Below are 71,667 nucleotides of genomic sequence, written 5' to 3'. Positions count from 1 at the left end.
GTCCTGCAGTATCTAGTAGTTAACATTAAGTCTTGCTTTATCTAGTAGTTAACATTAAGTCCTGCAGTATCTAGTAGTTGACATTAAGTCCTGCAGTATCTAGTAGTTAACATTAAGTCTTGCTGTATCTAGTAGTTAACATTAAGTCTTGCTGTATCTAGTAGTTAACATTAAGTCCTGCAGTATCTAGAAGTTAACATTAAGTCCTGCAGTATCTAGTAGTTAACATTAAGTCTTGCTGTATCTAGTAGTTAACATTAAGTCCTGCAGTATCTAGAAGTTAACATTAAGTCCAGCAGTATCTAGTAGTTAACATTAAGTCCTGCTGTATCTAGTAGTTGACATTAAGTCCTGCAGTATCTAGTCGTTGACATTAAGTCCTGCAGTATCTAGTAGTTAACATTAAGTCCTGCAGTATCTAGTAGTTAACATTAAGTCCTGCAGTATCTAGTAGTTAACATTAAGTCCTGCAGTATCTAGTAGTTGACATTAAGTCTTGCTGTATCTAGTAGTTAACATTAAGTCCTGCAGTATCTAGTAGTTAACATTAAGTCCTGCAGTATCTAGTAGTTGACATTAAGTCCTGCAGTATCTAGTAGTTAACATTAAGTCTTGCTGTATCTAGTAGTTAACATTAAGTCCTGCAGTATCTAGAAGTTAACATTAAGTCCTGCAGTATCTAGTAGTTAACATTAAGTCCTGCAGTATCTAGTAGTTAACATTAAGTCCTGCAGTATCTAGTAGTTGACATTAAGTCCTGCAGTATCTAGTAGTTAACATTAAGTCCTGCAGTATCTAGTAGTTAACATTAAGTCCTGCAGTATCTAGTAGTTGACATTAAGTCCTGCAGTATCTAGTAGTTAACATTAAGTCCTGCAGTATCTAGTAGTTAACATTAAGTCCTGCAGTATCTAGTAGTTGACATTAAGTCTTGCTGTATCTAGTAGTTAACATTAAGTCCTGCAGTATCTAGTAGTTAACATTAAGTCCTGCAGTATCTAGTAGTTAACATTAAGTCCTGCAGTATCTAGTAGTTAACATTAAGTCCTGCAGTATCTAGTAGTTAACATTAAGTCCTGCAGTATCTAGTAGTTAACATTAAGTCCTGCAGTATCTAGTAGTTGACATTAAGTCTTGCTGTATCTAGTAGTTAACATTAAGTCCTGCAGTATCTAGTAGTTAACATTAAGTCCTGCAGTATCTAGTAGTTGACATTAAGTCCTGCAGTATCTAGTAGTTGACATTAAGTCCTGCAGTATCTAGTAGTTAACATTAAGTCCTGCAGTATCTAGTAGTTAACATTAAGTCCTGCAGTATCTAGTAGTTAACATTAAGTCCTGCAGTATCTAGTAGTTAACATTAAGTCCTGCAGTATCTAGTAGTTGACATTAACTCCTGCAGTATCTAGTAGTTAACATTAAGTCCTGCAGTATCTAGTAGTTAACATTAAGACCTGCTGTATCTAGTAGTTGACATTAAGTCCTGCAGTATCTAGTAGTTAACATTAAGTCCTGCAGTATCTAGTAGTTGACATTAAGTCCTGCAGTATCTAGTAGTTGACATTAAGTCCTGCAGTATCTAGTAGTTGACATTAAGTCCTGCAGTATCTAGTAGTTAACATTAAGTCCTGCAGTATCTAGTAGTTAACATTAAGTCATGCTGTATCTAGTAGTTAACATTAAGTCCTGCAGTATCTAGTAGTTGACATTAAGTCCTGCAGTATCTAGTAGTTAACATTAAGTCCTGCAGTATCTAGAAGTTAACATTAAGTCCAGCAGTATCTAGTAGTTAACATTAAGTCCTGCTGTATCTAGTAGTTGACATTAAGTCCTGCAGTATCTAGTCGTTGACATTAAGTCCTGCAGTATCTAGTAGTTAACATTAAGTCCTGCAGTATCTATTAGTTAACATTAAGTCCTGCAGTATCTAGTAGTTAACATTAAGTCCTGCAGTATCTAGTAGTTAACATTAAGTCATGCTGTATCTAGTAGTTAACATTAAGTCTTGCTGTATCTAGTAGTTAACATTAAGTCCTGCAGTATCTAGTAGTTAACATTAAGTCTTGCTGTATCTAGTAGTTAACATTAAGTCCTGCAGTATCTAGAAGTTAACATTAAGTCCTGCAGTATCTAGTAGTTAACATTAAGTCCTGCAGTATCTAGTAGTTAACATTAAGTCCTGCAGTATCTAGTAGTTGACATTAAGTCCTGCAGTATCTAGTAGTTAACATTAAGTCCTGCAGTATCTAGTAGTTAACATTAAGTCCTGCAGTATCTAGTAGTTGACATTAAGTCCTGCAGTATCTAGTAGTTAACATTAAGTCCTGCAGTATCTAGTAGTTAACATTAAGTCCTGCAGTATCTAGTAGTTGACATTAAGTCTTGCTGTATCTAGTAGTTAACATTAAGTCCTGCAGTATCTAGTAGTTAACATTAAGTCCTGCAGTATCTAGTAGTTAACATTAAGTCCTGCAGTATCTAGTAGTTAACATTAAGTCCTGCAGTATCTAGTAGTTAACATTAAGTCCTGCAGTATCTAGTAGTTAACATTAAGTCCTGCAGTATCTAGTAGTTGACATTAAGTCTTGCTGTATCTAGTAGTTAACATTAAGTCCTGCAGTATCTAGTAGTTAACATTAAGTCCTGCAGTATCTAGTAGTTGACATTAAGTCCTGCAGTATCTAGTAGTTGACATTAAGTCCTGCAGTATCTAGTAGTTAACATTAAGTCATGCAGTATCTAGTAGTTAACATTAAGTCCTGCAGTATCTAGTAGTTAACATTAAGTCCTGCAGTATCTAGTAGTTAACATTAAGTCCTGCAGTATCTAGTAGTTGACATTAACTCCTGCAGTATCTAGTAGTTAACATTAAGTCCTGCAGTATCTAGTAGTTAACATTAAGTCCTGCTGTATCTAGTAGTTGACATTAAGTCCTGCAGTATCTAGTAGTTAACATTAAGTCCTGCAGTATCTAGTAGTTGACATTAAGTCCTGCAGTATCTAGTAGTTGACATTAAGTCCTGCAGTATCTAGTAGTTGACATTAAGTCCTGCAGTATCTAGTAGTTAACATTAAGTCCTGCAGTATCTAGTAGTTAACATTAAGTCATGCTGTATCTAGTAGTTAACATTAAGTCCTGCAGTATCTAGTAGTTGACATTAAGTCTTGCTGTATCTAGTAGTTAACATTAAGTCCTGCAGTATCTAGTAGTTAACATTAAGTCCTGCAGTATCTAGTAGTTAACATTAAGTCCTGCAGTATCTAGTAGTTGACATTAAGTCTTGCAGTATCTAGTAGTTGACATTAAGTCCTGCAGTATCTAGTAGTTAACATTAAGTCCTGCAGTATCTAGTAGTTAACATTAAGTCATGCTGTATCTAGTAGTTAACATTAAGTCCTGCAGTATCTAGTAGTTGACATTAAGTCTTGCTGTATCTAGTAGTTAACATTAAGTCCTGCAGTATCTAGTAGTTAACATTAAGTCCTGCAGTATCTAGTAGTTAACATTAAGTCCTGCAGTATCTAGTAGTTAACATTAAGTCCTGCTGTATCTAGTAGTTGACATTAAGTCCTGCAGTATCTAGTAGTTAACATTAAGTCCTGCAGTATCTAGTAGTTAACATTAAGTCCTGCAGTATCTAGTAGTTGACATTAAGTCCTGCAGTATCTAGTAGTTGACATTAAGTCCTGCAGTATCTAGTAGTTGACATTAAGTCCTGCAGTATCTAGTAGTTAACATTAAGTCCTGCAGTATCTAGTAGTTAACATTAAGTCATGCTGTATCTAGTAGTTAACATTAAGTCCTGCAGTATCTAGTAGTTGACATTAAGTCTTGCTGTATCTAGTAGTTAACATTAAGTCCTGCAGTATCTAGTAGTTAACATTAAGTCCTGCAGTATCTAGTAGTTAACATTAAGTCCTGCAGTATCTAGTAGTTGACATTAAGTCTTGCTGTATCTAGTAGTTAACATTAAGTCCTGCAGTATCTAGTAGTTAACATTAAGTCCTGCAGTATCTAGTAGTTGACATTAAGTCCTGCAGTATCTAGTAGTTAACATTAAGTCCTGCAGTATCTAGTAGTTAACATTAAGTCCTGCAGTATCTAGTAGTTGACATTAAGTCCTGCAGTATCTAGTAGTTAACATTAAGTCCTGCAGTATCTAGTAGTTGACATTAAGTCCTGCAGTATCTAGTAGTTGACATTAAGTCCTGCAGTATCTAGTAGTTAACATTAAGTCCTGCAGTATCTAGTAGTTAACATTAAGTCCTGCTGTATCTAGTAGTTGACATTAAGTCCTGCAGTATCTAGTAGTTAACATTAAGTCCTGCAGTATCTAGTAGTTAACATTAAGTCCTGCAGTATCTAGTAGTTGACATTAACTCCTGCAGTATCTAGTAGTTAACATTAAGTCCTGCAGTATCTAGTAGTTAACATTAAGTCCTGCTGTATCTAGTAGTTGACATTAAGTCCTGCAGTATCTAGTAGTTAACATTAAGTCCTGCAGTATCTAGTAGTTGACATTAAGTCCTGCAGTATCTAGTAGTTGACATTAAGTCCTGCAGTATCTAGTAGTTGACATTAAGTCCTGCAGTATCTAGTAGTTAACATTAAGTCCTGCAGTATCTAGTAGTTAACATTAAGTCATGCTGTATCTAGTAGTTAACATTAAGTCCTGCAGTATCTAGTAGTTGACATTAAGTCTTGCTGTATCTAGTAGTTAACATTAAGTCCTGCAGTATCTAGTAGTTAACATTAAGTCCTGCAGTATCTAGTAGTTAACATTAAGTCCTGCAGTATCTAGTAGTTGACATTAAGTCTTGCAGTATCTAGTAGTTGACATTAAGTCCTGCAGTATCTAGTAGTTAACATTAAGTCCTGCAGTATCTAGTAGTTAACATTAAGTCATGCTGTATCTAGTAGTTAACATTAAGTCCTGCAGTATCTAGTAGTTGACATTAAGTCTTGCTGTATCTAGTAGTTAACATTAAGTCCTGCAGTATCTAGTAGTTAACATTAAGTCCTGCAGTATCTAGTAGTTAACATTAAGTCCTGCAGTATCTAGTAGTTAACATTAAGTCCTGCTGTATCTAGTAGTTGACATTAAGTCCTGCAGTATCTAGTAGTTAACATTAAGTCCTGCAGTATCTAGTAGTTAACATTAAGTCCTGCAGTATCTAGTAGTTGACATTAAGTCCTGCAGTATCTAGTAGTTGACATTAAGTCCTGCAGTATCTAGTAGTTGACATTAAGTCCTGCAGTATCTAGTAGTTAACATTAAGTCCTGCAGTATCTAGTAGTTAACATTAAGTCATGCTGTATCTAGTAGTTAACATTAAGTCCTGCAGTATCTAGTAGTTGACATTAAGTCTTGCTGTATCTAGTAGTTAACATTAAGTCCTGCAGTATCTAGTAGTTAACATTAAGTCCTGCAGTATCTAGTAGTTAACATTAAGTCCTGCAGTATCTAGTAGTTGACATTAAGTCTTGCTGTATCTAGTAGTTAACATTAAGTCCTGCAGTATCTAGTAGTTAACATTAAGTCCTGCAGTATCTAGTAGTTGACATTAAGTCCTGCAGTATCTAGTAGTTAACATTAAGTCCTGCAGTATCTAGTAGTTAACATTAAGTCCTGCAGTATCTAGTAGTTGACATTAAGTCCTGCAGTATCTAGTAGTTAACATTAAGTCCTGCAGTATCTAGTAGTTAACATTAAGTCCTGCTGTATCTAGTAGTTGACATTAAGTCCTGCAGTATCTAGTAGTTGACATTAAGTCCTGCAGTATCTAGTAGTTGACATTAAGTCCTGCAGTATCTAGTAGTTAACATTAAGTCCTGCTGTATCTAGTAGTTAACATTAAGTCCTGCTGTATCTAGTAGTTAACATTAAGTCCTGCAGTATCTAGTAGTTAACATTAAGTCCTGCTGTATCTAGTTGTTAACATTAAGTCCTGCAGTATCTAGTAGTTAACATTAAGTCCTGCTGTATCTAGTAGTTAACATTAAGTCCTTCAGTATCTAGTAGTTAACATTAAGTCCTGCAGTATCTAGTAGTTAACATTAAGTCCTGCAGTATCTAGTAGTTAACATTAAGTCCTGCTGTATCTAGTAGTTAACATTAAGTCCTGCAGTATCTAGTAGTTAACATTAAGTCCTGCAGTATCTAGTAGTTGACACTAAGTCCTGCAGTATCTAGTGTCTAACATTAAGTCCTGCAGTATCTAGTAGTTAACATTAAGTCCTGCTGTATCTAGTAGTTAACATTAAGTCCTGCTGTATCTAGTAGTTAACATTAAGTCCTGCAGTATCTAGTAGTTAACATTAAGTCCTGCAGTATCTAGTAGTTGACATTAAGTCCTGCAGTATCTAGTAGTTGACATTAAGTCCTGCAGTATCTAGTAGTTAACATTAAGTCATGCAGTATCTAGTAGTTAACATTAAGTCCTGCAGTATCTAGTAGTTAACATTAAGTCCTGCAGTATCTAGTAGTTAACATTAAGTCCTGCAGTATCTAGTAGTTGACATTAACTCCTGCAGTATCTAGTAGTTAACATTAAGTCCTGCAGTATCTAGTAGTTAACATTAAGTCCTGCTGTATCTAGTAGTTGACATTAAGTCCTGCAGTATCTAGTAGTTAACATTAAGTCCTGCAGTATCTAGTAGTTGACATTAAGTCCTGCAGTATCTAGTAGTTGACATTAAGTCCTGCAGTATCTAGTAGTTGACATTAAGTCCTGCAGTATCTAGTAGTTAACATTAAGTCCTGCAGTATCTAGTAGTTAACATTAAGTCATGCTGTATCTAGTAGTTAACATTAAGTCCTGCAGTATCTAGTAGTTGACATTAAGTCTTGCTGTATCTAGTAGTTAACATTAAGTCCTGCAGTATCTAGTAGTTAACATTAAGTCCTGCAGTATCTAGTAGTTAACATTAAGTCCTGCAGTATCTAGTAGTTGACATTAAGTCTTGCAGTATCTAGTAGTTGACATTAAGTCCTGCAGTATCTAGTAGTTAACATTAAGTCCTGCAGTATCTAGTAGTTAACATTAAGTCATGCTGTATCTAGTAGTTAACATTAAGTCCTGCAGTATCTAGTAGTTGACATTAAGTCTTGCTGTATCTAGTAGTTAACATTAAGTCCTGCAGTATCTAGTAGTTAACATTAAGTCCTGCAGTATCTAGTAGTTAACATTAAGTCCTGCAGTATCTAGTAGTTAACATTAAGTCCTGCTGTATCTAGTAGTTGACATTAAGTCCTGCAGTATCTAGTAGTTAACATTAAGTCCTGCAGTATCTAGTAGTTAACATTAAGTCCTGCAGTATCTAGTAGTTGACATTAAGTCCTGCAGTATCTAGTAGTTGACATTAAGTCCTGCAGTATCTAGTAGTTGACATTAAGTCCTGCAGTATCTAGTAGTTAACATTAAGTCCTGCAGTATCTAGTAGTTAACATTAAGTCATGCTGTATCTAGTAGTTAACATTAAGTCCTGCAGTATCTAGTAGTTGACATTAAGTCTTGCTGTATCTAGTAGTTAACATTAAGTCCTGCAGTATCTAGTAGTTAACATTAAGTCCTGCAGTATCTAGTAGTTAACATTAAGTCCTGCAGTATCTAGTAGTTGACATTAAGTCTTGCTGTATCTAGTAGTTAACATTAAGTCCTGCAGTATCTAGTAGTTAACATTAAGTCCTGCAGTATCTAGTAGTTGACATTAAGTCCTGCAGTATCTAGTAGTTAACATTAAGTCCTGCAGTATCTAGTAGTTAACATTAAGTCCTGCAGTATCTAGTAGTTGACATTAAGTCCTGCAGTATCTAGTAGTTAACATTAAGTCCTGCAGTATCTAGTAGTTGACATTAAGTCCTGCAGTATCTAGTAGTTGACATTAAGTCCTGCAGTATCTAGTAGTTAACATTAAGTCCTGCAGTATCTAGTAGTTAACATTAAGTCCTGCTGTATCTAGTAGTTGACATTAAGTCCTGCAGTATCTAGTAGTTAACATTAAGTCCTGCAGTATCTAGTAGTTAACATTAAGTCCTGCAGTATCTAGTAGTTGACATTAACTCCTGCAGTATCTAGTAGTTAACATTAAGTCCTGCAGTATCTAGTAGTTAACATTAAGTCCTGCTGTATCTAGTAGTTGACATTAAGTCCTGCAGTATCTAGTAGTTAACATTAAGTCCTGCAGTATCTAGTAGTTGACATTAAGTCCTGCAGTATCTAGTAGTTGACATTAAGTCCTGCAGTATCTAGTAGTTGACATTAAGTCCTGCAGTATCTAGTAGTTAACATTAAGTCCTGCAGTATCTAGTAGTTAACATTAAGTCATGCTGTATCTAGTAGTTAACATTAAGTCCTGCAGTATCTAGTAGTTGACATTAAGTCTTGCTGTATCTAGTAGTTAACATTAAGTCCTGCAGTATCTAGTAGTTAACATTAAGTCCTGCAGTATCTAGTAGTTAACATTAAGTCCTGCAGTATCTAGTAGTTGACATTAAGTCTTGCAGTATCTAGTAGTTGACATTAAGTCCTGCAGTATCTAGTAGTTAACATTAAGTCCTGCAGTATCTAGTAGTTAACATTAAGTCATGCTGTATCTAGTAGTTAACATTAAGTCCTGCAGTATCTAGTAGTTGACATTAAGTCTTGCTGTATCTAGTAGTTAACATTAAGTCCTGCAGTATCTAGTAGTTAACATTAAGTCCTGCAGTATCTAGTAGTTAACATTAAGTCCTGCAGTATCTAGTAGTTAACATTAAGTCCTGCTGTATCTAGTAGTTGACATTAAGTCCTGCAGTATCTAGTAGTTAACATTAAGTCCTGCAGTATCTAGTAGTTAACATTAAGTCCTGCAGTATCTAGTAGTTGACATTAAGTCCTGCAGTATCTAGTAGTTGACATTAAGTCCTGCAGTATCTAGTAGTTGACATTAAGTCCTGCAGTATCTAGTAGTTAACATTAAGTCCTGCAGTATCTAGTAGTTAACATTAAGTCATGCTGTATCTAGTAGTTAACATTAAGTCCTGCAGTATCTAGTAGTTGACATTAAGTCTTGCTGTATCTAGTAGTTAACATTAAGTCCTGCAGTATCTAGTAGTTAACATTAAGTCCTGCAGTATCTAGTAGTTAACATTAAGTCCTGCAGTATCTAGTAGTTGACATTAAGTCTTGCTGTATCTAGTAGTTAACATTAAGTCCTGCAGTATCTAGTAGTTAACATTAAGTCCTGCAGTATCTAGTAGTTGACATTAAGTCCTGCAGTATCTAGTAGTTAACATTAAGTCCTGCAGTATCTAGTAGTTAACATTAAGTCCTGCAGTATCTAGTAGTTGACATTAAGTCCTGCAGTATCTAGTAGATAACATTAAGTCCTGCAGTATCTAGTAGTTAACATTAAGTCCTGCTGTATCTAGTAGTTGACATTAAGTCCTGCAGTATCTAGTAGTTGACATTAAGTCCTGCAGTATCTAGTAGTTGACATTAAGTCCTGCAGTATCTAGTAGTTAACATTAAGTCCTGCTGTATCTAGTAGTTAACATTAAGTCCTGCTGTATCTAGTAGTTAACATTAAGTCCTGCAGTATCTAGTAGTTAACATTAAGTCCTGCTGTATCTAGTTGTTAACATTAAGTCCTGCAGTATCTAGTAGTTAACATTAAGTCCTGCTGTATCTAGTAGTTAACATTAAGTCCTTCAGTATCTAGTAGTTAACATTAAGTCCTGCAGTATCTAGTAGTTAACATTAAGTCCTGCAGTATCTAGTAGTTAACATTAAGTCCTGCTGTATCTAGTAGTTAACATTAAGTCCTGCAGTATCTAGTAGTTAACATTAAGTCCTGCAGTATCTAGTAGTTGACACTAAGTCCTGCAGTATCTAGTGTCTAACATTAAGTCCTGCAGTATCTAGTAGTTAACATTAAGTCCTGCTGTATCTAGTAGTTAACATTAAGTCCTGCTGTATCTAGTAGTTAACATTAAGTCCTGCAGTATCTAGTAGTTAACATTAAGTCCTGCAGTATCTAGTAGTTAACATTAAGTCCTGCAGTATCTAGTAGTTGACATTAAGTCCTGCAGTATCTAGTAGTTAATATTAAGTCCTGCAGTATCTAGTAGTTAACATTAAGTCCTGCAGTATCTAGTAGTTTACATTAAGTCCTGCAGTATCTAGTAGTTAACATTAAGTCCTGCTGTATCTAGTAGTTAACATTAAGTCCTGCAGTATCTAGTAGTTAACATTAAGTCCTGCTGTATCTAGTAGTTAACATTAAGTCCTGCTGTATCTAGTAGTTAACATTAAGTCCTGCAGTATCTAGTAGTTAACATTAAGTCCTGCTGTATCTAGTAGTTAACATTAAGTCCTGCAGTATCTAGTAGTTAACATTAAGTCCTGCAGTATCTAGTAGTTAACATTAAGTCCTGCAGTATCTAGTAGTTTACATTAAGTCCTGCTGTATCTAGTAGTTAACATTAAGTCCTGCAGTATCTAGTAGTTTACATTAAGTCCTGCTGTATCTAGTAGTTAACATTAAGTCCTGCTGTATCTAGTAGTTAACATTAAGTCCTGCAGTATCTAGTAGTTAACATTAAGTCCTGCTGTATCTAGTAGTTAACATTAAGTCCTGCAGTATCTAGCTTGAAAGCTAATGCAGCATCTGGAAGCTCCATCTTGAACTTACGTATTCTGTTGTACCGGTGTTCAAACTCAACAATGTAATCGACCATAGTTTACATTGTTTACATAATTTCCTCTTTCAAAAACAAAGAGTCCAATTTTGTGGGAAGTATATTCATTCCTTCATCGTCGTTTAAAACACTTCCCGCTGGGTTGCAACTTCAATTCAAGGCAACTTTTCTTGAGAGTCGGATGAATTTTAAAGGCCAGGAATCAGACACACTCAGTCACATAAATAAAGAATGTGTAAAAATGCTTGCTCACAAAAAGAATAAAAGATTTTCGTGCTCATAATACATGATTTTAGCTTGATTTAAGGTTCTCACCGCAGCAATTACATAGTGATTGCTGACGTAATTTGCAAATACAGCAGCGGCTTTATATTTGTGTGGAGTATTATTTTTTTTTAAAAGTCAAGGAGCGTTTTATTGGGATGTTTACGATAGGTTTTCATAGATCGCAACTCCACCTTTTATCATGGAGATCAGTGCGGAAGATGTTATAGCCATCCATATTAATATGACCGTCTGAAGTAAATCTACACAACAACTCTGCATTCACATGTAGAATGTGTGGGAACAAAAGCGTTCTGGAATATTATTGACAAATCACATTCAAGCAGACTTTAGTTGAATGCAGGTAAACAGTCTGTGTGGAGAGCAAAAGAGGCGGAACGCATTGACCGAGATGCAATCTCTGAACCCACCGGCTTTTGTCTGACGATGATTTCGCTTTTTCTTTGTTTAAAATCAGCTTGTAAACAATCGTTTCAATCTTTCAAGTCAAACTCCAGTCTTGAATCTAAAAGTGCTAATCGGACTGTAAACAATGAGCAGCCCCCCTTTGCCCCGAGGTTTATCTTTCGTCAGACCGATAGCCGATGGGTTCCAAGACTGACTGTCGATACTCCTTGTTTTCATTCAGTGATTGTTAAATGAAGATGTGACATGTATCTATGAAGAGTTATTGCACTGACCGTTTTTTTTAAACCAAAGGCGAAGATCATACATGACAAGAGCAGATAAGATAAGAACATATAATATAAAAAGGTATTAGTTACATGTATGAACCTCTAAGATGAAAAAAACATTTAAGAATGTATTACAAGATGGGAATTAGATAAAGGAAAGGTGTTTTCACTCTACTTGTTTTTTTCAGTTTGCTGCTCTCCTTTTCTGATAACCTTCACCAGGGAGGAAAATTTGAATTAAATGCATTATAAAGAAATGGTTAAATATACTGTAAACAATTTGATTTGACGCTCAGCAGTGATTACGTCATTTTCTGGCACACGCATCTTGCGCCAGCTTTTCTACAGCGAGTATGAATCACGCTTTAACAAAGTGGCAATCTTGATGATTTTAATGGACATTAATTAAATGTCAGTTAAGTCACAATCTATTGCAGAATGAGGTAACACAATGGTGACTGAGCCTATGGCCCACTAATGAAAGTATTGCAATATTTCTATATTTGCAGTGTTACGAATTGGGTGTCTGTGGTGACATTGCTAGAAAAAATGATTGTATCGCCGTTCACAGAGCAGCTACCAGTGGTTAATTCAATATTGGATAACAAATTACAGGCATTGCTGGCCTTATTGTCTATGCTAACAGCTGTTGTGCAGTTCGATGGACATAAAACCGAGGAATTTCCATTTCTTATCTATGGTTATGCTTATTTCTATAAAACTATTGTGACGTTCACAAATACACTGTAAACAAACCAAAGCATGAATGCTGATCCCCAGTGCGAGAGGGACTTCAGCCACCGGCAGAGCTGCTAGTGAGAACAGACGACAATGAAACCGAGGGGAAACGAGTGAGAGATGTGTTGACCACATATCTTGACCCATAATCTAGTAAAACTTTGATTTGTAACTTTTCATTTATAAAGTCAATTTGATGTGTGTCTGAGAGAGAGATAGAACAAGACCTATTGGAAGACTTGTAGCTAAGTTTAAAAAAATTAAACTTTAGGATTTAATAAGCACAAGCCAACATTAAACAAGTTCAACAAATCTAAACAAATCCAATGTATTACTTTTCACAGATTACTCTTATAGTCAAAATTCACCCCCCTTCCAGCAATTCATTACAGTGTAGCATTATGACAATTGTGGGATGCGAGAGACTTCCTTCTGCACCAAAAGATACATTGTGTTCACTGTTAACAATCTTTAGTCTACAGTGAATTACAATGAGCTGTATTTATTTTACAGGAGACCTAAATTGGGATTGGTTGGCTCCTGTCTCTGATCCTTTTACACGTTTTTGTGACTCTGTACATCTAACACAAATTACAGTCACCGACACGGTCCTATCGTAAACATCCCAAAAAAAGTCAACGCTCCTTGACTTTTTTTTTAACTATTGCTCCACACAAATATAAAGCCTCTGTTGTATTTGCAAATTATGTCAGCAATCACTGTAATTGCTGCGGTGAGAACCTTAAATCAAGCTAAAATCATGTATTATGAGCACGAAAATCTTTTATTCTTTTTGTGAGCAAGCATTTCTACACATTCTTTATTTATGTGACTGAGTGTGTCTGATTCCTGGCCTTTAAAATTCCGACTCTCAAGAAAAGTTGCCTTTTAAGTTTAACTTTACACCTTTTAATGAATAAACAGGATGGTCTAAAAATGATATACATCAAGAAATTACCTTTTACAGATTTCTTCAGAGAATCATCACAATGTGTCATCACCGCTAAGCAGATATTTGCTGTTTTGGACTCTTTGATGCATAGCATGAGTCCAAGCTGAAACATGTACTTCCTAAACTGCTCATTTAAGGTATTCCTCAACATATGTCTATGTAAAACATAATTCACACAAAAGATACAGGTACCCTATCATAGGCTGACTTAACATGATACAGCCTAGAGCTTGTTAACAAGTCTTATACACATTTATAGTTAATTTGAACTGCATGAACTCACACATGAATGAAAACAATAAAGAGAGAGAACACCTTAAAAGAGGACTTGACTGCAGCGTCTGGCTGGTATCCTCAATCTCCAATGACGAGTGACTGTAAACAAACAAAATAAAAAAAGTTGAAACTCAATGTTCTGAACTTCTGCAAAGTTCTATGACATCCAGGATAAACACACTTAAAAGAAGCTTTGGTTGTGCAACTGTGGGTTCGCATGTGCCTCACATGTGTTAACATATCAGTGCAAGTCTTTGAAAAAAGCTAATATAACAATACCATACAGTTTAAATGAACAGACTTGCCTATGTGATGAGCTGATTACGTTAGGTGAAGAAATGAAGCTAAGACAATGGACCACAATGAACTAACGTTCAACACTAAAATGAGTTTGATCTGCTCAATAATAGCACAAGTAAACACAAGTTACTAACGGTTCATCTTAACACTGTAATTGGTGATTAACTTTACTTATGTTACCCAATGTCACAGAGCTAGCTTCAACAATATTAGCAACCTAATATAATGAAACAGACCGAGTGAAACGTTATCTGAGATGTTACATTACATTACAGTCATTTAGCAGACGATTTTATCCAAAGCGACTTACTGTCACGGGAGTTCACGGGTAGGACCCAATAGCAAGATGTTAGAAAAATTCACGCGAGACTGGTGTAAAAATCATTGGACATTTATTCTTTGCGAAGAAGGAGAGAGGGTTGATTCACATACAGAATGTACATCAAGACCGCTCGAAGATCTGTCTCCGAGTCTCTGATATTTATACTAAGTAAACAACATGCAGTGGGCTGGCACAGGGTAACACATACACATTTTGCGTTTCATAGAGGCGTCTACATATCTGGATACTTTAACAATTCGTTCTAGTACAAAGGTCACTTTCTCGTAAATCATGGTCGCAAATCAGCCCTGCGTAAGCATTGACGCTTTCTACAAGTTTATTATCATTCTTATTCAGGACAAACAGCTGAAGTGTTCTTTCGGCAATCAACTGCTTCTTAATAGACTAAACATTTGCTGAGAAATGTGTCAGTGAAAGTTCACACAAGGACACAGGCCTTAAACACTACAGAGGACATGAGCCTATGTTAAATGTATAACATTCACTAATTATTAAACGCATACTAATTAGTCATTTAGATTTTTTCCCAACACAAGAGCACAGGAGACAGAGTCCGGTGTAACAGTTTTTATTTAGCCGGAGTAAGAGGTCAGGAAGGTGTGGAGCGCGTGGTCCGACACCGGAGGGCAGACAGCTCGACGGTGTGAGTCCCGTGGCTCGACACCGGAGAGTACGCAGATCGACCAGTACTCTACACCCGTAGCAGAGAGGTTAGTCCGGGAATAGACAATGGTGGTTCAACTTACGGAACAGCGGCAGAGGCTACCGAGGCAGAAGACAATACGGACTGACAACCCAGGCCTGCAAGACCAGGGTTGATATGCTGCCGGGTAACGAGCCAGATTGTCCGCAGCTGTGCATCCATCAGGGCTGTGGCAATGGGAGGTGTCTGGAGGCAGGCCCGAGAAAACAACACCAATCACATGGCATAACAAAACAAACAGGGGAATGACAGACACATGAGGAGAGGAGATTGGGGGAAAACAGAGGTTAACACACAATGGGTCAGACAGGGATCCTGACACTTACATGTTAACAGTTCAATAACCATGAAGACAAAACAATACTGGAGACTTTGAATTTCGGGTGATAAGCTTAAGTTACCTCGGCTCCTCGGTTGATCTCCACATGGCTGTGCTCAGAAGGATGAACTGAAGCTGTGCTCCAAAGTCACGTTCAGGAGCAGTCGGTCACGTCTTGTCACTCAAAAACGATTTTTAGGCAATGAACAGTTTGAATAATAAAAAATATTCTATCGTCATTACAGGGACATTAACCTAAAATAGACAGTACGATGTAGATGGATTGTGATTCACTGAACTTGTATAGTGAAGCGTATTTCCACCACTTCACAGAAAATACTGTATTATGCTGATGAATTACAGTAGTATGCTGTTATTGTTAATTGACAGAATTCACTATTAATTTACATGCGAGGGATGAACATTTAACTGTATGTTACAGTTATTATGAAATACTGTAAGATGCCGTTGAAAATTGTTGTGGCAAAATGACGAGAAGAGACGGCGAATTGAAGTTGCAACCCAGCGGGAAGTGTTTTAATAAGCACAAGCCAACATTAAACAAGTTCAACAAATCTAAACAAATCCAATGTATTACTTTTCACAGATTACTCTTATAGTCAAAATTCACCCCCCTTCCAGCAATTCATTACAGTGTAGCATTATGACAATTGTGGGATGCGAGAGACTTCCTTCTGCACCAAAAGATACATTGTGTTCACTGTTAACAATCTTTAGTCTACAGTGAATTACAATGAGCTGTATTTTTTTAAAGGAGACCTAAATTGGGATTGGTTGGCTCCTGTCTCTGATCCTTTTACACGTTTTTGTGACTCTGTACATCTAACACAAATTACAATCACCGACACGGTCCTATCGTAAACATCCCAAAAAAAGTCAACGCTCCTTGACTTTTTTTTAAACTATTGCTCCACACAAATATAAAGCCTCTGTTGTATTTGCAAATGATGTCAGCAATCACTATGTAATTGCTGCGGTGAGAACCTTAAATCAAGCTAAAATGAAGTATTATGAGCACGAACATTTTTTTATCTTTTTGTGAGCAAGCATTTTTACACATTCTTTATTGATGTGACTGGGAAAAAGTGTGTCTGATTCCTCGTCTTAAAAATTCTTCTGACTCTCAAGAAAAGTTACCTTTTAAGTTTAACTTTACACCTTTTAATGAATAAACAGGATGGTCTAAAAAAGATATACATCAGGAAATTAGCTGGCCGGGATGGTTTAGATCCATACCTTTTACAGATTTCTTCAGAGAATCATCACAATGTGTTATCACCGCTCAGCAGATATTTGCTGTTTTGGACTTTGGCCTCTTTGATGCATATCATGAGTCCAAGCTGAAACATGTACTTCCAAACCTGCTCATTTAGGGTATTCCTCAACATATGTCTATGTAAAACATGATTCAAGATACAGGTACCCTATCATAGACTGACTAAACATGATACAGCCTAGAGTATAGTCTTCCAGAGTTTAACCCACAACCCAGCATGCAAGACAGGTGTTAAAAAGGTATTGATATTGTTGCCTAATACAGAGAGATAAAAAAGGCTTATCAGGCTGAGCTAAATAGCAATACTGTTCTCGATCTCAGAAGGCTGCATGTATATGTAGGGTATGTCAAGCTGCAAGTTTCTTGTTGAAATTGCTTCACTGAGTTTGGACAACTCTGCTTGGAATTTCTTCATCATCTGCTTTAGAGCAGGCTCTTGGAATCGTTCATCGGGGTATGAACCCATGAGAACCTGCCAAAAGCACAAAATCAAACAGTAAATCAGATTGACACAGTATTGTGCCTGGTGCGATTTATTTTAAACACTTCAAATGTGGACGAGCTATAATGAATGTTTATCATCACCAAACCTACCTCGTCAGTGAACTTCTCTGAAAGTAGCCAAACCAGTGCTGAAAAGATGACTGTCTGCTCAACATCTGGGAGGGTATCCAAAATAGTCTTCATGCTTGACTGCCCCTTAGTGGTTGGAGGAGGTTTGACCAGCAGGAGTGACTGACTTGGCGCCCAGCCGTAGTAGTCGTACTAAGTTATGAGAGAAATTTCAATATGTAACAACTTCGATGGAAAACAAATTCTGTAAACTTATTTTAATGTCAAACATTACATAAATTATTATGTAAATCTACATTGGGAAGAAAGAAAGAAATGGAATGAATAATAAACAGATTGCAGACCTGCCAAATGTTCATACATTTGAATTGTTAAAACAAACTTACACTTGATCAAACATCAATACATATTCCATTGTCCCAACTAATTACCTGTCCATTGTTTACAGCAGCATGTTGACCCGTCACTGTGAAGATCAGCATGGTGATGAATTTGATCACCTCCTCGACAGTTTGAAAGCTTGCTGGAAACCCTGTTGGTAGCACAATTACTGTGAGTTAATTATTGGCAATCCTTATCTTCGTTAAATATTAAAGGCTACTATTAAGATTTTAATATATCTTGTGTTTACAAATGACGTCACAGCATGGGTTAAATACCTGAGGCTGTGTTTCCTAAGAAGCCATGTGTGAATATCTCACTGATCCATTCCTGCAGCTCAGTGTCTTTACGTACTTCACTGTCTGAGGGATAGTAGTACTCCACTACTGCCTTCACAAACCTAGTGAACACAAAATAATTAGATTTCAAATGTTTGTATGTGAACAAGACTGAAAGACTCTCAGCTGTTGCTTGTAGAATAAATCGGTCTGGACATATGTGATATTTATTGAAAGATAACCTGTTGATGATGTTCCACAGCTTCAGGCCATCATCTCTGTAGTAGAAGTTGGGGATGGATTCCAGTCCTCGTGCAGTGATGTTCTCTGGCAGACAGAGGGAGCTGTAGGTCATTTCAGAGAGAGCCTTTGCCATGAGCACCATCTGTCCGTCATATCCAAGTGAACTCTAATAAATCAGTAATGCACAAATAGTTACCATGAGACACATTTCTTGAAATAAAATAATTATGCATTGTTAAAAAATCAAAGGCTAAAAATATGTCTTGCAATGGTGCAATCTAATTGGAGTAGTTGGAATATTCAGAAATATGTATTTTACAGAGCCGTACTTTACTGATAGACCCGTCAGGTCCAAAAAGATTTGCGCGGCCTCTAATGCTTATGTGCAGAGTGAACCGGAAGTGTGGCAACAGCAGCTGATCAGACAAAGGGAAATATTTTAAAAGTCATGTTACAATGCTTATTTGAGTAAACAACAGGCAGCACATCTTGTTTGTGTTGATCACCAAAGTAATCCGTAAGCTAACATTCTCATTTCAAATCTTATTTTGGATAGAACATTACAGTTATCTAAATAAAATGGTGGGGCTGGACTCCCAAACATATCTTGGTCTGCACTATTAAGACCGTCGCTTACTAGAAAGACAAACACAATTGATTTACTCAGGAAAAGCGTCTCTGTTTGATGTGCCTTTCAATGTGCTGTCTTTTCCATACAAGACTATGGCTATACTTTCATATGTCATGGCATATTGGAATGGTTTTGTTAATGTAATATATTGGAAGGATAGGGTGTTTATACTCAGTTTATACGTTTAAGGAAGTGTCTTTCATAATTATTCATGATTATTACCCTACCAATCACTACATGCATATATTCTAAAAAGACACAAACACAGACTGCTCTTTCTGTGATGAATATTCAGATATACATATTTTGGCATTTTTCTTTTCACACCAAGAAATTCTGGCAAGAAATTTGCAGATTTGTCATTGACCATATCTTAAAATACTTCATCAACAAAAAGTCAGATCATAATTTCAGATCAAGGGAATAAATAAAAGAAGTACACCAGCACCTTATAGAGGGGATGAATCACAGAGAAGCTGCGGAGAGCGGCGACATTATAGGCCTCTGCCAGATAGTGAGTCTTCAAGAGGTGTTGGACTGCTTGATGATCAATGGAATCAGCATTTTTAATAAACATCTTGGCAAGCAGCCAGTCAGTTTCCAGGTCACTGGGCAGGAAGATGGGGTTCAGCTCAGAAGGTTGTTGATGCAACTGGAATTTGATTTAAAAAAACATATTTAGTTAAAATAGTGCAACTGGACTTTTGGAAACATAGTAATGTACTGTGGAATGTAATATGATCATGTGACAAGACCTGTATTGCAATGGGCATCAGTTTGTTTTCTGGGTTCACGTAGAGCAAACAGAGACCAGGAGTCACGTGCAGAGGTTCACCATTATAGGCTCTAGTGGGTATTCCTTCCAACTTCTTCTGGTCAGAGAGGAATATATTGCCTTTCTGTATGGGAACGAAAGACAGAGGGAAGAAGTGTTTAAGACATCAATAGGTTTCACAGATCCAAGAGATGTGATATTGGGATGAAACACAAATATCGTCTCCAAAAGCAAAGATTATCTCCAAAGTAAAGCCACTCTGCTTTCATACCTTCAGCTCCTTCTGCAGAGAGCTTCCTTTTTTCAGGAACGGCTTCACCATCTCCTCTGTGACTGGAAAGTTTGGGGGAAGCTCTGAGCAGCGCTTGATCACATTGGGATTGAGTCCGTTCAGAAACTGGAATCCAAAAAACTCATCTTCCTTCCAGTGTTCTGAAACATACTCTGGAAGAATTGCAAATATGATATTTAATATAATATCTAAATATCTATCTGATGTCTAACTTTTTTGAAGTACATGTTGATCATAGTCATTGCTGGTTTGTTCCTGAGAGATTTTTACTTTGTAAAAAATGAATTGTTTTACAGGAACAACATCCAATCTATCTAATTGTTAACTAATTTTAATGGAGAACATTATGTCATTGATATTTAAGATACAGTAGAATTTCATTCAAAACTGACAATAGATGTTGGAATGGTGCTATCACACAGGGCTTCTGTTGTTTCTTTAAATTATTGAACCTTTTTTATTAGACCATATTTCAAAGTAAGTTCATAATCATAACTATACAATAAATGTTATACCAAATACATATTTTAGGAAATTATTATATTATTATCTATGCGTGTGGGTGTGTGCACGTGTGTGACCTAATCTCACATTCTACTGCTGGAAACAGCATTATGTTTTGGGTGCCCAGTTGTGGCAGTGGTGACTCATGCTTTCTTAAAACACCTTTTTTTGCCTGTTTTATATTACCATTGACTGCTTGCTGACTCCTCACTTACTACTACACGTAGTACCCCAGGAAGGGCTGCTGGTGATTACACAGCCTATAGGCAGTTTGGCTAACAGCTAACGGTACTATAGTACACACACAGCTGAGTACATCGGCGCCACTCAGCTGCTGCTACGCAGTCAAACAGCATTGCATATGACGACTTTGAGCAGATTGCCTGGTACACTACACTCGTTATCGAGATTGAATGAAGTGTGTTTACGTGTCTAAATGGGGGGGGATAGCCAATTATGGGTTGTATTCAGTTGTTTAGACACACCTAGCTGATATCTACACTCTGCTGAGTGCACCTTTCTAGTTAGAAGTGTTCCTTGGGTTTACATTTTGGGATGATTTTACATTTTAGATGGATTACAGATATATTAGTGCCGTGTATCAACTTTTCTTAAAGTGCTTTCATACATATTGTATTAGTATCAAGCAGTGTTGTAGAAAGAACTGTTGTTACATTGGAACTGATGATAGTGTCTGCCAAATGCTCATATTCAGTTCTTATGAAATGATGACAATGACATTATTGTTGTGAGTTGCGCTGCAGATGTGGATAATGGGGAAAAACAATCTACCTGACATAGTTGTCTTTTTCCACGTGAAGATTTTTTTCATGTCTTCAATGCTTTCCCATTGTTCATGAGATCCAAGCAGCCCCTTGCGCATCAGTTCACTACCACTGAAGTAAGTAAAAAAGAAAGGTATCCAGAATACATGATTAAACATTATACTGATATTATTGTTTCAAATTTACTTTTTGTCTCAAAACATAGAAAATGTGACTATAATCGAGCCTGGTTGTGTCCATTTTATACTTTGTAGACCTACGTTTCCCTGCTCATATTCTCTATTTGGTTTGATTTGGACTTAGAGAAGCGGATTTCAGCTGGGAGCTCAGACGCATTAATGAAGTGGCTGATGTGGTTTAATCCTTCAGCCAAACGTTTCCATCTGAAAAACAAACCCACAAAAAAAAACAAAGTTAGCAAAAGGCACGTATAATTTTCTCCAGATGAACTTCTGAGACCATAACAGCAGCTCCTGGTACATACTGTACTGCACACATAAAAGCTTACTGGTAAAAGCTCTTCTTGAGTATCAGCTCCTGTTTGCGATGGTCAATCAACATGGGATGGTCCTCCTCAAAAGCCTTCAAGGCTGAGGCATGAAAATAACATAACATCAGTAAAGTTTTAAAAGACAAAATTGACAAACTCAACAAAACAAACGTGTGAAAAGTAGTGATATCTATAAATCTCAAGTATCTTTAATCAAATATTTTGGGAACTTGAAGCAGACCTCTCCCTCCTCTCAGCTCCACCAGTTCTCCTCCGGAGATCCATCTGTAACAGGGGAAAAGAATGGCTTCTCCTTCAGGAGTCGTCACCACTATTTTGGAGAAGTACCACTCATCTTCTGGGAGGATCAAAGAAGGATCTTTCTCCACCTTGACCAGCAGAAGTTTCCCCAGAGACAAATTGGTGCTCATGGTGTAATTCCCTGTCTGGAAATAAGCATTAATATGAATTTAAACAAACAAATACATTATAATACAGTTTAACATGTATGTTAGAGTGTTGTCAATACACATTTAACTGATAATATTTAATATAACATGATATACGTAAGTGTCTAAGGAGTACAAACGTCCACACAGACCGGACAGTCTTCTTAAATAGTTATATTGATATTAACAAAACATTTAGAAACCTTGATCATCATCTAAGTACATGATGATAGACAACCATGCCAACTGGCTGGTAAAAGCCCTTTATAGAACAAATCCTGTCTGGTAATATTTAAAATTCCAGCTTTTAAAAAGCAATGAGTTAGACTCTGACAACTGAATTTAAATGTATTATGTGACTGTAGCACCACAAAGATGAAATGCCATTAGATTGTGTTTTTAGTGTGTGATTTTAAGTTGCATGGTGTTGGTGTTACACGTTAAATGTTAACTTAGCTAAAAGAAACAATATATTCATGCTGTGCATGAAGTGTTGTTTCTGTCTATGTTTGTACTTGGGGTGTAGACGTTTGCATTGTGACTGGTGAGCTTTTCCCTCGATGTGTATAATAATAATAATTTCCTCTTCATTCACAACACTCAGCCAACAAATTATATTGTGAATGTAACGTTAGCTCTCAAATGCACAGTGTAGTCCTTTCTGTCTACTTCTCTCTGAACAATTATTTCCATTTCCATAGTGTTGAAAACGTCACTTTGACAGGCAACAGTAACCAAGGGGGGTGGGGTTTAGTGAAGGGTCAATTCATAATTAATCTGTAAAGTTAACCAGGTTTTGTGTTACACACTTGATTTTTAAAAACTGATTATACATGCACTTTGATTGTAGGTGTCGGAGTATATAAATAAGCATCAAAATAGAGCTTGTTTAACGCAACACAATGCCCGGGGAAGGATCCCTTGGACCCCCTGCAGAGCTCCAGGCTATCTAGTCCGATAGGCCACACCTTGAGGAAGAATTTGACAACTCATAAATTAGTGTGGCGCACCTTATAAAAAACCAAATGTGAACCTGAACTCGTCCGTACATTTAATATACTAAATTTAGAAAAGTATGGATCAAATGTATAAGTGTCACATAAAACTGTCCAAAAGATTTGTGCTGAACAAACTCAGTTCAGCACGTATGTTGATATAGGCAAGCATCTAAAGAGAACATATGTCTGCCAAGACTGGACAGACTTGGTGCCAGTGGGACCAATGAAAAGTATAAACAATAACTATATAGAAATAGCCAATTTTCTCGCTGATGGTCTCATTTACTTATGTAGGTCATATAGAGGCATCAGTATTAAATTGAGATGGTTGCATAACCAGTAAAATGATCCTCACAGTAACTTAAAGTGTATTAATTACATAAGGGTAAACATTTCTTTAATTAGTCATGAAGAGAAATACTACCCCAGCATATATGTATGCACGAACAAAAACATTACTTTGTTCCAGACCTAATTTGAGGATGTTCAACAGGATTCAACTTACTTTCCCAGTTGTAAAGCCGATGCCAATGTTGGCCAACTCAGTTCGCTCACTCTGCCCTTCAGTTCCAAATAAGGTGATGAATATCTGGTCCCATGTTCCTGCATTGTGCTTGTCACCTGTTGTGACCTCTAGCTTGTACTCAGTCATGGTCAGTCTGTGGAAACTGTCTAGAAAAAGAAACACATTTAGATCTCTAAATTGCAGAGTGAATGCTCCAATTCTCTGCAAAAATGCATTAATGACACTGTATATGTATGTTTTGATACCACTTGTTCAAAACCTTTTTATATTTGTAAATAATTCATTTACCAAAAGCTTTTGATAGTTTTTCTAAACTCAATTTCTTTTGTCAACAGGTATCAAAAAACATTTTTAACACTTAACTTTGTCTAGGATTATCCTGTTTACATTACTACAAGTGTAGATAATCTACTTTTATACCATGAGGAAAGATAAGGAAAGTTCCTACCCATACCTTCAGATTGAAGCTGTTCTGTGAACTGTGTTCCTGCTTGTTGGCTCTTATAAGCTCCTCCACCCTGACTTCAACCTTCTTACCTCCCTCACTGTGTGTTGACATAAGAGGTGTTGTAACTGTCAATTAAAAATGTTGTTTCTTGTTTTCAGCTGATATACGTGTAGCTGTGTAGAGGGTCATGAGCAGCTGAACTAAACCATGCGTTATGGTCCTACTACTGACATTCTATACTACTACTACTACTACTACTTGCACAGGAATATAAATAAGGGACATGGACAACAAAGCTGGACAGATAATAAGAAATAAAACGTGTATTTACAAGTCAAGTGTTCTGTAAATCGTAAACAAAACAAATTGTGCACATACATACCTACTGTTAAGAGATTGTAGAAAAATATGAAAGCATAAAAGTATAACCATTACAACATATAACTTTTTTACACTTTTTATAAGTTATTATGTAAGAAAGTCTCTCAAGCCTTATATAATTCATCCTGTTCAAACAGGATCAAACCGTTTAAACATCCTGTTGTTGATCCAGAAACAGCAGGACTCATGTGTGAGTGATGCATGATTTTGAGGTGCCAGCCTCAGACGAGCATAAAAGGCAGCAGTAGAACTCAGAGAAAGAGCTTCTTCTCCAGTTGTAGAGACTGGACTACTCTTATTTTATAGAAGACCCTGTGAGACATTTCTGCTATCAGAAGACAGCTTACAGTGACTGATATCTTTTGCACCACTTAGACTTTCATTGAGTTGAAATTGTTTAATGTAACTGTTTTGAGAAAACTGTAATAAATCCACAGCCTTACCATTTGTAAGTGTCTGGGACTCAAACTGAAGACTCTGTTTTTTTAGATTAAGTTACCCCTCTTCCCCTGTCCCGGAAACTTGTGATATATAAGTGACGACTGACTCTACCAGAGGAGCTTCAGGTAAGTTCCCTGGGTGATGACTTGCCAGTGTTAGTCAAAAATGGTGAGAGAACTAAAGTAGGCAATAGTAAAGTATAGACGATCTATGTAACTATTCATACTGGGTGTTAGTGTTACATCCTACTGAGAGCGCCTCGGGCAGGCATGTTCAAAGTCCGGCCCGCGGGCCAATCACGGCCCGAGGTCAGATTTTATATGGCCCGCACCTTCTGTCTTAAAATGCATTATTTATGGCCCGCCAGGGGAGGTTGAGATCGCAATATTTTTTTCACCGAAAACCGAAACAACTGTGTCTGCCTAATTTGTCATGAGACTGTTGCCTTGTTTAAGGAACATAATGTAAAGAGACACTACGAGACCAAACATGCTAATGCTACAACAAGCTATCAGAGAGCGACCGTGCGAAGCAACTCCAAGATAACGTGGCCACACAGCAGCGGTCCTTTTCACATGAAAACATCATCAAAGTAAGCTACGAAGTGGCCATGGTAACTGCTAAACATGACAAACCTTTTACGGAAGGTGAGTTTATCAAAGACTGTTGTGAAAATAGCAGAAAACATTTGCCCCGAGAAGAAGACAGAGTTTGCTAATGTTTGCCTGGCTCGTAACACTGAAGAGCTATCATCAGATACTAAGAGACAACTTGATTTGTTTCTTTAGCCTGTTTCATGTGTGTTGAACTTAAATGTTAAACAACTTTCCATTACCCTCACTAAGTCATATTTAAGATTGTCTTGAGGTGAGAATATTGATCGGTTTCTATGTAATTAGCTTTTAGATGGCTTGTTCTTTGTGTTATCGGACTTTCAAGATGTGAAAGAAAGGCAGAATAGTTGTTGAGATGTGTTCACACATGAATGCTTACATTTTGTTACATTGCTATTTGCTGTCATTGAAAATAAAATGATTAAATAACAATGTATGTATAGGCTACTTGTATTGTTTAAAATAATGTCAGCAGGGACTGTTGACCCTTGGGTATTTTCACATTATCAAATCTGGACCTCTTTGAAAAAAGTTTGGACACCCCTGGCGTAGGGCGTAGCTGTACAAGACTCTCAGAAAGACAATAATTCCGAAATCCTAACGATTCAGCTATGGGGTGAGATAAAAGGCCGAAGGTAAATTTCCGACTCCTCAGAGGGACACGAATCCCCTAAGGTTGTTCGGACTACTGACGGAGTTATCACCGTGTTAGGTGCGATCCTGCCCTTCTTTCCGTTGGGCAGGACCCGTTCACGCTACAATATCAAATAGATATACATGGACTGAACTATTATGTACAGCATGCATATTTAAAGATGACTATATTCCGTATAAACAGTGTATAGGATGTATATTGATAGTGACAGATGTATATATTTTCAAAAGCAAATTGTGCTTCAGAAACTGTATAATCTATTACAGCAGCAGTGTATATTTTGGTGTTACTGGATTGATGACGGTGTATGACAGTAACTGTACATCAGAGTGACAGCCTGTGGGGTAGGAACTGTTCTTGTGTCTGGTTGTTGGCGTACAATGTTCTGTAGCTCCTCCCAGAAGGGAGACATTCAAATAGGTTGTGTTCAGGATGTGAAGGGTTTCCTGACTCAGGAGTATAAATCCTGATTTGAATCTGGTTGTACCTGGTTTTATAAACCAATTTATTTTCAACAGGTATCAAAAAACATTGTTAACACCTAACTTTGTCTAGGATTATCCTGTTTACATTACTACAAGTATAGTGTTTTGATCAACGCCTCCCAGAAGGGAGAGATTTAAACAGGTTGTGTTCAGGGTGTGAAGGGTGTCCTGACTCTGGAGGAGTATAAGTCCTGATTTGAGGGCAGACTAGCACCAATGATTTTCTCGGCAGTCCTGACTTTCCGTTGTAGTCTGTTTCTGACTAAGCACTTAACAAACTCCCCTTTCTCTTTAAAAAACAAACTCCCCTTTCTCTTTAAAAAATAAACAGTCACAAAAAACAAACATTTGCTTTTTAAAACCTTAAACATAGGTTTAAACTTGCAACTTTAAAGACTAGAGTTTTGGCAGACTGCACATCTTGACCTCCTCCCATATCTGTCGAATGGATTTGTCCTTTGAACAGCCGCCTGGATCAGTGGGCTTGACCTGACATTACTTTCACTCTTACCAGTAAACCGTGTGCAGAGTCGGCAACAACCCCACTCTCAATCTCAATATTAAAGTATCTCTTAATCAAATATTTTGGGAACTTGAAGCAGACCTCTCCCTCCTCTCAGCTCCACCAGTTCTCCTCTGGAGATCCATCTGTAACAGGGGAAAATAATGGCTTCTCCTTCAGGAGTCGTCACCACTATTTTGCAGAAGTACCACTCATCTTCTGGGAGGTTCAAAGAAGGATCTTTCTCCACCTTGACCAGCAGAAGTTTCCCCAGAGACAAATTGGTGCTCATGGTGTAATTCCCTGTCTGGAAATAAGCATTAATATGAATTTAAACAAACAAATACATTATAATACAGTTGAACATGTATGTTAGAGTGTTGTCAATACACATTTAACTGATAATATTTACTATAACATGATATACGTAAGTGTCTAAGGAGTACAAACGTCCACACAGACCGGACAGTCTTCTTAAATAGTTATTTTGATGTAAAAACATTTAGAAACCTTGATCATCATCTAAGTACATGATGATAGACAACCATGCCAACTGGCTAGTAAAAGCCCTTTATAGAACAAATCCTGTCTGGTAATATTTAAAATTCCAGCTTTTAAAAAGCAATGAGTTAGACTCTGAGAACAGAATTTAAATGTATTATGTGACTGTAGCACCACAAAGATGAAATGCCATTAGATTGTGTTTTTAGTGTGTGATTTTAAGTTGCATGGTGTTGGTGTTACACGTTAAATGTTAACTTAGCTAAAAGAAACAATATTGACTTACCCTGCTGTGCATGAACAGTGTTGTTTCTGTCTATGTTTGTACTTGGGGTGTAGACGTTTGCATTGGGACTGGTGAGCTTTTCCCACGATGTGTATAATAATAATAATTTCCTCTTCATTCACAACACTCAGCCAACAAATTACATTGTGAATGTAACGTTAGCTCTCAAATGCACAGTGTAGTCCTTTCTGTCTACTTCTCTCTGATATTTCTGAACAATTACTTCCATTTCCATAGTGTTGAAAACGCCACTTTGACAGGCAACAGTAACCAAGGGGGGTGGGGTTTAGTGAAGGGTCAATTCATAATTAATCTGTAAAGTTAACCAGTTTTTGTGTTACACACTTGATTTTTAAAAAATGATTATACATGTACTTTGATTGTAGGTGTCGGAGTATATAAATTAGCATCAAAATAGAGCTTGTTTAACGCAACACAATGCCCGGGGAAGGATCCCTTCGACCCCCTGTAGAGCTCCAGGCTATCTAGTCCGATAGGCCACACCTTGAGGAAGAATTTGACAACTCATAAATTAGTGTGGCGCACCTTATGAAAAACCAAATGTGAACCTGAACCTACTAAATTTAGAAAAGTATGGATCAAATGTATAAGTGTCACATAAAACTGTGTCCAAAAGATTTGTGTTGAACAAACTCAGTTCAGCACGTATGTTGATATAGGCAAGCATCTAAAGAGAACATATGTCTGCCAAGACTGGACAGACTTGGTGCCAGTGGGACCAATGAAAAGTATAAACAATAACTATATAGAAATAGCCAATTTTCTCGCTGATGGTCTCATTTACTTATGTAGGTCATATAGAGGCATCAGTATTAAATTGAGACGGTTGCATAACCAGTAAAATGATCCTCACAGTAACTTAAAGTGTATTAATTACATAAAGGTAAACATTTCTTTAATTAGTCATGAAGAGAAATACTACCCCAGCATATATGTATGCACGAAGAAAAATATTACTTTGTCCCAGACCTAATTTGAGGATGTTCAACAGGATTCAACTTACTGTCCCAGTTGTAAAGCCGATGCCAAAGTTGTCCAACTCAGTTCGCTCACTCTGCCCTTCAGTTCCAAATAAGGTGATGAATATGTGGTCCCATGTTCCTGCATTTTGCTTTTCACCTGTTGTGACCTCTAGCTTGTACTCAGTCATGGTCAGTCTGTGGAAACTGTCTAGAAAAAGAAACACATTTAGATCTCTAAATTGCAGAGTGAATGCTCCAATTCTCTGCAAAAATGCAAATTCTTAAATAGTTATTTTGATATAAAAACATTTAGAAACCTTGATTCATCATCTAAGTACATGATGATAGACAACCATGCCAACTGGTTAGTAAAAGCCCTTTATAGAACAAATCCTGTCTGGTAATATTTAAAATTCCAGCTTTTAAAAAGCAATGAGTTAGACTCTGACAACTGAATTTAAATGTATTATGTGACTGTAGCACCACAAAGATGAAATGCCATTAGATTGTGTTTTTAGTGTGTGATTTTAAGTTGTGTGACGACCCTGTGTGGCTGCTTTCCTTGCAGGTGTGGCAGAGGATCGTCAGGCAGAGTGGGGACACCTGAGGCAAGTAGCAACACTGGCCCTGTGTGCCAGTGCACTCTTTATAAAAACCCTCTGGATCCTCAGTTTGGCTGGCTCCTTCCTGAGACACCCATTTTGGCTTCGGTTAGGGTTTGTTTTTACACTATACAACACTGCATATACACTTTACACGCACCCACTCACTTACACTGTTGAAATGAATGATTTCACATGTCACCGTTAGTTTATGTTCGTCTTTTTCATTACTTTAAACTTAATAAATAATTAATCAACCGTTTCATTGAATGCGTCTCGCTTTTTTGTCATGGCCGTTCGGCCCGGTTTGTGACAGTTGCATGGTGTTGGTGTTACACGTTAAATGTTAACTTAGCTAAAAGAAACAATATATTGACTTACCCTGCTGTGCATGAACAGTGTTGTTTCTGTCTATGTTTGTACTTGGGGTGTAGACGTTTGCATTGTGACTGAGCTTTTCCCACGATGTGTATAATAATAATAATAATAATTTCCTCTTCATTCACAACACTCAGCCAACAAATTATATTGTGAATGTAACGTTAGCTCTCAAATGCACAGTGTAGTCCTTTCTGTCTACTTCTCTCTGATATTTCTGAACAATTATTTCCATTTCCAGAGTGTTGAAAACATCACTTTGACAGGCAACAGTAACCAAGGGGGGTGGGGTTTAGTGAAGGGTCAATTCATAATTAATCTGTAAAGTTAACCAGTTTTTGTGTTACACACTTTATTTAAAAAAAATGATTATACATGTACTTTGGTTGTAGGTGTCGGAGTATATACTCACACGCTCACATAAGCTGCCTCTTGTGGAGAATTATCGGTAAGTCCTGCTGTATCTAGTAGTTAACATTCAGTCCTGCAGTATCTAGTAGTTAACATTCAGTCCTGCAGTATCTAGTAGTTAACATTCAGTCCTGCAGTATCTAGTAGTTAACATTCAGTCCTGCAGTATCTAGTAGTTAACATTCAGTCATGCTGTATCTAGTAGTTAACATTAAGTCCTGCAGTATCTAGTAGTTAACATTAAGTCCTGCAGTATCTAGTAGTTAACATTCAGTCCTGCAGTATCTAGTAGTTAACATTCAGTCCTGCAGTATCTAGTAGTTAACATTCAGTCCTGCAGTATCTAGTAGTTAACATTAAGTCCTGCAGTATCTAGTAGTTAACATTAAGTCCTGCAGTATCTAGTAGTTAACATTCAGTCCTGCAGTATCTAGTAGTTAACATTCAGTCATGCTGTATCTAGTAGTTAACATTAAGTCCTGCAGTATCTAGTAGTTAACATTAAGTCCTGCAGTATCTAGTAGTTAACATTAAGTCCTGCAGTATCTAGTAGTTAACATTCAGTCCTGCAGTATCTAGTAGTTAACATTCAGTCCTGCAGTATCTAGTAGTTAACATTCAGTCCTGCAGTATCTAGTAGTTAACATTCAGTCCTGCAGTATCTAGTAGTTAACATTAAGTCCTGCAGTATCTAGTAGTTAACATTCAGTCCTGCAGTATCTAGTAGTTAACATTCAGTCCTGCAGTATCTAGTAGTTAACATTCAGTCCTGCAGTATCTAGTAGTTAACATTCAGTCCTGCAGTATCTAGTAGTTAACATTCAGTCATGCTGTATCTAGTAGTTAACATTCAGTCATGCTGTATCTAGTAGTTAACATTAAGTCCTGCTGTATCTAGTAGTTAACATTAAGTCCTGCAGTATCTAGTAGTTAACATTCAGTCCTGCAGTATCTAGTAGTTAACATTCAGTCCTGCAGTATCTAGTAGTTAACATTCAGTCCTGCAGTATCTAGTAGTTAATGTTGCACCCTTAAAATGAACCGTCCAACAACACGTCCATCTTCGTTTTGCAACTTTTATTTACAAACCCCACGGTTAAGCACAAGCACATCTTTTCCTTCAGCCTGCATACATCACGTTCTCTCTAAACTCTCTTAAAGCGACAGCGCTTTCTTCTAAAGGGTCAGTACACCAACTTTCTTCCCTTTACAGTTAGCAAGCATACCGTTCAGTAGTTAATAACATTACCTACTGAAGTAATACAAATATGAATGAACTTAAACACATATTTAAAGCAAATGATTTTATATAGACACCCTGACAAATGACATATTTCAGTGCGCTACACCAACATTAAGTCCTGCAGTATCTAGTAGTTAACATTCAGTCCTGCAGTATCTAGTAGTTAACATTAAGTCCTGCAGTATCTAGTAGTTAACATTAAGTCCTGCAGTATCTAGTAGTTAACATTCAGTCCTGCAGTATCTAGTAGTTAACATTCAGTCCTGCAGTATCTAGTAGTTAACATTAAGTCCTGCAGTATCTAGTAGTTAACATTCAGTCCTGCAGTATCTAGTAGTTAACATTCAGTCCTGCAGTATCTAGTAGTTAACATTCAGTCCTGCTGTATCTAGTAGTTAACATTAAGTCCTGCAGTATCTAGTAGTTAACATTAAGTCCTGCTGTATCTAGTAGTTAACATTAAGTCCTGCAGTATCTAGTAGTTAACAGTAAGTCCTGCAGTATCTAGTAATTAACAGTAAGTCCTGCAGTATCTAGTAGTTAACAGTAAGTCCTGCAGTATCTAGTAGTTAACAGTAAGTCCTGCAGTATCTAGTAGTTAACATTAAGTCCTGCAGTATCTAGTAGTTAACATTAAGTCCTGCAGTATCTAGTATCTAACATTAAGTCCTGCTGTATCTAGTAGTTAACATTAAGTCCTGCTGTATCTAGTAGTTAACATTAAGTCCTGCAGTATCTAGTAGTTAACAGTAAGTCCTGCAGTATCTAGTAGTTAACATTAAGTCCTGCTGTATCTAGTAGTTAACATTAAGTCCTGCAGTATCTAGTAGTTGACATTAAGTCCTGCAGTATCTAGTAGTTAACAGTAAGTCCTGCAGTATCTAGTAGTTAACATTAAGTCCTGCAGTATCTAGTAGTTAACATTAAGTCCTGCTGTATCTAGTAGTTAACATTAAGTCCTGCTGTATCTAGTATCTAACATTAAGTCCTGCAGTATCTAGTAGTTAACATTAAGTCCTGCTGTATCTAGTAGTTAACATTAAGTCCTGCTGTATCTAGTAGTTAACATTAAGTCCTGCTGTATCTAGTAGTTAACATTCAGTCCTGCAGTATCTAGTAGTTAACATTAAGTCCTGCAGTATCTAGTAGCTTGAAAGCTAACGCAGCATCTGGAAGCTCCATCTTGAACTTACGTATTCTGTTGTACCGTTGTTCAAACTCAACAATGTAATCGACCATAGAGACGTATTTTTCTCTTGTGATTCGGTCAAACTCTGTGTATGCCTCATACTGGCGATTAATTTCCTCTTTCAAAAACAAAGAGTCCAACTTTGTGGGAAGTATATTCATTCCTTCATCGTCGTTTAAATCCTCAAGTTAAATTGTTTTAAACTTAGCTACAAGTCTTCCAATAGGTCTTGTTCTACCTCTCTGACACACATCAAATTTACTTAATAAATGAAAAGTTACAAATGAAAGTTTTACTAGATTATGTGTCATTTATGCTTTGGTTCGTTTACAGTGTATTTGTGAATGTCACAATAGTTTTATAGAAATAAGCATAACATAGATAAGAAATGGAAATTCCTCAGTTTTATGTCCATCGACTTTCTCAGAGCCGCAAACCGTGCCTTCAAAGGTCTGCTCCGTACGGCTGATAGCGTTGCTTGACACGCCACAAAGTGCTTGCCTCCTGGGCATGCAGGTAGTATGTAACTGCACAACAGCTGTTAGCATAGACAAGGCCAGCAATGACTGTAATTTGTTATCCAATGTTGAATTAACCACTGGTAGCTGCTCTGTGAACGGCGATACAATCATTTTGTCTAGCAATGTCACTACAGACACCCAATTTGTAACACTGCAAATATAGAAATATTGCAATACTTTCATTAGTGGGCCATAGGCTCAGTCACCATTGTGTTACCTTATTCTGCAATTTGTGACTTAACTGAGATTTAATTAATGTCCATTAAAATCATCAAGATTGCCACTTTATTAAAGCGTGGTTTATAGGCCTACAGCTGGCGCAAGATGCGTGTGCCTGAAAACAACGTAATCACTGAGCGTCAAATCAAATTGTTTACAGTATATTTAACCTTCATTTGTTTAGAGTGCATTTAATTCAAATCTCCATCCCTGGTGAAGGTTATCAGAAAAGGAGAGCAGCAAACTAAAAAAAATCACTGAATGAAAACAAGGAGTATCGACAGTCAGTCTTGGAACCCATCGGCTATCGGTCTGACGAAAGATAAACCTCGGGGCAAAGAGGGCTGCTCATTGTTTAGTCCGATTAGCACTTTTAGATTCAAGACTGGAGTTTGAGTTGAAAGATTGAAACGATTGTTTACAAGCTGATTTTAAACAAAGAAAAAGCGAAATCGTCGTCAGACAAAAGCCGGTGGGTTCAGAGATTGCATCTCGGTCAATGCGTTCCGCCTCTTTTGCTCTCCACACAGACTGTTTGCCTGCATTCAACTAAAGTCTGCTTGAACGTGATTGGTCAATAATACTCGTATACTGCAAACACAATCAGAACGCTTTTGTTCCTACAGATTCTACATGTGAATGCAGAATTGTTGTGTAGATTTACTTCAGACGGTCATATTAATATGGATGGCGAGAACATCTTCCGCACTGATCTCTGTGATAAAAGGAGTTGCGATCTATGAAAACCTATCGTAAACATCCCAAAAAAAGTCAACGCTCCTTGACTTTTTTTTTAAACTAATACTCCATACAAATATAAAGCCTCTGCTGTATTTGCAAATTACGTCAGCAATCACTACCTAATTGCTGCGGTGAAAACCTTAAATCAAGCTAAAATCACGTATTATGAGCACGAAACTCTTTTATTCTTTTTGTGAGCAAGCATTTTTCCACATTCTTTATTTATGTGACTGAGTGTCTGATTCCTGGCCTTTAAAATTCATCCGAATTTCAAGAAAATGAATTTTACCTTTTAATGAATAAACAGGATGCTTTAAAAAGGGTAAACATCAGGAAATTAGCTGGCATTGATTATTTAGATCTATATTTTTTTAAAGATTTCTTCAGAGAATCATCACAATGTGTCATCACTGCTCAGCAGATGTTTTCTGTTTTGGACTTTGGCCTCTGAGTGAAAGCTGATACATGTACTTTCAAAACTGCTCATTTAGGGTATTCCTCAACACATGTCTATGTAAAACATACAGGTACCCTATCATAGGCTGACTTAACATGATACAGCTATCAGGCTGAGCAAAATAGTAATACTGTTCTCGATCCGAGTAGCGTTCAGGTATCTGTAGGGTATTTCAAGCTGCAGGTTTCTTGTTGAAATTGCTTCACTGAGGTCGGACAACTCTGCTTGAAATTCCTTCATCTGCTTTGGAGCAGGCTCTTGGAATCGTTCATCGGGGTATGAACCCATGGGAATCTGACAAAAGGACAAAACGAAACAGTAAATCAGATTGACACAATATTGTGCTTGGTACAATTTATTTTAAACATTTAAAATGTGGACGTGTTATAATGAGCGTTTATCATCGCCAAACTTACCGTGTCAGTGAACTTCTCTTCAAGTAGCCAGGCCATTGCTGCAAAGCTGACTGTGTTGCCAACATCTGGAAGGGTATCCAAAATAGTCTTCATGCTTGACTGCCCCTTAGTGGTTGGAGGAGGCTTGCGCAGCAGGAGTGACTCATTTGGCACCCAGGAGTAGTAATCGAACTAAGTTATGAGAGAAATTTCAATATGTAACAACTTTGACATTAAAATAAGTTTATTGAATTAGTTTTGTATCAAATATTGCAGAAATCTACATTGGGAATTCACGACTGCTGCATGGACCAGTCCCAAAAAGTAGTCCATTAATCACGGTGACTGATTAACCCTTTACGGTTTGTATTTGAGATCTTTTTGATGAGAATTAACTATTAACTACTGTATTCCATTGTCCCAACTAATTACTGTTGACCCGTCACTGTGAAGATCAGCATGGTGATGAATTTGATCGCCTCCTCGACAGTATGAAAGCTTGCTGGAAACCCTGTTGGTAGCACACTTACTGTGAGTTAATTATTGGCAATCCTTATCTTCAATATTAAAGGCTACTATTACGTTTTTATATATCTCGCATTTACAGCATGGGTTAAATACCTGAGGCTGTGTTTCCTAAGAAGCCATGTGTGAATATCTCACTGATCCATTCCTGCAGCTCGGTGTCTTTACGTACTTCACTGTCTGAGGGATAGTAGTACTCCACTACTGCCTTCACAAACCTAGTGAACACAAAATAATTAGATTTCAAATGTTTGTATGTGAACAAGACTGAAAGACTCTCAGCTGTTGCTTGTAGAATAAATCGGTCTGGACAGATGTGATATTTATTGAAAGATAACCTGTTGATGATGTTCCACAGCTTCAGGCCATCATCTCTGTAGTAGAAGTTGGGGATGGATTCCAGTCCTCGTGCAGTGATGTTCTCTGGCAGACAGAGGGAGCTGTAGGTCGTTTCAGAGAGAGCCTTTGCCATGAGCACCATCTGTCATATCCAAGTGAACTCTAATAAATCAGTAATGCACAAATGGTAAGTACAATTTATTTATAAAGCACTTTTCACAGACAGTCACAAAGTGCTTAACAGGAGTGGAATCATAAATAATACAAAGTGACCATATAAGGGCCAAAATCTTACATTTAAGAACACAAAAAACAAAGTACACAATTAAAACATGGCATAAAAGCAGGCCTAGGACATGAGTTTAGGCCTAGGTAAATGGTTACCATTAGACAGATTTCTTGAAATAAAAGGCTTATGCATTGTTAAAAAGTCAAAGGCTATAATGTCATCTTGCAATGGTGCAATCTAATTGGAGTAGTTTGAATTTTCAGAAATATGTATTTTACAGAGCCGTACTTTACTTAAAGCCCCGTCAGGTCCAAAAAGAGACGTGCGGCCTCCAGTGTTTATGTGCAGAGTGTACCGGAAGTGTGGAAACAGCAGCTGTGCAGACAAAGGGAAATATTTTAAAAGTCATGTTACGATGCTTATTTGAGCAAACAACAGGCAGCACATCTTGTTTGTGTTGAAAACCGGCTTTCTTCAAGTGCTTTTTTTCCTTTTACAAGAGTAAACCCTGATGGATGCAAAGTTCTTGTTCTCTAACAAGTTCACTGTCACTTCAAAAGCTAAAAAATGGAATACTGAGTAAAAAGGTAACTCTCAGAAAATAAAACCACAGTCTTTGTAAATATCTTACAAAGACCAATATATCTTTCGTCTGCACTATTAAGACGGTTGCTTACTAGAAGGAACACATACACTATTGGTTTACTGTTTAATGCCTTTCAATGTGCTCTTTTCTAGACGAGTCTAAAAGATACTCAAATGCTGGAGGGCGAGGTTCACTGTAAATAAATCTGGAGAATCATACACAAATTTTGTTTCCAGACTAAATGACTATATCAGAAGGGCAACATCCCATATACAGTAGATGTGGTCAAAGAAAGTGGTCAGACTGGACTAACATAACATCAAAAACGCACATTGGCAAACTTGTCATCTGAAATGAAGTGAAACATTTTTTCACGCTTCAAGGGCAGACTTTTTTAGATACATGTAGCTTCATGACCATCTGCTCTTGTGTGGCTGTAAACATATTTTATGTTTACAACATTCAGACTGATTGCTTTCAAAATTATCATGACAATGAGTGGTATCGACAACCCTAGATATCATTTATAAAAGGAAGTTTGATAGGTGAACTCTTATTTCATTTAATGTACTCCATTTTTGTATCATACCAATCTGGTGTTGGCAAAAACTTGTAAAAGTGACACTCCAAATGAGGACGTCCTCCTTAACCAATCAACAACCAGAAAATAAAATTGACATTGCCTTGGTGAGTGTGAGGACAACTGGCAGTAAAGCAGTGGATTGATGTGGTAGCATACTAAATAAACAACATTTTAAACTACATTGTCTTGAGGCATTTTTAACAGAATCCAAATTTCCTTTTTTCAGATTTACGTTTCCCTTTTTCTTTCAAGCAGTAGCTAGAATGTTCCTTCTGTACACACTGGGTGCTGCTTCAACCTTTAACAAACCGACAGGCTTCTAGTGACTATTGACAAGGTTCATCCCGTTCAAGAGCCTGAAACGATTCATTTTCAAGAAATCTTGTAAGCCATTATTTTATTGCTTAATTTTTCTTTGAACATGAGAAAGAAGAGATTGCCCCAACCAAGCCGACTCCCAGTAGGAAGAATTTGTTTCCCACTACGTCTCCCAGGCTTTGAGGAGGCTAACCATTAATACTACAAATAAGTTGTTGAAAACTGATACTATATTTGAAAAGTAGGGGAATTAGATCGAACAAATAACATGCAATATACACTAAGGCTCAGATGTGAGTCTTGTGCTGGGCCAGCTTTTTTCTTCTTTATTGCTCTCTGGTAATATTTATTTATTCATATATTATCTGTGAATCATTCAATAGACATTTTTTAAATTGTAATGTTATGTGACTATTCTGGGATCAACATGAAATATAAATTCAAAATAAAGTCTTCGCGTTTGACCCGGGAACCTTTATTGAATGCATTCCTCATCTCTTTTTCAACTCTCTGGTAACGAAATACAACGCCTAAAAATATAACTGGAAAATCAATAATACAAAGTCAGTTCATCATTTCAGATCAAGGGAATAGGTAAAAGAAGTGCCACAGCACTCCGACCTCTGCTGTGTAATCATACCTTATAGAGGGGATGAATCACAGAGAAGCTGCGGAGAGCGGCGACAGTATAGACCTCTGACAGAAAGTGAGTCTTCATGAGGTGATGGACTGCTTGGTGATCAATGGAATCAGCATTTCTAATAAACATCTTGGCAAGCAGCCAGTCAGTCTCCAGGTCACTGGGCAGGAAGATGGGGTTCAGCTCAGCAGGTTGTTGATGCAACTGGAATTTGATTAAAAATAAATAAATAAATAAAAAGTCTTAATTTTCGACATACGAATCATTATTACTTTACAGTTCAGTGTAATCGTCACTTCCCAGCTCCTCACCATCCTGCTGGGAAATCTGTAAGTACACTGGAGTTTGTTTAGTCATGTCAACATCAATTCATCACTGTAGTAGTTTCCTCAAACATGGTATGAAAGTACAATCAAGATGAACCAAACATTTTTGTAGACCCCTCCCCTCTCCGCCAGCAGCACGTCTTGACCCCTCTACGTATTGTTGCCTACCAAAATAGTACTGTCTCAAACCCCGCAGCAATTTGATTTTCCCTAGGGACCCCAATGTCATCTATGTACACAGACTGACTGAAACTGCCAGATGGGCTGACCTTTATGGTCGTGGTCTGTCTCTAGGAGGTTACGCAGGGAGGAGCCATCCATAGGCAATGCATAGAATGACCTCACCAACTGTGCCAAGGCACGAGTTCCACTCCACTGCTTAGCTTACCTCCACAGAACCACCAGGTGCCAGCCCTGGGCATCGTCCATATCCATCAGCCGTCTGTGTGATGTTCTACATAGTTTGCTGCATCGGGGGAGAAACAGGGTGGCATTTTGTTTTAACATGTGGCAACAGATAGTGCAGAGTGACACAACCGTCGCTACTAGACAGTTTGAGGAGGAGAAAACAATTTGTAAGGCACATTTGAAACCTGTTTGGTCATTTTCTGGTGTCAGGCGAAACAGAATTGTTCCGAGCGTGTAATGTTCGTATTTTTATTAATTAATTGTCAATTTTATCTGCCTAACTTCCCACCATAATATTGGACTAATTATTATTAAAGCCGCTAAAGCAAAACATAGTTCCCCTTATCCCACATAGCCCTGGATGTCTAAATTTATCAATTTCCGCGATGTTAGTTTTACCACTGAGCCCTTTTGATTCTTACAGACACCACTAACCCCTCTGAGCGTGTTAATATCTTCACTGGTCAGACAAATGGCCCCAGAGGCTTTTAAATCCTTGTCCTTCCAGACACACCCAGAGGAAACAGGTGCCCCAAGATTAAGAGTTATCAGTGCCACTATTTTGTTGCGGACAATTGGTTCACCTTTTTACAATGCGTATTTATATTCTCATATATTATTATATTATATTCTATTTATATTCTGCTGTATTTTCTTAATTTTGATTGAATTGTACCATTTGTTCTTTTAATCAACCCTGCTGACTGTGGGTGATAAGAGCAATGATATTTCATGTTTATTCCAAATACCTCAGCCAAATGTTTTATTACTTTGTTTACAAAATGTATATCAGTTTCACAATATTTTATTACTGGTATTTCAAACCGTTAAACACATGTATTATGTCTTTAGTCAAAGCTTTTGCTTCCGTAATAGCATCTCGATCCATTTAGAGTATCTGTCAATTATTGTCAAACAATATTTCTTCTCTGCATATTAGTTTAGTTCAATGAAATCCATGCAAATATGTTGAAATGGATTATATTTTGCAAAAAAATGTTTTTAGTCGTTTTTGAAACCATATGCTGCAAAGACCCTCTTTATCATAGATACCTTCCCACCTGTTGAGACACGGTCCAACCCATGGCTCAAAAGAGCCGTATATCTATATAAAGGCTTAGGTAATATTAGTTTGCCCTCAGGTCATTTCCAGAAATTGTGTTTATTTTGCAGTTTTGTTTTATCCAATACGTTTTTTATTCTTGCTGTGCAGCATTTTCCTTAATCTCTTTCATTCTCTTACTTGTGCTTTCCTTTTTCACATACTATATCCTTTCCAGTCCACTTTACTTAAACATTTCTGTCTTTCCCTCTTGGCATACATAACTTTTCTATCTCACTCTCTCTTCCATACCATACTTCCTCAAATCCCTCATCTGGTTATTATTTGTCACTACTACATATCCCGTTGCATTTTTAGGAGTTTTCGGATGGTTGGGAGCCCGTGAAGTCTGAACAAGCTCCGCTGCCTGTGGAAGATCTGGGGGTGAAGCAGAGGGTGGGGGAACATTCGGAGGAGGCTGTCCCCCGCACACCACCTCACAAAGATGTACGCTTGGATATAAATCAGGAGAATTAGTCACGTTAACACTTTCCTCATGTATTTAATCTCTCCCTTTAAAGTATCATCTTTACTCTCTTTGCTAGTATTAGCCCCATACTCTATTTAGTATAGTTATTATTTCAAATTGTATAGTGAAAGAAAGGAAAATCTCTCTCTTAGCTTCCTAGTTATTTATTTTTTATTCTTTATTTTTTATTATATATTTTTTTATTTTTTGTAAAAAGAAGAAGAATCTCAAATCTCAATCCCCCCCTTTTTTATTATATATTTTTTTATTTTATAGTAAAAAGAAGAATCTCAATCCCCCCTCAGTTTACTAATGTTTTTAATTTAATTTATTTGTATTTGATTTTTGTAGTAAAAAGAAGAAGAAGAAGGAGGAATCTCAATCCTCCCTCAGTTTACTTATTTGTACACACTCTCTTTTTAGTTCTAGTGTCATAAAAAGGAATTAGTCTGTTTCAGCGTTAAAACTCAGTTACCTCTTTTTTAGTTCTAGTGTCATAAAAAAGGAATACGTCCGTTTTAGTGCTAAAACTCAAGTTACCTCTTTTTTAGTTCTAGTGGCATAAAAAAGGAATACGTCCGGATTTTCCAAAAGAAATGATTCTCACCAGTCTGGTTCACCAAAAGGATCTCGTCACTCCGTTCCCCTTCAGCAAAATCCTGCCCTCTCAATTTACCAAAGGATTCTCGTGTGAGAATCAGGCGGAGGTCTTTGTCAAGAGTCCTGGACTATCCCGTGCAAGGTTTCAGGTTCAAAGCTGAAGAGAAGTAGAGGTATTGAGATCCGGCTCGAAGGACCATTGTGTTAGAAAAATTCACGCAAGATTGGTGTAAAAATCATTCATCATTGGACATTTATTCTTTGCAAAGAAGGAGAGAGGGTTGATTCACATACAGAATGTACATCAAGACCGCTCGAAGATCTGTCTCCGAGTCTCTGGTATTTATACTAAGTAAACAACATGCAGTGGGCTGGCACAGGGTAACACATACACATTTTCCGTTTCACAGAGGCGTCTACATATCTGGATACTTTAACAATTCGTTCTAGTACAAAGGTCACTTTCTCGTAAATCATGGTCGCAAATCAGCCCTGCGTAAGCATTGACGCTTTCTACAAGTTTATTATCATTCTTATTCAGGACAAACAGCTGAAGTGTTCTTTCGGCAATCAACTGCTTCTTAATAGACTAAACATTTGCTGAGAAATGTGTCAGTGAAAGTTCACACAAGGACACAGGCCTTAAACACTACAGAGGACATGAGCCTATGTTAAATGTATAACATTCACTAATTATTAAACGCATACTAATTAGTCATTTCGATTTTTTCCCAACACAAGACCACAGGAGACAGAGTCCGGTGTAACAGTTTTCATTTAGCCGGAGTAAGAGGTCAGGAAGGTGTGGAGCCCGTGGTCCGACACCGGAGGGCAGGCAGATCGACGGTGTGAGTCCCGTGGCTCGACACCGGAGAGTACGCAGATCGATCAGTACTCTACACTAGTGATGTGACCTTTCGTGTCGAGGCTTCGAAGCCTGTGTCGAGTAATCCAGGACGATTTTTGTGAAGCGCGTATCGAGGCTTGTGTTGTATGTGGTGACGTTCGAAGCCTCGCGAGCCGGCCATACCACGTGACTGATTCAGGAAATGGTTCACGGGTTTGGCGTGCGATTCGAAATATAAGGGGCAGCGAAACGCAATGATCCCCCCTCACATTTTGTGTACTTCTGACTTTATTGCGCGTTTGTTTGCAAACTATTCTCTGTACCCCAGCTTCATCTGTGCCTGTGAAAGGGTGTTTTCTAAAGCAGGCAAAATAATCAGAAGCCTGAAGCCCAGCACTGTGGAAAAGTTGTTATTTTTAAATAAAAATGAATAAAATGCTTTTAAATGAATAAAATGTTTTAGGTGTTGCATTTTGTCCCTAGTAAGGTAAGTAGAGTCACAAACCAAGAAACACAAGCATATATGGCCGTAGCTCAATGGTTAGAGAGGGTAGTCCGGTAACCGCTAGGTCGGCGGTTCCATCCTTCACTACAATCTGTTAAATGTTGCCGTCAAACTTCGTACATGTATAAGACAATAAAGTCCTATTTTTAACTCTTTTTTTTTTTTTACTTTTCACATCACAACCCTCTCCCCAATTTGTTTCCACTTTCCCTTTTGACCCCACCATTGTATCATAAAGACAGACACCATATTAATAAGTTCATAAGTTATGTATTTGCATCACAAACATCATTCATTCATTTATTCAATTCAATGCTTCACACACCAAAGCCATGGTGTCATTATAATCACTCTGCCTGTTTTACATTTATTGTCCACTTGATGGCACAGTAGAGCAAATGAAGCACCATGAAGCTTTGACCCATGTGTGAATCAATTGGATGGAAAGCTTCAATGCTTCATGAAGCTTCATCTCACCATCACTACTCTACACCCGTAGCAGAGAGGTTAGTCCGGGAATAGACAATGGCGGTTCAATTTACGGACCGGCGCCGGAGGCTACCGAGGCAGAAGACAATACGGACCGACAACCCAGGCCTGCAAGACCAGGGTTGATATGCTGCCGGGTAACGAGCCAGATTGTCCGCAGCTGTGCATCCATCAGGGCTGTGGCAATGGGAGGTGTCTGGAGGCAGGCCCGAGAAAACAACACCAATCACATGGCATAACAAAACAAACAGGGGAATGACAGACACATGAGGAGAGGAGATTGGGGGGAAACAGAGGTTAACACACAATGGGTCAGACAGGGATCCTGACACTTACATGTTAACAGTTCAATAACCATGAAGACAAAACAATACTGGAGACTTTGAATTTCGGGTGATAAGCTTAAGTTACCTCGGCTCCTCGGTTGATCTCCACATGGCTGTGCTCAGAAGGATGAACTGAAGCTGTGCTCCAAAGTCACGTTCAGGAGCAGTCGGTCACGTCTTGTCACTCAAAAACGATTTTTAGGCAATGAACAGTTTGAATAATAAAAAATATTCTATCGTCATTACAGGTACATTAACCTAAAATAGACAGTACGATGTAGATGGATTGTGATTCACTGAACTTGTATAGTGAAGCGTATTTCCACCACTTCACAGAAAATACTGTATTATGCTGATAAATTACAGTAGTATGCTGTTATTTTTAATTGACAGAATTGACTGTTAATTTACATGCGAGGGATGAACATTTCACTGTATTTTACAGTTATTATGAAATACTGTAAGATGCCGTTGAAAATCTACCGTAAATTGTTGTGGCAAAATGACGAGAAGAGACGGCGAATTGAAGTTGCAACCCAGCGGGAAGTGTTTTAATAAGCACAAGCCAACATTAAACAAGTTCAACAAATCTAAACAAATCCAATGTATTACTTTTCACAGATTACTCTTATAGTCAAAATTCACCCCCCTTCCAGCAATTCATTACAGTGTAGCATTATGACAATTGTGGGATGCGAGAGACTTCCTTCTGCACCAAAAGATACATTGTGTTCACTGTTAACAATCTTTAGTCTACAGTGAATTACAATGAGCTGTATTTTTTAAAGGAGACCTAAATTGGGATTGGTTGGCTCCTGTCTCTGATCCTTTTACACGTTTTTGTGACTCTGTACATCTAACACAAATTACAGTCACCGACACGGTCCTATCGTAAACATCCCAAAAAAAGTCAACGCTCCTTGACTTTTTTTTAACTATTGCTCCACACAAATATAAAGCCTCTGTTGTATTTGCAAATGATGTCAGCAATCACTGTGTAATTGCTGCGGTGAGAACCTTAAATTAAGCTAAAATTAAGTATTATGAGCACGAACATTTTTTTATCTTTTTGTGAGCAAGCATTTTTACACATTCTTTATTTATGTGACTGGGAAAAAGTGTGTCTGATTCCTCGTCTTAAAAATTCTTCTGACTCTCAAGAAAAGTTACCTTTTAAGTTTAACTTTACACCTTTTAATGAATAAACAGGATGGTCTAAAAAAGATATACATCAGGAAATTAGCTGGCCGGGATGGTTTAGATCCATACCTTTTACTGATTTCTTCAGAGAATCATCACAATGTGTTATTACCGCTCAGCAGATATTTGCTGTTTTGGACTTTGGCCTCTTTGATGCATATCATGAGTCCAAGCTGAAACATGTACTTCCAAACCTGCTCATTTAGGGTATTCCTCAACATATGTAAAACATAATTCAAGATACAGGTACCCTATCATATGCTGACTTAACATGATACAGCCTAGAGTATAGTCTTCCAGAGTTTAACCCACAACCCAGCATGCAAGACAGGTGTTAAAAAGGTATTGATATTGTTGCCTAATACAGAGAGATAAAAAAGGCTTATCAGGCTGAGCTAAATAGCAATACTGTTCTCAATCTCAGAAGGCTGCATGTATATGTAGGGTATGTCAAGCTGCAAGTTTCTTGTTGAAATTGCTTCAGTGAGGTTGGACAACTCTGTTTGGAATTCCTTCATCATCTGCTTTAGAGCAGGCTCTTGGAATCGTTCATCGGGGTATGAACCCATGAGAACCTGCCAAAAGCACAAAATCAAACAGTAAATCAGATTGACACAGTATTGTGCCTGGTGCGATTTATTTTAAACACTTCAAATGTGGACGAGCTATAATGAATGTTTATCATCACTAGGGGTGCGAATCACCAGAGATCCCGCAATATGATATTATCGCGATACTTGGGTCACGATACGATATTATCACGACACTGCGATTTATTGCGATTTATTACTTTTTTCTACTTCAAATTATGTCCCCAAAGGAAAACTGTGTCAACATGTTTTGTCTAATAAGATAAAGTTTTCAGTCTGTTCATCTCACTTCAATCATTTCTATTGCAGCACAATAGGATTGTCAAGCAGACAGACTGACCAACAATGTCATGAATGTTGCATGCACCTGACAAACTGAACTGTTTGTATTACTACATAGTCCAACTTAACTAAATGCAAACGTGTGGACTCAGTATATGAACTATAACTTATATAATTAGGATATAGGAGTTATATAACTCAGTATAACTTGCGATGCGTGGTCGTCAAGGGCAGAGAGACAGTTATGCGCTGCACTCTCCCCCATGAGCCTGGCAACTGTTGGCAGATTTAACCCCCGTTGTGAGGCCAGATGTCTCTATCTTTGTTTTGACCAACTTCCTATCAATCACGCTGACCAGGGACCTTTGCTGACCTCACCAGAAAATAACTCAGCACCATATAGTGGACTGAAAAAGTAATTGATTTGATTTTTCTAAAAAAAAAAATATATATATATATATATATATATATTTTTTTTTAATAGTTTATATAATAAAAGATCGATAATTGGCGTCCATGTATCAATACAATATCGCCACGCAAAATATCGCGATACTATGCTGTATTGATTTTTCCCCCACCCCTAATCATCACCAAACCTACCTCGTCAGTGTACTTCGCTGAAAGTAGCCAAACCATTGCTGCAAAGCTGACTGTGTCGCCAACATCTGGGAGGGTATCCAAAATAGTCTTCATGCTTGACTGCCCCTTAGTGGTTGGAGGAGGTTTCATCAGCAGGAGTGACTCATTTGGCCCCCAGGAATAGTGGTCGAACTAAGTTATGAGAGAAATTTCAATATTTAACAACTTCGATGGAAAACAAATTCTGTAAACTTATTTTAATGTCAAACATTACATAAATTATTATGTAAATCTACATTGGGAAGAAAGAAAGAAATGGAATGAATAATAACCAGATTGCAGACCTGCCAAATGTTCATACATTTGAATTGTTAAAACAAACTTACACTTGATCAAACATCAATACATATTCCATTGTCCCAACTAATTACCTGTCCATTGTTTACAGCAGCATGTTGACCCGTCACTGTGAAGATCAGCATGGTGATGAATTTGATCACCTCCTCGACAGTTTGAAAGCTTGCTGGAAACCCTGTTGGTAGCACAATTACTGTGAGTTAATTATTGGCAATCCTTATCTTCGTTAAATATTAAAGGCTACTATTAAGATTTTATATATCTTGTGTTTACAAATGACGTCACAGCATGGGTTAAATACCTGAGGCTGTGTTTCCTAAGAAGCCATGTGTGAATATTTCACTGATCCATTCCTGCAGCTCAGTGTCTTTACATACTTCACTGTCTGAGGGATAGTAGTACTCCACTACTGCCTTCACAAACCTAGTGAACACAAAATAATTAGATTTCAAATGTTTGTATGTGAACAAGACTGAAAGACTCTCAGCTGTTGCTTGTAGAATAAATCGGTCTGGACAGATGTGATATTTATTGAAAGATAACCTGTTGATGATGTTCCACAGCTTCAGGCCATCATCTCTGTAGTAGAAGTTGGGGATGGATTCCAGTCCTCGTTCAGTGATGTTCTCTGGCAGACAGAGGGTGCTGTAGGTCGTTTCAGAGAGAGCCCTTCTCATGAGCTCCGTCAGTCCGTCATATCCAAGTGAACTCTAATAAATCAATAATGCACAAATAGTTACCATGAGACACATTTCTTGAAATAAAATAATTATGCATTGTTAAAAAATCAAAGGCTAAAAATGTGTCTTGCAATGGTGCAATCTAATTGGAGTAGTTGGAATATTCAGAAATATGTATTTTACAGAGCCGTACTTTACTTAAAGCGCCTTCAGGTCCAAAAAGATTTCTGCGGCCTCCAGTGTTTATGTGCAGAGTGTACCGGAAGTGTGGAAACAGCAGCTGATCAGACAAAGGGAAATATTTTAAAAGTCATGTTACAATGCTTATTTGAGTAAACAACAGGCAGCACATCTTGTTTGTGTTGATCACCAAAGTAATCCGTAAGCTAACATTCTCATTTCAAATCTTATTTTGGATAGAACATTACAGTTATCTAAATAAAATGGTGGGGCTGGACTCCCAAACATATCTTGGTCTGCACTATTAAGACCGTCGCTTACTAGAAAGACAAACACAATTGATTTACTCAGGAAAAGCGTCTCTGTTTGATGTGCCTTTCAATGTGCTGTCTTTTCTATACAAGACTATGGCTATACTTTCATATGTCATGGCATATTGGAATGGTTTTGTTAATGTAATATATTGGAAGGATAGGGTGTTTATACTCAGTTTATACGTTTAAGGAAGTGTCTTTCATAATTATTCATGATTATTACCCTACCAATCACTACATGCAGATATTCTAAAAAGACACAAACACAGACTGCTCTTTCTGTGATGAATATTCAGATATACATATTTTGGCATTTTTCTTTTCACACCAAGAAATTCTGGCAAGAAATTTGTAGATTTGTCATTGATCATATCTTAAAAAACTTCATCAACAAAAAGTCAGATCATAATTTCAGATCAAGGGAATAACTAAAAGAAGTACATCAGCACCTTATAGAGGGGATGAATCACAGAGAAGCTGCGGAGAGTGGCGACAGCATAGGCCTCTGCCAGGAAGTGAGTTTTCACGAGGTGTTCGACTGCTTGATGATCCATGCAATCAGCATTTCTAATAAACATCTTGGCAAGCAGCCAGTCAGTTTCCAGGTCACTGGGCAGGAAGATGGGGTTCAGCTCAGAAGGTTTTTGATGCAACTGGAATTTGATTTTAAAAAAACATATTTAGTTTTTGTTTGTTAAATAGTGCAACTGGACTTTTGGAAACATAGTAATGTACTGTGGAATGTAATATGATCATGTGACTAGACCTGTATTGCAATGGGCATCAGTTTTTTTTCTGGGTTCACGTAGAGCAAACAGAGACCAGGAGTCACGTGCAGAGGTTTATCATTATTGTCTAGTCTAGTGGGTATTCCATCCATCCTCTTCTGGTCATAGAGGAATATATTGCCTTTCTGTATGGGAACGAAAGACAGAGGGAAGAAGTGTTTAAGACATCAATAGGTTTCACAGATCCAAGAGATGTGATATTGGGATGAAACACAAATATCGTCTCCAAAAGCAAAGATTATCTCCAAAGTAAAGCCACTCTGCTTTCATACCTTCAGCTCCTTCTGCAGAGAGCTTCCTTTTTCCAGGAACGGCTTCACCATCTCCTCTGTGACTGGAAAGTTTCGGGGAAGCTCTGAGCAGCGCTTGATCATATTGGGATTGACTCCGTTCAGAAACTGGGATCCATAAAAGTCATCTTCCTTCCAGTGTTCTGAAACATACTCTGGAAGAATTGCAAATATGATATTTAATATAATATCTAAATATCTGTGTAATGTCTAACTTTTTTGAAGTACATGTTGATCATAGTCATTGCTGGTTTGTTCCTGAGAGATTTCTACTTTGTAGAAAATGAATTGTTTTACCCAACAGGAACAACATCCAATCTATCTAATTGTTAACTAATTTTAATGGAGAACATTATGTCATTGATATTTAAGATACAGTATAATTTCATTCAAAACTGACAATAGATGTTGGAATGGTGCTATCACACAGGGCTTCTGTTGTTTCTTTAAATGATTGAACCTTTTTTATTAGACCATATTTCAAAGTAAGTTCATAATCATAACTATACAATAAATGTTATACCAAATACATATTTTAGGAAATTATTATATTATCATCTGTGCGTGTGGGTGTGTGCGCGTGTGTGACCTAATCTCACATTCTACTGCTGGAAACAGCATAATGTTTTGGGTGCCCAGTTGTGGCAGTGGTGACTCATGCTTTCTTAAAACACCTTTTTTTGCCTGTTTTATATTACCATTGACTGCTTGCTGACTCCTCACTTACTACTACACGTAGTACCCCAGGAAGGGCTGCTGGTGATTACACAGCCTATAGGCAGTTTGGCTAACAGCTAACGGTACTATAGTACACACACAGCTGAGTACATCGGCGCCACTCAGCTGCTGCTACGCAGTCAAACAGCATTGCATATGACGACTTTGAGCAGATTGCCTGGTACACTACACTCGTTATCGAGATTGAATGAAGTGTGTTTACGTGTCTAAATGGGGGGGGGGGATAGCCAATTATGGGTTGTATTCAGTTGTTTAGACACACCTAGCTGATATCTACACTCTGCTGAGTGCACCTTTCTAGTTAGAAGTGTTCCTTGGGTTTACATTTTGGGATGATTTTACATTTTAGATGGATTACAGATATATTAGTGCCGTGTATCAACTTTTCTTAAAGTGCTTTCATACATATTGTATTAGTATCAAGCAGTGTTGTAGAAAGAACTGTTGTTACATTGGAACTGATGATAGTGTCTGCCAAATGCTCATATTCAGTTCTTATGAAATGATGACAATGACATTATTTTTGTGAGTTGTGCTGCAGATGTGGATAATGGGGAAAAACAATCTACCTGACATAGTTGTCTTTTTCCACCGGAAGATGTTTTTCATGTCTTCAATGCTTTCCCATTGTTCATTAGATCCAAGCAGCCCCTTGAGCATGAGTTCAATACCACTGAAGTAAGACATGGTAAAAAAAAAAGTATCCAGAATACATGATTAAACATTATACTGATATTATTGTTTCAAATTTACTTTTTGTCTCAAAACATAACAAATGTGACTATAATCGAGCCTGGTTGTGTCCATTTTATATTATGTAGACCTACGCTGTCCTTTGCACACCATGTACTTCGTTTGATTTGGACCTGGAGAAGCTGATTTCAGCTGGGAGCTCAGACGTATAATTGAACTGGTTGATGTGAGATAGTCCTTCAGCCAAAATTTTCCACCTGAAAAACAAACCCACAAAAAAAACAAAGTTAGCAAAAGGCACGTATAATTTTCTCCAGATGAACTTCTGAGACTATAAAAGCAGCTTCGGTACATACTGTACTGCACACATAAAAACTTACTGGTAAAAGCTCTTCTTGAGTATCAGCTCCTGTTTGCGATGGTCAATCAACATGGGATGGTCCTCCTCAAAAACCTTCAAGGCTGAGGCATGAAAATAACATAACATCAGTAAAGTTTTAAAAGACAAAATTGACAAACTCAACAAAACAAACGTGTGAAAAGTAGTGATATCTATAAATCTCAAGTATCTTTAATCAAATATTTTGGGAACTTGAAGCAGACCTCTCCCGCCTCTCAGCTCCACCAGTTCTCCTCTGGAGATCCATCTGTAACAGGGGAAAAGAATGGCTTCTCCTTCAGGAGTCGTCACCACTATTTTGGAGAAGTACCACTCATTTTCTGGGAGGTGCAAAGAAGGATCTTTCTCCACCTTGACCAGCAGAAGTTTCCCCAGAGACAAATTGGTGCTCATGGTGTAATTCCCTGTCTGGAAATAAGGATTAATATGAATTTAAACAAACAAATACATTATAATACAGTTTAACATGTATGTTAGAGTGTTGTCAATACACATTTAACTGATAATATTTAATATAACATGATATACGTAAGTGTCTAAGGAGTACAAACGTCCACACAGACCGGACAGTCTTCTTAAATAGTTATTTTGATATAAAAACATTTAGAAACCTTGATCATCATCTAAGTACATGGTGATAGACAACCATGCCAACTGGTTAGTAAAAGCCCTTTATAGAACAAATCCTGTCTGGTAATATTTGAAATTCCAGCTTTTAAAAAGCAATGAGTTAGACTCTGACAACTCAATTTAAATGTATTATGTGACTGTAGCACCACAAAGATGAAATGCCATTAGATTGTGTTTTTAGTGCGTGATTTTAAGTTGCATGGTGTTGGTGTTACACGTTAAATGTTAACTTAGCTAAAAGAAACAATATATTGTCTTACCCTGCTGTGCATGAACAGTGTTGTTTCTGTCTATGTTTGTACTTGGGGTGTAGACGTTTGCATTGGGACTGGTGAGCTTTTCCCACGATTTGTATAATAATAATAATTTCCTCTTCATTCACAACACTCAGCCAACAAATTATATTGTGAATGTAACGTTAGCTCTCAAATGCACAGTGTAGTCCTTTCTGTCTACTTCTCTCTGATATTTCTGAACAATTATTTTCTATTTCCATAGTGTTGAAAACGCCACTTTGACAGGCAACAGTAACCAAGGGGGGTGGGGTTTAGTGAAGGGTCAATTCATAATTAATCTGTAAAGTTAACCAGTTTTTGTGTTACACACTTGATTTTTAAAAAATGATTATACATGCAATTTGATTGTAGGTGTCGGAGTATATAAATTAGCATCAAAATAGAGCTTGTTTAATGCAACACAATGCCCGGGGAAGGATCCCTTCGACCCCCTGTAGAGCTCCAGGCTATCTAGTCCGATAGGCCACACCTTGAGGAAGAATTTGACAACTCATAAATTAGTGTGGTGCACCTTATGAAAAACCAAATGTGAACCTGAACTCGTCCGTACATTTAATATACTAAATTTAGAAAAGTATGGATCAAATGTATAAGTGTCACATAAAACTGTGTCCAAAAGATTTGTGCTGAACAAACTCAGTTCAGCACGTATGTTGATATAGGCAAGCATCTAAAGAGAACATATGTCTGCCAAGACTGGACAGACTTGGTGCCAGTGGGACCAATGAAAAGTATAAACAATAACTATATAGAAATAGCCAATTTTCTCGCTGATGGTCTCATTTACTTATGTAGGTCATATAGAGGCATCGGTATTAAATTGAGACGGTTGCATAACCAGTAAAATGATCCTCACAGTAACTTAAAGTGTATTAATTACATAAAGGTAAACATTTCTTTAATTAGTCATGAAGACAAATACTACCCCAGCATATATGTATGCACGAACAAAAACATTACTTTGTCCCAGACCTAATTTGAGGATGTTCAACAGGATTCAACTTACTGTCCCAGTTGTAAAGTCGATGCCAAAGTTGTCCAACTCAGTTCGCTCACTCTGCCCTTCAGTTCCAAATAAGGTGATGAATATGTGGTCCCATGTTCCTGCATTGTGCTTGTCACCTGTTGTGACCTCTAGCTTGTACTCAGTCATGGTCAGTCTGTGGAAACTGTCTAGAAAAATAAACAGATTTAGATCTCTAAATTGCAGAGTGAATGCTCCAATTCTCTGTAAAAATGCATTAATGACACTGTATATGTATGTTTTGATACCACTTGTTCAAAACCTTTTTATATTTGTAAATAATGTATTTACCAAAAGCTTTTGATAGTTTTTCTAAACTCAATTTCTTTTGTCAACAGGTATCAAAAAACATTTTTAACACTTAACTTTGTCTAGGATTATCCTGTTTACATTACTACAAGTGTAGATAATCTACTTTTATATCATGAGGAAAGATAAGGAAAGTTCCTACCCATACCTTCAGATTGAAGCTGTTCTGTGAACTGTGTTCCTGCTTGTTGGCTCTTATAAGCTCCTCCACCCTGACTTCAACCTTCTTACCTCCCTCACTGTGTGTTGACATAAGAGGTGTTGTAACTGTCAATTAAAAATGTTGTTTCTTGTTTTCAGCTGATATACGTGTAGCTGTGTAGAGGGTCATGAGCAGCTGAACTAAACCATGCGTTATGGTCCTACTACTGAAATTCTATACTACTACTACTACTACTACTACCACTACAGAAATATAAATAAGGGACAAGGACAACAAAGCTGGACAGATAATAAGAAATAAAACGTGTATTTACAAGTCAAGTATTCTGTAAATCGTAAACAAAACAAATTGTGCACATACATACCTACTGTTAAGAGATTGTAGAAAAATATGAAAGCATAAAAGTATAACCATTACAACATATAACTTTACACTTTTTATAACCATCACAACATATAACTTGTTTACACTTTTTACAACCTTTAAGACTTTTTATAACTTTTTATGTAAGAAAGTCACTCAAACCATATATAATTCATCCTGTTCAAACAGGATCAAACCGTTTAAACATCCTGTTGTTGATCCAGAAACAGGAGGACTCATGTGTGAGTGATGCATGATTTTGAGGTGCCAGCCTCAGACGAGCATAAAAGGCAGCAGTAGAACTCAGAGAAAGAGCTTCTTCTCCAGTTGTAGAGACTGGACTACTCTTCTTTTATAGAAGACCCTGTGAGACATTTCTGCTATCAGAAGACAGCTTACAGTGACTGATATCTTTTGCACCACTTAGACTTTCATTGAGTTGAAATTGTTTAATGTAACTGTTTTGAGAAAACTGTAATAAATCCACAGCCTTACCATTTGTAAGTGTCTGGGACTCAAACTGAAGACTCTGTTTTTTTAGATTAAGTTACCCCTCTTCCCCTGTCCCGGAAACTTGTGATATATAAGTGACGACTGACTCTACCAGAGGAGCTTCAGGTAAGTTCCCTGGGTGATGACTTGCCAGTGTTAGTCAAAAATGGTGAGAGAACTAAAGTAGGCAATAGTAAAGTATAGACGATCTATGTAACTATTCATACTGGGTGTTAGTGTTACATCCTACTGAGAGCGCCTCGGGCAGGCATGTTCAAAGTCCGGCCCGCGGGCCAATCACGGCCCGAGGTCAGATTTTATATGGCCCGCACCTTCTGTCTTAAAATGCATTATTTATGGCCCGCCAGGGGAGGTTGAGATCGCAATATTTTTTTCACCGAAAACCGAAACAACTGTGTCTGCCTAATTTGTCATGAGACTGTTGCCTTGTTTAAGGAACATAATGTAAAGACACACTACGAGACCAAACATGCTAATGCTACAACAAGCTATCAGAGAGCGACCGTGCTAGAAATGTGAAGCAACTCCAAGATAACGTGGCCACACAGCAGCGGTCCTTTTCACATGAAAACATCATCAAAGTAAGCTACGAAGTGGCCATGGTAACTGCTAAACATGACAAACCTTTTACGGAAGGTGAGTTTATCAAAGACTGTTGTGAAAATAGCAGAAAACATTTACTGTCATTAAAAATAAAATGATTAAATAACAATGTATGTATAGGCTACTTGTATTGTTTAAAATAATGTCAGCAGGGACTGTTGGCCCTTGGGCATTTTCACATTATCAAATCTGGCCCTCTTTGAAAAAAGTTTGGACACCCCTGGCGTAGGGCGTAGCTGTACAAGACTCTCAGAAAGACAATAATTCCGAAATCCTAACGATTCAGCTATGGGGTGAGATAAAAGGCCGAAGGTAAATTTCCGACTCCTCAGAGGGACACGAATCCCCTAAGGTTGTTCGGACTACTGACGGAGTTATCACCGTGTTAGGTGCGATCCTGCCCTTCTTTCCGTTGGGCAGGACCCGTTCACGCTACAATATCAAATAGATATACATGGACTGAACTATTATGTACAGCATGCATATTTAAAGATGACTATATTCCGTATAAACAGTGTATAGGATGTATATTGATAGTGACAGATGTATATATTTTCAAAAGCAAATTGTGCTTCAGAAACTGTATAATCTATTACAGCAGCAGTGTATATTTTGGTGTTACTGGATTGATGACGGTGTATGACAGTAACTGTACATCAGAGTGACAGCCTGTGGGGTAGGAACTGTTCTTGTGTCTGGTTGTTGGCGTACAATGTTCTGTAGCTCCTCCCAGAAGGGAGACATTCAAATAGGTTGTGTTCAGGATGTGAAGGGTTTCCTGACTCAGGAGTATAAATCCTGATTTGAACCTGGTTGTACCTGGTTTTATGAACCAATTTATTTTCAACAGGTATCAAAAAACATTGTTAACACCTAACTTTGTCTAGGATTATCCTGTTTACATTACTACAAGTATAGTGTTTTGATCAACGCCTCCCAGAAGGGAGAGATTTAAACAGGTTGTGTTCAGGGTGTGCAGGGTGTCCTGACTCTGGAGGAGTATAAGTCCTGATTTGAGGGCAGACGAGCACCAATGATTTTCTCGGCAGTCCTGACTTTCCGTTGTAGTCTGTTTCTGACTAAGCACTTAACAAACTCCCCTTTCTCTTTAACAAATAAACAGTCACAAAAAACAAACATTTGCTTTTTAAAACCTTAAACATAGGTTTAAACGTGCAACTTTAAAGACTAGAGTTTTGGCAGACTGCACATCTTGTCCTCCTCCCATATCTGTTGAATGGATATGTCCCTTGAACAGCCGTCTGGATCAGTGGGCTTGACCTGACATTACTTTCACTCTTACCAGTAAACCGTGTGCAGAGTCGGCAACAACCCCACTCTCAATCTCAATATTAAAGTATCTCTTAATCAAATATTTTGGGAACTTGAAGCAGACCTCTCCCTCCTCTCAGCTCCACCAGTTCTCCTCTGGAGATCCATCTGTAACAGGGGAAAATAATGGCTTCTCCTTCAGGAGTCGTCACCACTATTTTGCAGAAGTACCACTCATCTTCTGGGAGGTTCAAAGAAGGATCTTTCTCCACCTTGACCAGCAGAAGTTTCCCCAGAGACAAATTGGTGCTCATGGTGTAATTCCCTGTCTGGAAATAAGCATTAATATGAATTTAAACAAACAAATACATTATAATACAGTTTAACATGTATGTTAGAGTGTTGTCAATACACATTTAACTGATAATATTTAATATAACATGATATACGTAAGTGTCTAAGGAGTACAAACGTCCACACAGACCGGACAGTCTTCTTAAATAGTTATTTTGATATAAAAACATTTAGAAACCTTGATCATCATCTAAGTACATGATGATAGACAACCATGCCAACTGGCTAGTAAAAGCCCTTTATAGAACAAATCCTGTCTGGTAATATTTAAAATTCCAGCTTTTAAAAAGCAATGAGTTAGACTCTGACAACTGAATTTAAATGTATTATGTGACTGTAGCACCACAAAGATGAAATGCCATTAGATTGTGTTTTTAGTGTGTGATTTTAAGTTGCATGGTGTTGGTGTTACACGTTAAATGTTAACTTAGCTAAAAGAAACAATATATTGACTTACCCTGCTGTGCATGAACAGTGTTGTTTCTGTCTATGTTTGTACTTGGGGTGTAGACGTTTGCATTGTGGCTGGTGAGCTTTTCCCACGATGTGTATAATAATAATAATTTCCTCTTCATTCACAACACTCAGCCAACAAATTATATTGTGAATGTAACGTTAGCTCTCAAATGCACAGTGTAGTCCTTTCTGTCTACTTCTCTCTGATATTTCTGAACAATTACTTCCATTTCCATAGTGTTGAAAACGTCACTTTGACAGGCAACAGTAACCAAGGGGGGTGGGGTTTAGTGAAGGGTCAATTCATAATTAATCTGTAAAGTTAACCAGTTTTTGTGTTACACACTTGATTTTTAAAAAATGATTATACATGCACTTTGACTGTAGGTGTCGGAGTATATAAATAAGCATCAAAATAGAGCTTGTTTAATGCAACACAATGCCCGGGGAAGGATCCCTTGGACCCCCTGTAGAGCTCCAGGCTATCTAGTCCGATAGGCCACACCTTGAGGAAGAATTTGACAACTCATAAATTAGTGTGGCGCACCTTATAAAAAAACAAATGTGAACCTGAACTCGTCCGTACATTTTATATACTAAATTTAGAAAAGTATGGATCAAATGTATAAGTGTCACATAAAACTGTGTCCAAAAGATTTGTGTTGAACAAACTCAGTTCAGCACGTATGTTGATATAGGCAAGCATCTAAAGAGAACATATGTCCGCCAAGACTGGACAGACTTGGTGCCAGTGGGACCAATGAAAAGCATAAACAATAACTATATAGAAATAGCCAATTTTCTCGCTGATGGTCTCATTTACTTATGTAGGTCATATAGAGGCATCAGTATTAAATTGAGACGGTTGCATAACCAGTAAAATGATCCTCACAGTAACATAAAGTGTATTAATTACATAAAGGTAAACATTTCTTTAATTAGTCATGAAGAGAAATACTACCCCAGCATATATGTATGCACGAACAAAAACATTACTTTGTCCCAGACCTAATTTGAGGATGTTCAACAGGATTCAACTTACTGTCCCAGTTGTAAAGCCGATGCCAAAGTTGTCCAACTCAGTTCGCTCACTCTGCCCTTCAGTTCCAAATAAGGTGATGAATATGTGGTCCCATGTTCCTCCATATTGCATGTCACCTGTTGTGACCTCTAGCTTGTACTCAGTCATGGTCAGTCTGTGGAAACTGTCTAGAGAAAGAAACACATTTAGATCTCTAAATTGCAGAGTGAATGCTCCAATTCTCTGCAAAAATGCAAATTCTTAAATAGTTATTTTGATATAAAAACATTTAGAAACCGTGATCATCATCTAAGTACATGATGATAGACAACCATGCCAACTGGTTAGTAAAAGCCCTTTATAGAACAAATCCTGTCTGGTAATATTTAAAATTCCAGCTTTTAAAAAGCAATGAGTTAGACTCTGACAACTGAATTTAAATGTATTATGTGACTGCAGCACCACAAAGATGAAATGCCATTAGATTGTGTTTTTAGTGTGTGATTTTAAGTTGTGTGACGACCCTGTCTGCTTTCCTTGCAGGTGTGGCAGAGGATCGTCAGGCAGAGTGGGGACACCTGAGGCAAGTAGCAACACTGGCCCTGTGTGCCAGTGCACTCTTTATAAAAACCCTCTGGATCCTCAGTTTGTCTGGCTCCTTCCTGAGACACCCATTTTGGCTTCGGTTATGGTTTGTTTTTACACTATACAACACTGCATATACACTTTACACGCACCCACTCACTTACACTGCTGAAATGAATGATTTCACATGTCACTGTTAGTTTATGTTCGTCTTTTTCATTACTTTAAACTTAATAAATAATTAATCAACCGTTTCATTGAATGCGTCTCCCTTTTTTGTCATGGCCGTTCGGCCCGGTTTGTGACAGTTGCATGGTGTTGGTGTTACACGTTAAATGTTAACTTAGCTAAAAGAAACAATATATTGACTTACCCTGCTGTGCATGAACAGTGTTGTTTCTGTCTATGTTTGTACTTGGGGTGTAGACGTTTGCATTGGGACTGGTGAGCTTTTCCCACGATGTGTATAATAATAATAATTTCCTCTTCATTCACACTACTCAGCCAACAAATTATATTGTGAATGTAACGTTAGCTCTCAAATGCACAGTGTAGTCCTTTCTGTCTACTTCTCTCTGATATTTCTGAACAATTACTTCCATTTCCATAGTGTCGAAAACGTCACTTTGACAGGCAACAGTAACCAAGGGGGGTGGGGTTTAGTGAAGGGTCAATTCATAATTAATCTGTAAAGTTAACCAGTTTTTGTGTTACACACTTGATTTTTAAAAAATGATTATACATGCACTTTGACTGTAGGTGTCGGAGTATATAAATAAGCATCAAAATAGAGCTTGTTTAATGCAACACAATGCACGGGGAAGGATCCCTTCGACCCCCTGCAGAGCTCCAGGCTATCTAGTCCGATAGGCCACACCTTGAGGAAGAATTTGACAACTCGTAAATTAGTGTGGCGCACCTTATAAAAAAACAAATGTGAACCTGAACTCGTCCGTACATTTTATATACTAAATTTAGAAAAGTATGGATCAAATGTATAAGTGTCACATAAAACTGTGTCCAAAAGATTTGTGTTGAACAAACTCAGTTCAGCACGTATGTTGATATAGGCAAGCATCTAAAGAGAACATATGTCCGCCAAGACTGGACAGACTTGGTGCCAGTGGGACCAATGAAAAGCATAAACAATAACTATATAGAAATAGCCAATTTTCTCGCTGATGGTCTCATTTACTTATGTAGGTCATATAGAGGCATCAGTATTAAATTGAGACGGTTGCATAACCAGTAAAATGATCCTCACAGTAACATAAAGTGTATTAATTACATAAAGGTAAACATTTCTTTAATTAGTCATGAAGAGAAATACTACCCCAGCATATATGTATGCACGAACAAAAATATTACTTTGTCCCAGACCTAATTTGAGGATGTTCAACAGGATTCAACTTACTGTCCCAGTTGTAAAGCCGATGCCAAAGTTGTCCAACTCAGTTCGCTCACTCTGCCCTTCAGTTCCAAATAAGGTGATGAATATGTGGTCCCATGTTCCTCCATATTGCATGTCACCTGTTGTGACCTCTAGCTTGTACTCAGTCATGGTCAGTCTGTGGAAACTGTCTAGAGAAAGAAACACATTTAGATCTCTAAATTGCAGAGTGAATGCTCCAATTCTCTGCAAAAATGCAAATTCTTAAATAGTTATTTTGATATAAAAACATTTAGAAACCGTGATCATCATCTAAGTACATGATGATAGACAACCATGCCAACTGGTTAGTAAAAGCCCTTTATAGAACAAATCCTGTCTGGTAATATTTAAAATTCCAGCTTTTAAAAAGCAATGAGTTAGACTCTGACAACTGAATTTAAATGTATTATGTGACTGCAGCACCACAAAGATGAAATGCCATTAGATTGTGTTTTTAGTGTGTGATTTTAAGTTGTGTGACGACCCTGTCTGCTTTCCTTGCAGGTGTGGCAGAGGATCGTCAGGCAGAGTGGGGACACCTGAGGCAAGTAGCAACACTGGCCCTGTGTGCCAGTGCACTCTTTATAAAAACCCTCTGGATCCTCAGTTTGTCTGGCTCCTTCCTGAGACACCCATTTTGGCTTCGGTTATGGTTTGTTTTTACACTATACAACACTGCATATACACTTTACACGCACCCACTCACTTACACTGCTGAAATGAATGATTTCACATGTCACTGTTAGTTTATGTTCGTCTTTTTCATTACTTTAAACTTAATAAATAATTAATCAACCGTTTCATTGAATGCGTCTCCCTTTTTTGTCATGGCCGTTCGGCCCGGTTTGTGACAGTTGCATGGTGTTGGTGTTACACGTTAAATGTTAACTTAGCTAAAAGAAACAATATATTGACTTACCCTGCTGTGCATGAACAGTGTTGTTTCTGTCTGTTTGTACTTGGGGTGTAGACGTTTGCATTGGGACTGGTGAGCTTTTCCCACGATGTGTATAATAATAATAATGTCCTCTTCATTCACAACACTCAGCCAACAAATTATATTGTGAATGTAACGTTAGCTCTCAAATGCACAGTGTAGTCCTTTCTGTCTACTTCTCTCTGATATTTCTGAACAATTATTTCCATTTCCATCGTGTTGAAAACATCACTTTGACAGGCAACAGTAACCAAGGGGGGTGGGGTTTAGTGAAGGGTCAATTCATAATTAATCTGTAAAGTTAACCAGTTTTTGTGTTACACACTTTATTTTTTAAATATGATTATACATGCACTTTGGTTGTAGGTGTCGGAGTATATGCTCACATCAGCTGCCTCTTGTGGAGAATTATCGGTAAGTCCTGCAGTATCTAGTAGTTAACATTAAGTCCTGCAGTATCTAGTAGTAAACATTAAGTCCTGCAGTATCTAGTAGTTAACATTAAGTCCTGCAGTATCTAGTAGTTAACATTAAGTCCTGCAGTATCTAGTAGTAAACATTAAGTCCTGCAGTATCTAGTAGTAAACATTAAGTCCTGCAGTATCTAGTAGTTAACATTAAGTCCTGCAGTATCTAGTAGTAAACATTAAGTCCTGCAGTATCTAGTAGTAAACATTAAGTCCTGCAGTATCTAGTATCTAACATTAAGTCCTGCAGTATCTAGTATCTAACATTAAGTCCTGCAGTATCTAGTAGTTAACATTAAGTCCTGCAGTATCTAGTAGTTAACATTAAGTCCTGCAGTATCTAGTAGTTAACATTAAGTCCTGCTGTATCTAGTAGTTAACATTAAGTCCTGCAGTATCTAGTAGTTAACATTAAGTCCTGCAGTATCTAGTAGTTAACATTAAGTCCTGCTGTATCTAGTATCTAACATTAAGTCCTGCAGTATCTAGTAGTTAACATTAAGTCCTGCAGTATCTAGTATCTAACATTAAGTCCTGCAGTATCTAGTAGTTAACATTAAGTCCTGCAGTATCTAGTAGTTAACATTAAGTCCTGCAGTATCTAGTAGTTAACATTAAGTCCTGCTGTATCTAGTAGTTAACATTAAGTCCTGCAGTATCTAGTAGTTAACATTAAGTCCTGCAGTATCTAGTAGTTAACATTAAGTCCTGCAGTATCTAGTAGTTAACATTAAGTCCTGCAGTATCTAGTAGTTAACATTAAGTCCTGCTGTATCTAGTAGTTAACATTAAGTCCTGCCGTATCTAGTAGTTAACATTAAGTCCTGCCGTATCTAGTAGTTAACATTAAGTCCTGCCGTATCTAGTAGTTAACATTAAGTCCTGCCGTATCTAGTAGTTAACATTAAGTCCTGCAGTATCTAGTAGTTAAAATTAAGTCCTGCAGTATCTAGTAGTTAAAATTAAGTCCTGCAGTATCTAGTAGTTAACATTAAAAAGGGCCCTTTTGTACCATTTGTATCCTAGTAGTAAAGGATCAATTGTATCACCCTGATCAAGAAACACTTTAAAAAGATAGATTGTCCATTTCATTCAAGTTTGAAATATGCGTAAATTGACTTGCATATGTGAGACATGTAAAGCATATGCGATTTGTGGCAAGTATGTTAACATGTGAAAAGTGTTCTTTTGTAGCTTTTCAGTCTACCCTTCCATACACAATTAACATTTTATAGCCAAAAATAGATATATAGTCAGTCTCTTTAAAAAAAAAAAAAAAAAAAAGACTCCGATAGGGCCTCAATGTTTTACTTAGTAAAATATATACCTGAGTCACCATTTCCCAGAAATCCATAGTAAAAGATCTCATTGATCCATTCCTGGAGCTCAGAATCTGCAGACATTTCACTGTCCGATGGATAATAATATGCCACCATTGCCTTGACAAAGCTGAGGACAACAATGAGTGTAGGCGAATTAGAATGTTGAATTATGATTTGCAATAGCTAATGAGAGCTTCACAGCATGTTGAGAGTGTTGATTAATTTAAAGGCTACTCCGTCTGCTCCCAGTGAAGACTGAAAAATTAAATTGCAGGCATATAGTTTGTTATGCCTTCCAAACAAACAGTCCGTATAAAATACACTAATGTAAAATTCCAGTCTTTCTCTAAATAAATTGCTCACTGTTAAACAAAATGTTCCAAAGTACATATTGACTCAAGTGACACTATGTAGGTTACTGCTCATGATCATAATATTTAGATTTATCATGTCAGTATGTAATTTAATTGTTAAAATGTATAATTTTGTATAACATTTCAGAATAAAAAAAAAAAAAAAAAAAAGTCATGCAGTACATTTTCAAGACGTCTTCCAGGACCATAAAGTAGAGCACGAGCAAGGATGTTTATATGGAGAGTATATCGATGATGGGGGATCAGCAGCTGTGACGAGGAGAAAAAGAGACGCTAGTGACAGTTGTTAACTAAATAAGAACATCGCGCCGAGTTACGCAACATTTACACAATCCTCATCCATGCCTGAAACACTATACATCAAAATAACTGTTTACCTTGTGCAACGGATGAATCTTTGGGAGATTGCGAAGTGTCGCCAGTGTAAACACTTCTGCCAGTAGATGAGTGTTCTGCAAATGACTGATCAATTGGTGATAGAGGGCATCTACATTCCTCACATATATCTTGGCCAGCAGCCAGTCAGTCTCCAGATCGGTCGGCAGAAAAATCGGGGTCTCCTCTGAGGGCTGCTGACCGAGCTGAGGGAGGAGGCATATTTAATTTTGCAGAAGGTGATCCAAAACAAAAATGTGAGAACTATTTCACGAGATATAAGACAAACCTGAATTGCAATGGGCCGTAGTTTCTTCTCTGGATTTAGGTACAGCAGGCAGAGAGCAGCAGTCACAGCTACCGGTTTACCGTCAATAACTCTTGTAGGCAGACCTTCCATGATCTTGTAATCAGTAATGAATATATTGCCCTTCTGTAGAATATTAAAAAAAAAAAAAAAAAAACACGAATGTGAAGCATCATAAACAAGTGAGTTGTACGGTGAAACAATGTTTATCACATCTAAAAATCACAAGAAATGCACTTTTTGTACCGTTATCTCAGCAGTCAAAGAGCTTCCATTGGCCAGAAAAGGTTTCACCATTTCCTCAGTTACAGGGAAGTTGGAGGGCATCCAAGCAACATTGGATCACATAGGGGTTGACTCCATTAAGCAACTGGTAACCAAAAAAATCATCATCCTTCCAGTGCTCCGACACATACTCTGTCACAAACAATAGATCATTTATTATGTCTCAGAGATGTTGTAGAGAGAAGTACAACTAAAACCTGCTATACTGAGATCTTACCCGAGAGGGGTGACTTTTTGAACCATGAGACCATCTTCATTTCTTCAAGGCTTTCAAACTGCTCAGTAGAATTTTTCAGACCCTTCAGTTCAAGATCAGCTGATCTGATTAAGCACAAAAAAAGTATATCGCTTATGTTTTTTGCTCTAGTTATTTGTGTTGGATTGTCCAGCATTGGGATTTTGGATATAATGGGTGGTTGGAGCACTTACGTTGCTTCGTTTCTGTATCTAAATTCAAAGGCTTTTGAGAATGAGAAGCCGATTTCTGCAGGAAGAGCTTTTGGATCACTTATGTTCAAGGTGTACGACAATCCTTCTATGTATTCATCCCATCTGTGGAGGACAACGGGAAATAAATGCATCCAAAAGATTTAAATCCAAGTCAAAGTTCATAGAGGTACACATTGTTGCACTGTAAATTGTATTGATGGAAAACTCACTTATACGTCCATTTTTGTTGGACCAATTCTTTTTTCCGGTGGACTACTAGTTGAGGATGGAGATCTTCAAAAGCCTTTGTAGCTGTGTAGATTACAGCCCAGGGATGGATTAACAAACAACTATGACATTTCATACAGATACGATCAAAATGCAAAAGAAATTACTGAAGATTTACACAGTATAGACAGTACACCTTACAAGTCGGAAAATATTTCACTCACCTCTTCCCCCTCTCAAAAACACAAATTCCCCCCTGGAAAGCCAACTGTGACAGGGGAAAAGAATTGCATCCTCTTCAGGTGTCCTCACCACAATTGTGGAGCAAAACCAATCATTTTCTGGGGATTCATGGAAAGGATCTTTCTCCAACTTGAGGAGGAGAAGACATCCTAAAGAAAAAAGTGTAGTCACAGAATACGTTCCCACCTGTGGTTGGAGAGGATGATGCACTCAGAATATTAACATGGAACAAGTGGCTACTATAATGGGCATGTATTAAACTTCACTCAAATAGCGTTAATTAAGGTTACATATTGAAACAAATTACAATTATTACCTTTCCAGTTTTATTATCCAATCCAAAACCGGTCAGCTGAGTGCGCTCAGATTGCCTCTCAGTGCCGATCAGGGTAACATACAAGTTTTCAAATATGCCTGCATGCTGCATGCTTCCTGTAGTCACTTCCAGCATGTACTCTGCCATTATGCCTGGCTAGCTACAACAACTGAGGCATGCAATAGGAAAATAAACATACTGAGTACATGCAGTAAATGTTTACTCCCCCCCCCCCCCCCCCCCCCAAAACAAAACTGTCAAATATGATGGCATCAAACATCAAACATAATAAAGTTTCTATTCTTGGTAAAAAAAAAAAAAAAGAAGAAAAGAATGAAGCTCCAAAGAGAGAGAACTCACCTTTTCATTTGAACCACTAAACTAATGTTCAGCAGGAATCTCAACACCACTTGGCCAATTTAAAAGATACCACAGGTGTTGGGCATTCCCTGATTACATGAGTACTGAGACCTCAGAGTGAGTTCTTTTCATCAGTCCATCAATGGAGCCAAGAGTAAGATTTTAGTCACATTTAGTTTACACATATTAAGTTTTTTCCCCCGATCTTTACAGGCTTGCATTTAAAATAGTATTCAGAGATACACTCAAAAACATTTGAGGTGCCTTAAAAATGACCTGACAACGCCGCTGCTCCATGCATGAAATACCGCCGAACTCGTGCACGCAGGGTGTGATGGTTAGGAAAGTGCAAGGCCACGTCAACCAGCGTCCAGCTAGTACCCTCCACGTGTGCGAGGGCCCAATCAATGCTGCTTGCAGCTTTAATTATATATTATGCTTTTAGTTTTAATATTACTGATGCATTAATGTGTGTGTGTTGCATTTTACTGCTGCAAATATTCATTTATTGATTCCACAGTTTGATGTCATTCTCCCTTCAAAAACTGTGAGTTTCACTTTCTTTAGGATGAATTCCTTCAGTCACTCCTGTCCATCCAGTTTTTGTGCATTGCTGTCTTTGAGCTGGTGGTTCTCCCGCCACCTTTAATACTTCGCCCTACTTTTCTTGTAGCCAAACCTGGCTATGTCCACCATGAACACAGATCTGGTATTTTACCAATTAATGTTAAAACTGGATGGTATGTCAGTCTGGAAGAAGTACAGTGGATTTGTTCAATATGCTGTCTTAATTATAAAGAAAATTAATTCCAGTTTGTTTTTAATGTCCTTCTTATGGGAATTGTGTTTTTGATTGTTTTTTGCCAAATAAAAACAAAATTATTTCGTTAATATTTTGTACATATTACCAGGATAAACTTCAGGCGTGTAGCAGTTGTTTTCGGTATTAGCTTTGCAAATGTGTTTGTGCGCAGTACCAGCTCCCCCAAGTCACTTAATTTAAAGTGGTGTTAAACTCAGACCGAGTACACTTTACCTTCATTTAACTAGTCTAGCTCAATTGAGAGTTTTGTGCATCTGTTATGGTGACAGGACTCATCGCAAACCTGTCTTTCAACAGAGACTTGGAGCAGTTATAATTTACATATCTGAATTCTAATTTGCTAAATTGTTTGAGGCAAGAGCAGCAGCATCCTTTCCTACCACTTTTTGGTTGCCTGAAAGGCTTGGGAGTTTAGATGCTGATCATGCACTGCAATATCTAAATGTCCTGTTGAGTAAACATTTGTCTGTGCTGTCAGATTCCCAGAAAGCTGTAGCTGCCAGCCACAGTATATTTGCATCTCTATAAACTGGAAGGTATGATTTGCATGTGCAATTGAATCGTGGTCTGTAGATGTATTATTGCGATGTTTTTAGCGCAGACGCCGGACTTAAATGAACTATGGGTAACAGTGTAAGGCGTTTTACTTTGGGAATCGCCTCGTTTGTGTGACAAACTACGCCTGAATGATACCACATCTGTCTGTGACAGACTCAAACCGTGTTTTAGGGATTCCCCATTCTAGACTGGTTACTTTCTCAATCCAAGGATGGAAGCGTTCTTGAAACTTGTCAATATCTGCCCTTTCGGATATTATTCATTAAATGAGTTCAAGATTGATAACCATTTGCAGAGGTCCTATACATTTTGTACAAATCTTTATTTGAATCGGATATATATTTAATAACTTCACTCTTTCCAAAGAGCCTATGCATAATCACAAAATTACATTGTATAATGAACTAAGGAGAGCTTTAAAGACAAATACATAAAAGGCTGTAAAGACTTTATTAAATGGTAGCAAATCACATACATTATCAGGCTATCCTCATATTAATTGCCATTTTTTTTGACTCATGGTCTGACATCCTACAAACCCAGACAACAGATCTGCGATGGGTTGACACCCGCTATAGGAATCAGAAAGACTAGATCATTTCGGGTCACATATCAACATAGGAGGGTAAAGCAAATCTTGTGTAAAGTGCTGGCATAACTTCTGTCACAGAAATAATGCAATATAACCAACAATTTGCTTTTCCCCCATGGCTACTACTGAAAGGCAAGATAGTGAGAACATGTATACAGTATATCATATAGTATAAATCTATTATGCATATTTGTCTTCAAGAAAATACATTTTCATTTTGCCAGAATAAGGACACATTTCAGCACAAGTCCATGCAATCCACATAGGGACACCCACAACAACAGACCTTGATTGTGGCAATTAGGGTGTGATTTCATTAAGGCTTCTTAACAATGTAGTGTAAAACAGGAAGAGTTATACGTTTTCAAGACATCAAATATGTAATTGCAACATCCACATAATACCAGTGACTTGTGCTGCTACGAGGGGTCAGCTTTGTGTGGATCAGGTGTTAACGTGACGGAGGACGCGACGCAGCGAGTGTCCATCTCGTGCAGTGCACATGGCAGGAAGGGGCACCGGCTCCGTCTTGTACTCCACATTGTTGAAGTGGCACTTCTTAAGATGGTCCGACATGCTGGGGAGATCGGTGAAACCCCAAGACAACACCGGGCTGAAAGCAGTGCTGAATCTCCACACCTGTATCAGAAAATACAAAATAAAAGATGTTGGAATGAAGTTTAGAAGGGCTGCTGTTGATTTGTTTACTTGTATACTTCTGTGTTTTTAAAGATATGGTCAAAGCGAATATTTTTTGTGCGTATAATATTCTAGCATTTGCGGTAGAGCTTCAGTGGCACATCGGCTATTTGGAATGTTGCCTCTTGTGAAAAGCATAACATCTTTGTAACCGATTTGATAAGAGATTGTAAAATAAAACTCTGACTACTCACTCTGTCTTTGGTCTGCCATGACACAGTGCCAGGGGCACCAGGACTCCGTCTCCGCTCCCACTGCAGCTCCACTATGCCCCTGGTCTGGAGGAGACTGGCGCACACCTCCCTCATTGTCCGTGACACCAGTGACAGCTGGCAGAGGCTGAAACTGTCCAGGAAGCCAGCTATGTGCCACAATATCTCAATGGGAAGCCCACTAATTTGGTCAGACTGGAAGTCACTTGGAAACTTTGCCCTTGGGCAAGGCTGAACCCCGAAGGACCTGAGGTGCCTATCGTGAACCACTTTGGCCCCCTCGGTGGATGGGTAAAACCTCCGCTGAGAAAATGTGCAGCCGTAATACGCCAGAGGGCAGCGGTGCTCCATCCAACCATTGAGACCAGCGTGAATGTCACCATGGACATTTGTGAAGTGGGAGGAAAACTGGTCCCGACGCAATGACTGACCGCAGACGAAAGGGAACATGTGTTGGTAGCGGGGGTTAGGAGGGAGGCAGCAGTTGTGCGGGACAGGCTCCACCTCCAGAGCCTCCAGGACAAGCCCGAGGCGGAGAGTGCGGAAGGGGCTCGGATAGGAGAGCTGTGGGGCAGCATGGTCACAGGCGGATGCAGAGGCAATGTCACCCACTCTAGTGTTGGTTACCAAGATGGCTGCGGGGAAAGTGAAAGTCTGCGTGCCAAAGTCAACACGGTAGCCATCAACATAGACCGTGTCAGAGATCCTCCTACACTCTCTGGACTCCTCTAAACAGAAGAGCAGCGCCGCCGTGATTAGATCAATTTCTCCCAGACCCATGGGGTCGTCGACCTGTTCCAGATCAGAGGTATCTACTGACTTGTCCTCCATTTTTGGTCGCAATCTATACCCCGACCTGTCTGGGATGAATCCTATCAGTCCATTAGGTAATGAACATTGGCCCTGGCCCCTAAAAAAATGGTAGTTGTGGAACTTTCGCTCAGGCCCGTGGTTTCCTAAAAGAACTAGCCCCCTATCTTCGAGGACCACATGATCAGCCCTCTGTGCCACGCCCTGGCTGACATGCACTGGAGATGCCATTAGGGGGGTGACTGGCTCCTGAGAAACCCCAGCATTCATGTCATCTTTCACCTCAACAGGACATGTCTCCAGGCAGGCCTCCATTCCTCCCGACAGTGGTCCATTTGTCGTCTTTGAAATCTTTGGATCGGTTTCTTTCACGGCCCCATTTCCTCTCAAACAGCTAGAACAAACACTTTGCTCCTCCATCTCTTTTTTATTCAAACCATCAGCAGGTGTTTTTCCATCGGGTCCATTCTTAAGGTCTCCAGAGCTGCTCGATCTACTCACGATACACTCTTTGCTGCCGTCAACAGAGTTCGCGCTGCTGACAAATTCCAAAGCAGCAACTAAGCTTCTTGCGGTCTCCACTGTGGCCTCGTACAGTTTACCGAAGTGCTCCTCGTTCAAGCCATTGATTCCACTGACAATTCTCTCCTTTGCAGAGCCTTGTGGGGGAGGTTGACCTGAGGATGATGACTGTGAAGGTGACTCGATAATGGTGGAGGTCTCAGGCGCAGATGTAAGCAACGCTGAGTCTGTTGCCGTGTTCTCCTTACTAACGGGGACAAGTGGCTCTCCTTCGACAGTAGGTGCCATGGCAATCACCTTGAGGGACTCGAGTAGCGTACGCTGGTCCTGAAGAGCGAGTGCCATATCTAGCTGCTCCACCTCCTCCACCCCCCGGCTCAGGCTCTCATAGGAAGTATAGTCCAGGCAGCTAACGGGCCATCTGTTCCACTCCATAGTGCAGCACACCACTCCAGCTGGACACACTTCAAGGTGTGCATACATTTGGTTGCGAACCAGGGCGGCAGGGCAGCCGTAGCCACTGTTGAGGCAGGGAACCCTCACCAGTGCGCACATAAGGTGGTGCTCATCACCTTTGCAGGAGTGAAATACAGCCCCGCACACCAGAGGACAGGCGACAAGATCGCAAGAAATGCCTGGCTGAGCTCTGACCGTGCATCTCTGATTAACACAGGACATGCAGTGAACATGGTCCCCCTCCATCTTCAGACCTCCAGGGGTGTAACGCTTCTGATAGTGACTGTGAGAAAATCCACTGCCCTGCCAAATAGTCAGAAAGAGAAATAATATCAGTGTATTGTAGATGTAGAGTATTTAAAAGTTAAATATCAACAGGTTACAACTGATGTAACTGGTGTTAAACCTTTGTCATTAGTGTTAAAAGTGATTCAACACCGACGTACTAACATAACCTCATGTGAATACATCTATTAAGTCAATGAAACAGGACTACCAACCAACCTGAAGTACTAAGCAAACCTAAAGTCTCTTGCCATGAGAGCCTGCTCAGCGGCTGTGAAACAGCGCCGCACCTCGTGTGTGGAAGTCCACTGCAGTCACGTAATGCACCTAAAAGGCTGTTTTATACAAATACCTTTTCATATTAAAGAGGTCAAAACCTTTACTTTCTTACAGTAGGAAGTCGTGAGACAGCTCCAGAAATATCGTAGAAAACTAAATTAGGTTATAAGGTATTAGCAGTGTGTGATGATGCCAAAGTTTCAGTTTGATCGACGTCTGATTGTGTTCACATTGTATGATTTCCTACAGTTAGTGTGAAATGGCAATCATAATCAAATCCTTAACTGTTGGGAATATATACTATGCCCAAGCAGGTAATCAGGCTGGCTCACTTTACCCAGATAAGGTGCATACACTGATGACAACGGAGGCAGCTTCCTACCATGAATACACAAAGGAACCGAAGATGACGACACAAGTTTTAGCTGCTGTGCAGAGTCATTTAAATACACCCTCGTACTGCAAGCCAGCTTGTTGTCAACTGTTATTTCGCTGTTAAATCAACTTGTTTTTTTGTAACAATAGCAGGCTAGCTTGCACTTACCGGCTAATGTTTGCTCACAACAGCTAGCCCAACTCGGAAGTTCACAAAAAGCTAACTTAGCATGACAATATTGTGTTAGCACGCGAGTCGCTTCTCACCTTAACGTTGTGTTGGTAGGAACACGTGTGATGAGGTATGTTTGGTTGTTGTATCTAAATACAACCAGCTGTTACTGTAGTTACCGCTCTTGAGAAACTGCTAATGTTAGTTTACTACAATCCTTGCCACTGAGCCTCCATTTTTTTTTCTGTTCAAAACTTTATTGACAGAAATGTAGGCCTACATTAATATTACGTTTATCTTTACAAGGGTTGATATGGACATGAAAAACGAAAAACGACAAGAAGAGAAAAAAAAAAAATTTAATAAAATATAGTATGCAGATGGATACCCTTTTGTAATTATAGATAAGCAAAAATGTAAAAAATAAATAAAATCTAAATTTGTTAATAAAGCATTTACCCTTAAGGGGTAGTAATCATTTACACTGCAATTCATCTTTCTGCACTTTTATTTAAAATACTCTACCATATCTTCAATACATTGTTTACAGAAATGATAGCTTACTTTTATATTATGAAAATAATACATACAAATCTGTCAAGTAAAATTACATTTTGTAAAAGAGGTGGGTGGTTTTTGTGCAGTTTATTTCGAATATAATTATTACTGAATCTGCGACATCTGCACCACCTGTTCATTAAATGTAACCACCCGAAATAGAGCAGTCTTTGCAAACAGACGCAACTTCTCTAGGTGCTCGCAGCGACCAGTAACCAACAGCAGAGGTCGCTGTTGTACTACTTTTGTCACGCGGCCTCCTGGCTGATAATGGGTAGACTGCCTAAATTCACTGAAGGTACTGAAGTGACGCGCCACGTTTCGAGGTCGG

The 71,667-nt window shown here is 38.1% G+C and overlaps 4 protein-coding genes and 1 pseudogene across 5 annotated transcripts; all 5 read right to left on the bottom strand.

Moving 5' to 3' along the window:
- Window positions 1–16,860: 16,860 nt before the first annotated feature.
- LOC142941903 (hydroperoxide isomerase ALOXE3-like) lies at window positions 16,861–28,977 on the bottom strand. The gene is made up of 14 exons (XM_076084028.1): window positions 28,831–28,977; window positions 27,122–27,326; window positions 21,539–21,620; window positions 21,314–21,413; window positions 21,038–21,161; window positions 19,721–19,893; window positions 19,430–19,573; window positions 19,123–19,326; window positions 18,373–18,459; window positions 18,043–18,209; window positions 17,801–17,922; window positions 17,573–17,673; window positions 17,163–17,333; window positions 16,861–17,040 (listed from the first exon to the last, which is right to left on the bottom strand). Exons 1-14 carry the CDS (start codon window positions 28,975–28,977, stop codon window positions 16,861–16,863), a joined length of 2,007 nt encoding a protein of 668 aa, XP_075940143.1.
- Window positions 28,978–34,640: 5,663 nt separating this feature from the next.
- On the bottom strand, window positions 34,641–52,410 carry LOC142941902 (hydroperoxide isomerase ALOXE3-like). The gene is made up of 14 exons (XM_076084027.1): window positions 52,264–52,410; window positions 50,535–50,739; window positions 50,312–50,393; window positions 50,066–50,188; window positions 49,808–49,911; window positions 48,483–48,655; window positions 48,189–48,335; window positions 47,872–48,075; window positions 47,122–47,208; window positions 46,792–46,958; window positions 46,550–46,671; window positions 46,323–46,423; window positions 34,967–35,137; window positions 34,641–34,844 (listed from the first exon to the last, which is right to left on the bottom strand). Exons 1-14 carry the CDS (start codon window positions 52,408–52,410, stop codon window positions 34,641–34,643), a joined length of 2,037 nt encoding a protein of 678 aa, XP_075940142.1.
- LOC142941837 (hydroperoxide isomerase ALOXE3-like) lies at window positions 35,374–38,926 on the bottom strand. The gene is made up of 6 exons (XM_076083947.1): window positions 38,880–38,926; window positions 38,477–38,492; window positions 38,166–38,369; window positions 35,809–35,951; window positions 35,567–35,688; window positions 35,374–35,456 (listed from the first exon to the last, which is right to left on the bottom strand). The coding sequence occupies exons 1-6, from the start codon at window positions 38,924–38,926 to the stop codon at window positions 35,374–35,376; spliced, it is 615 nt and encodes a 204-aa protein (XP_075940062.1).
- A 9,147-nt stretch (window positions 52,411–61,557) lies between the features above and the next one.
- On the bottom strand, window positions 61,558–64,851 carry LOC142941900 (hydroperoxide isomerase ALOXE3-like; annotated as a pseudogene).
- A 1,956-nt stretch (window positions 64,852–66,807) lies between these two features.
- Window positions 66,808–71,037, bottom strand: LOC142942210 (F-box only protein 30-like). Of its 2 annotated transcripts, none has more exons than XM_076084443.1 (3): window positions 70,874–71,037; window positions 67,862–69,970; window positions 66,808–67,607 (listed from the first exon to the last, which is right to left on the bottom strand). In XM_076084443.1, the coding sequence occupies exons 2-3, from the start codon at window positions 69,911–69,913 to the stop codon at window positions 67,413–67,415; spliced, it is 2,247 nt and encodes a 748-aa protein (XP_075940558.1). In that variant the 5' UTR covers window positions 69,914–69,970; window positions 70,874–71,037; the 3' UTR covers window positions 66,808–67,412. The 2 variants fall into 2 exon arrangements, with proteins under 2 accessions (XP_075940558.1, XP_075940559.1); XM_076084444.1 differs by having other exon boundaries at window positions 67,862–69,965.
- Between the last annotated feature and the right edge of the window lie 630 nt (window positions 71,038–71,667).

Source organism: Anarhichas minor, unplaced genomic scaffold, assembly GCF_050575085.1.
Source record: "Anarhichas minor isolate MPS153535 unplaced genomic scaffold, ASM5057508v1 ptg000136l, whole genome shotgun sequence".
In the NCBI taxonomy this organism is placed as follows: domain Eukaryota; kingdom Metazoa; phylum Chordata; class Actinopteri; order Perciformes; family Anarhichadidae; genus Anarhichas; species Anarhichas minor.
Note: the sequence above shows the minus strand (reverse complement) of the source record. Positions and strands in the feature narration are given on the sequence as shown.

Bases quoted from the DNA above. Each gene is read 5' to 3' on its own strand.
- LOC142941837 (XM_076083947.1), bottom strand. From the start codon at position 38,926: ATGGATATGGACGATGCCCAGGGCTGGCACCTGGTGGTTCTGTGGAG. The intron at 35,952-38,165 runs GTATGATTACAC...TGGATATGACAG, and splicing joins TGATTCATCCCCTCTATAAG to ATGGTGCTCATGGCAAAGGC. The intron at 35,457-35,566 runs GTATTTAACCCA...TGCTACCAACAG, and splicing joins CTTAGGAAACACAGCCTCAG to GGTTTCCAGCAAGCTTTCAT.
- LOC142941902 (XM_076084027.1), bottom strand. From the start codon at position 52,410: ATGACTGAGTACAAGCTAGAGGTCACAACAGGTGACAAGCACAATGCA. The intron at 50,189-50,311 runs GTAAGTTTTTAT...TTTGTTTTTCAG, and splicing joins CTCAAGAAGAGCTTTTACCA to GTGGAAAATTTTGGCTGAAG. The intron at 48,656-49,807 runs GTAGATTGTTTT...CAATTCTTCCAG, and splicing joins GAAAAAGACAACTATGTCAG to AGTATGTTTCAGAACACTGG.
- LOC142942210 (XM_076084443.1), bottom strand. From the start codon at position 69,913: ATGGAGGGGGACCATGTTCACTGCATGTCCTGTGTTAATCAGAGATGC. The intron at 67,608-67,861 runs GTGAGTAGTCAG...TTTCTGATACAG, and splicing joins CATGGCAGACCAAAGACAGA to GTGTGGAGATTCAGCACTGC.
- LOC142941903 (XM_076084028.1), bottom strand. From the start codon at position 28,977: ATGACTGAGTACAAGCTAGAGGTCACAACAGGTGAAAAGCAAAATGCA. The intron at 18,460-19,122 runs GTGCTGGTGTAC...TTGTCTGATCAG, and splicing joins TGATTCATCCCCTCTATAAG to CTGCTGTTGCCACACTTCCG. The intron at 17,334-17,572 runs GTAATTAGTTGG...CTCATAACTTAG, and splicing joins CTGCTGTAAACAATGGACAG to TACGACTACTACGGCTGGGC.